The sequence below is a fragment of the Lacerta agilis genome, chromosome 6, assembly GCF_009819535.1.
Source record: "Lacerta agilis isolate rLacAgi1 chromosome 6, rLacAgi1.pri, whole genome shotgun sequence".
NCBI classification, from domain to species: domain Eukaryota; kingdom Metazoa; phylum Chordata; class Lepidosauria; order Squamata; family Lacertidae; genus Lacerta; species Lacerta agilis.
In genome coordinates this window covers 22,542,227-22,613,554 of record NC_046317.1, presented here as the reverse complement: position 1 = coordinate 22,613,554, position 71,328 = coordinate 22,542,227, and the positions used below count along the sequence as shown (strand labels likewise).

The following is a 71,328-nucleotide window of genomic DNA, read 5'->3' as shown; positions in this document are numbered from 1 at the left end:
TCTAGTTTATAGCATTGATGAATTAGCCCATTAATGAAAAACAAATGTTAAAAGCCCATGTAGCACTTAGCAAGCACCTCCAAGGGACATGGCTGGCCAACACTCCCCTCCCTCCCTCCCTCCCTCCCCCCCTTCATATTGGTATTTAAAATCACTTAGACAGATAGGACAGAAGCGCCTAATAAAACGTGACATTTCATTTTATTATCTGTATTTGTTAAGCAAGTTCTTAACAATCCATCTCGTTGCCGTCAGTGCTGCGAAACACTCCGATTCTGACAGGCGGCAGTTGGTACCAGCCCAAGATGATTTCCATGGGTCAAAATTGGGAAATGAGGACAGATAAGTATTAATTGCAACTGTGTAACTAGGTTCTGTAGGATGCAGGAAGAGAACATGTCATGAAAACTCAACCACAAAAATCCTAGCATGGGGATGACTCACTCTTGCCAAACGTATCTCTAATCCAATGGAGTAAAAATCATTTTCATGTCTATTTTCTTGTTCATGTTGGTGAATTAGAGAGAGAGAGAGAGATTTTGCTGCCATCTCTAGTTTAATACAGGAACCAAAACTCTAAGAGAAGACTCTATCGAAAGTTGGGCAGCCTACCTCTTTTATTAAGGAGAGGCTAAAACCTGATGCTAAAGCTCTGAACATAGCGAAACGTTTTTAAAACCAAAAAAGAAAACAAACATTTTATCAGAGCACTCTGAAAGCATGATTGCTGGCATTGGTCAGGCTATACTTCTCTAAAGAAAACTGACTGTTAAGTGTCCGTGTTTTCTTTCCCCAGATCAGTCACAGCTGGGTTAGGCAGCAATCAAGCCACTTAGCATTCATTTATGAGCTAAATTGGGAAAGTGGGAGCACCATGTCATTAGCCTTTTAATAAGAAACTAAATTGAAATCTGCCCACCCAGTGCTCGAAATGTTACACAAAACATAGTTCAGATTAGGCAAGAATCCCTTATGATGGAGGGCGAATGTGTGAAACGAAGTTAGAGGGGATATCAAGCATTACCTGGTGTTACATAATACATTCACAACCTGTCTGAAACTGTATTCTTGATGATTTCAGTTTTACTGATTACAGATACACCTTCCCTTTTTCCTTAAGAAAACTGGAAGCTTGCGAGGAGAAGTTAGAGCTGATCTTACAAATCCTGTTTTTGCAGAATTTTGTCCATATATTTGCTGCACACAGATAAGTCTTCAAATATTGTCTGAGTATGGGGTGCATTCAGGTGTGGGGAATATTGTGCTACTTTTCCTGATCGCAGTGTCCCATTTTCTCATGTCCCTTTCACACTGCTGTACCTGTTGCACTGTGGAACTAAGGCTTTTGACTGATAAACTGGCATGTCTGCTAAAGTTCATTCATACCAGTGAGTGCGCAATGGCACAACAACGAACATCACTGGACAACGTCGCTACTCCCCCCACCCTTTCTGCACATGTGTGCTTCTGTCTCCCCATGATTCATTCACCCATGAAAATGGTAGGGGTGAATTATATGCTGGTAAGTCACCCCAAAATTTGTGACATTACGCCGATAATGGGGTTAATGGGTTTGTGAAGGGATTGTTTTTGGAACCAATTAACATGGACATGAGTGCAAAACTTGCGCTAGACTCTACTAGATTTCCAGAAGTGGCTTTTATGTTGTGTGAAAGCACAAATATAATGTGGAAATTTTCAGTTAGAGTATACGAAATAAACTGCCATGTGAATGTAGCTTGAGTGCATTTGCCCCTGAAATATTATTTGTTTGTTTGTTTGTTTGTTTGTTTATACCCTGCCTTTTTCCTCCACACTGACCTTGGAGATTAAAAAGAACTGCTAAGAACACAAGGGAAAATCATTTTAAAAAATCAAATATTGATAGAATTAAATCATTGCATTTTGGAAGGCAATGATGCATTGGATAAAACCCTGCATATAGAAATACATATATCAAGGGAAATCCTTCACCCTGATAAGCTGGTTTTCTATTTGCAGGGAGCACCAGTCTGGAACATTCCAGATGCAGGTTTACCACCTGATTGGGCAGATACTAGGCTCCCGTCATTTCCTAGGAGCCTCTGTGCAGAAAAAGTTTCCAGGCCTGCCAATGAACTGTCAAACGATAAATGAACCGCGTTTTTGCTATTACACAATGCCGCGTTCAACAAAACTGTTATGTAGCAGCAGCCAATGACAGTGGAAGAGGCTTAGGAAGAGATGGGAAATAGCAGTCGTTTTGCAGCCCTGTCCTGTCTACGCTTCATCAAGCTAACAGCCGCGCAACATGTCAAGCGAATCCCCAAGAGAGCTGTGCTGTCTGTAGGATCCAGAACAGTCATTCAGCAGCACTGAAAGGGAAAACCTCACCAAATGGAAAAAGGAAAGGAAAAAAAAAAACCACCAGCCAATCTAAGTTAGGGTTTGATGCTCACATTGCATGCTGAGAAATCCAGTATCCATTCAGAAATGTCATTTTCATTTCATTTCTCACCGCCAGCATTTAGACGTTGGGGTTTAATAACTACTCTTTCCTGGCAGACTTTAAAATTGCTCACATTTCCTTTTTTTTTTTTTTTAATCTAGTTGGAGGTCAGAATTGAAACTGCAGTACATAACTCCTCCCTCTCCCTTCTGGATTAACTTGCTGGGATGGGTGGAGGAAGAGAGGAAGGGAGATCATCATCCTAATTATAGGAATTTGGCTTTCTTTATAAACTGGAAGTTTTAAGTCGGTTTACAAGATTACAGTCTAAAATGCCATTCAGAAAACGAAAACAAGAAAACACCCCAGTGCGAGTTGATTGCATCTTCCCCAAGGGAACATCTAGCTATAGAACTTGCATTTTGTGGCTGCCCTATAATTAAGAAACTGTTGCTTCCTTTCTGTGCATGTTGCTACGGTGCGTAAAACAGCTGGAATATTCATTTTAAGAAGAAGAAAAATATGCTTTTTGCACTGCCGTCACCAAGCTGGGACATGGGTGGCGCTGTGGGTTAAACCACAGAGCCTAGGGCTTGCTGATCAGAAGGTTGGCGGTTCGAATCCCCGTGACGGGGTGAGCTACCATTGTTTGGTCCCAGCTCCTGCCCCCCTAGCAGTTCGAAAGCACATCAAAAGTACAAGTAGATAAATAGGTACCGCTCCTTGCCAGAAGCGGCTTTGTCATGCTGGCCACATGACCCAGAAGCTGTATGTGCCGCAACCCCTTAGTCGGACACGACTGGACCTAATGGTCAGGGGTCCCTCTACCTTTACCTTTACCTTTACACCAAGCTATGGAATGAAACTAGCAGCTGACATTTTGATCTCAATTTTTTTACATCAATCATTTTTTTCTCATCGTTTCCCAGGTATATCCAGAATGTGATGTCTCGTACAATACAGAAGTATTATTGAACAATAATTTTCTGATCGGTGTTGACCAGTTTAAAAAAAAAAAAAATTCAGAAAACTCCCACAATATGTGGAAACATTGCAATAATCAGTTGTGTCGTTGTAAGAATCATGTAGATTGTATGAAGCTGCAATGTTTTGAAGCACTTCATTAAAATGGCTTTTGTTTATAATGGACAAAAAAAAGAGTACAGGTAACTTGTGTTGTGCCTGTTGATGGAATGTTATATTCTCCCCTGTGGTTTTTGCTTCAAATGCCACATTATTCTGATGTGTGACTGTTTTGCTTTTTAGTGACTGTTTTGTAAACCATGTCACTAAAAGGGGTCTATAAATGCTGGGAAGAAATACTGGAAGCAAATACTACATGTTGTTTGCTTTTCTGCCAGGAACGCTCACTGTTTCTTTATGGGTCGCATTGACTTTGCCTGTGGTTTTTGTGGCTGGGAAACTGAACAGGAACATTCTGTAGGGTGACATGTTGTCACCAAAATATATTAAAAAAAAAAAATTGTCCAGTAACACATTAGAGACAAAAAAAAAACCTTTTAATGAGGGTGAAAGAGGAGAGCGCAAAATATGGTCTGAAGCTCAACATCAAAAAAACTAAGATCATGGCCACTGGTCCCATCACCTCCTGGCAAATAGAAGGGGAAGAAATGGAGGCAGTGGGAGATTTTACTTTCTTGGGCTCCATGATCACTGCAGGTGGTGACAGCAGTCACAAAATTAAAAGACACCTGCTTCTTGGGAGGAAAGCAATGAGAAACCTAGACAGCATCTTAAAAAGCAGAGACATCACCTTGCCGACAAAGGTCCGTATAGTGAAAGCTATGGTTTTCCCAGTAGTAATGTATGGAAGTGAGAGCTGGACCATAAAGAAGGCTGATCGCCGAAGAATTGATGCTTTTGAATTATGGTGCTGGAGGAGACTCTTGAGAGACCCATGGACTGCAAAAAGATCAAACCTATCCATTCTGAAGGAAATCAGCCCTGAGTGCTCACCGGAAGGGCAGATCCTGAAGTTGAGGCTCCAATACTTTGGCCACTTCATGAGAAGAGAAGACTCCCTGGAAAAGAGCATGATGTTGGGAAAGATGGAGGGCACAAGAAGGGGACGACAGAGGATGAGATGGTTGGACAGTGTTCTCGAAGCGACTGGCATGAGTTTGGCCAAACTGCGGGAGGCAGTGGAGGATAGGGGTGCCTGGTGTGCTCTGGTCCATGGGGTCACGAAGAGTCGGACACGACTGGACAACTGAACAACAACAACAAAGTTTGTTCTTGGTATAAGCTTTCTTGTGCACTTCTTCAGATACCTGCATGCACATGGAAGCTTATACCAAGAACAAACTTAGTTGGTCTCTAAGGTGCTACTGGACAATTTTTCTATTTTTTTTAATATATATTTTGACTGCGTCAGACCAACACTGCTACCTACCTGGATGTTGTCACTGGTCCCACTCGTGTGAACTTGCCCCCAGCCGTAGTCAGAGGATCCATGTATTAAATGGAATGCTTGTTTTTGGACTCTTGTGAAATGTGCAAACTATTCCTTTACTCTCCTTTGGTTCCCATCTGCAGAAGCGATGACTTCCAAGTTGCAGAGAAGTCAAAAGCATCACACAGCTCTTGACACTTTAGCTTGGAGGCGTTCTTTTGTACCCTTGCCCCGGTGGGGCTTCTAGCGACACAGTCCCCTCATTACAAGATTGCGGAGAAGAACTAATTGCGTGTGCAGCTCAAATCCATGTTGCCTCCGAGCCAAACACACAAGACTCTTGAAAATCTACATATCTTTCAACAAATCTACCACTGCTGGATGTTAGATCAATATTGAAAAGGACGTGTTTAAAGAACTTGAGCTGTAAATTGCAGGGACGCCTGTCTCTCCTGGTTTCAGCACATGCTGGAAGGTCATAGTACTAAGCTGGCTGTACAAACCAATCATTTTCATCATCTGGTGCGAACCACAAGCTCCAGCTCCCCGAGGGAAAGGAACAGGAGAATTCCCATAGCAACCTTTGCATCACAAGACAAAATAGAACGAGAGACACAATATCCTTACATGAAGTAATTCAAGCAAAAAGGATTCAGATGATTAAGCGGTAAGAGAGCTTGACAAATACAAATTCGACTGGGAAGCAAATATTGGTTTTAAAACGAAAGGCTCCTAAATGGAATATTTGCATTAACTCTTTATTTAAGCCGTCTTCAAACGCATTTCTTCAGAGGCAATAAATATCGTTGCACCTTTAGGATACGATCGTTTAGAAAGAAGAAGAAAAAAACACAATCCTGTGATTTCTGACTTCTTCAAGCTGAAGATTCAGCCAATGCAGTAGGTGTTTTGCATTGATATTCATCTGCTGAGCTTTGGCCAACTTGTTCCTTTTGTACTTTTTAAACCCTTGAGTTACAAAGCATATGCACAAAGGAACATTTAAAAACAACAACTGTTTGTCTCCCATGGCTCCCCCTCTCCTTTCCTCCTCTCCAGAAGCATCACTAACAAATATAGACAGATGGTTCAGCTGCTAGGGCTCAGTTCTGGTCCCAGGCCCAGCGAGTGACAAAGGGAAAGGAAGCAAGTGGGATCATGTGGGTTTGTGGTGTGGGTGTCAGAACCAGCAAGGCCAGAGAATCACTATGCCTTTTATATGTTTCCATGGAGCAATTACCCAAAATACATGGTAACAAGCTCATCGCTCGAGCTCCCTTCCTTCTGAGCCCTTCAAAGCACTGCTGTTTGCCGAAATCTTTGGAACAAGGAAAGCGGTGATCAGTTTGGGAAAATGATATCACATCTTTGAGGTGGAATTACCTGTGCAGTTCCTGCGTGCCGTGAATTTGTTTTCATTTTTCCTCAAAGAAACACCGTCTGTTCCCTCATCTTGGGTGATCGCCAGCGAAACCCACACTGAAAGCATTCAAACACCTAGCTGATACCCAGACATAGCACACAGGGCTGGCTCACCCATGAGGCAAAGTGAGGTGAGCGCCTCAGGTGGCAGGATCCAAAAGGGCAGCAGATCCGGCCTTCAAGGAGGTACGGAAGTGACACAGGGCTTCATACAAATAACACTAGCTGCTTCAGGAGTGGAGAGGTTGCTCCAAATGTTGCTGGACTACACTGTTCCATCATTCTTGACCACTGACCATGTTAGCTGGGGGTGGTTGGGAACTGGAGTCCACCAATATCCAGAGGGCCACAGCTTCCCCATCCCTGATTTAAAGATTTGGGATTTTGAGCAGCCTAAGATTGGGGAAAGATAGAGGTGGTAATGAGGCATGTTGGGCCCCCATGATTCCTTCGAAATCTCCAGAAGCTTTGGAGTGGGTGACTCCCGGATGATACAAGCAGAAGGGAAGGAACTTTCTGAGAACTTATTTCATTTACCTTAGGATTGCAATTTTGCAGACGGTCACATCAAAATTACTTTTTTTTTTACAGAGTTTTATCAATGCACAAATGCACATAAAAAAAAATCACAGCAGAGATAGAAAACCTTTAAGCAAATAGAAGGAGGTGAAATTTCGGGTGAGTGCTGCATGCTTTGCCTCAAGTGAACATACCTGCAAACATGCTCACATTTCATTGGATGCCAGGATTGGACACCCACCCTACCTTCTGTTCTGGAAGCTTCTAGAAGTGAATGGCAGATGCAGGTGCCTTTCCCCCATTGACGAGGGGGCATTCCTGTACCGTTTTCTTTCCCTGTACTTTTCAATGTGTAGATATTCTACAAAGGAATTTCAAAAATTGACTGGAAAGAGAAGTTGCTGAATTGCAACTAATCACCAAACTTAAAACCATGGAGAAACCTGGTCTGAACAAAGACATTGGATTCTTATCTCATTATACATAACAAACTATCTTTAGCCATCTCACCCCTTGCCTTTTCCGGTAAGACCAATTGCATTCGTTAACAGTCATCAACAGGTTTTCCACACCTATCAGCCAATCACCCATTCCCACCGCCCTTCTGAGTAATACCCCTCCTCACTCTCTCACTATATATAAGGGTCTGGTGACTTCTATTTCAGTGTATCTGAAGAAGTGTGCATGCACACGAAAGCTCATACCAAGAACAAACTTAGTTGGTCTCTAAGGTCTCTAAGGTGCTACTGGAAGGATTTTTTAAAATTAGATATTCTGTGTTAAGTTACAGCCCCATGGAAGCAAGGCAACCATTTTGTGTCATGCCACAACTCCGCACTCGCCATTTTGTGACTGTACCATGGCACTTTCTCGATTCCAAATGGGCTCACTGGCCCCAAAATGTCGGCAAGCTCTACATTATTGTAATGGAATTTCATTAGAATATGCTTTTGACATTTTATAACTTAAAAAAAAAAGTGTGTGGAGGTGGAACGTTCACAGCCAAACATTCCCATCTGTGTCTTGGCTTCTTCTGCAACCGAGTGTTGGCATGCCTTGGGTTTCAAGGGAGAGAGGGGGAAATGTCCTGTTTTCATGTTTTTATAGTAATGAGCTGTGCAATATGCACCATCCAATTACAGCTCTCTGTGTTTTGTGGAAGTACTTCAGCCAGTACTTCCACTAGTCTGAAGCATCTTCATATAGACATAAGATGAACTTGCAGGATCAGGCTAACGGCTCATCTAGTCCAGCGTTCTGCTTTCACAGTGGCCAATCAGAAGCCCGAAAGCAGTATCTGAGTGCAACAACATCGAAAGTTCCAAATTGTGGCAACCTTACATTTTATTTCCCAATATTGTCTTATCTGTGTTTCCTGGACCAGTCTCTTCCTTTTTTTAAAAAAAGGAATTGTGTAATCATTTTATAACAGAAATACTTTCCACTTTCTTCTATGAGAAAATAAATATAACTACCTCCAAAATGAAGGGTGTCAAAAGCAAAAAATAAGACACAAGTGCTGTCTCTCCCCCCCCAAGCAAGGCTTTTTTTTAAAAAAAAGGGGTGGGGGTATTGGAAGTGACATATATGCAACATCCTGTATTTTTCCCACTTGAAGAAACAGACCATGTTTCAGTGTCATTTCTCTCTCTGTGGTTTTCCTCCATCCCACACATAGGCAGTTTAAAAGTATGTTGATAAAAGGCCAGGGTATATTATTCAAAATTTTCTGGTAGCTACGTAGCCCTATTTGTTCCTTGTGTTTCAGGCATAATTCTGATCATTCCAGCTGTGCATATAATACCAATGGTACATTTGGAACCAATCCCATCTTGTAGCCTTGACTGTACATTTCTTTGCATGTTTACACAGAAATAAGGGTGGGGCTCTTGCAATTTCTTATTTTTCCAATCTCAAATCAGTTCTCCACATTACCACATCAGTAATGTGATACCTTGTTTTTAAAGTCCTCCCAGAAATTTCTCCTAATATACAGGTTTATGCGCACTATTGCTCACTATCCACAATTTGGGAAAGCCTGCAAATTTCAGGCAAGTGTGACTTTAAAAGGATTGTGTTTCCAATCTGCGTACTGCTTCAGAAAGTGCAAATTTGCCTTTAAATGCAAACCAAATCGAACATATTCCCCATCCCTACTCAGAAGTAAGTTCCACTTTGTTCAGTGAGGCCTGGAAAGATTGCAGACGTCCTTTTATTTAAATAAAAATAATTAAAACTCTTCACCTGCAGTCATCTAAAGAAAACAGGTAAAGCATAAGGACATTTCCAGTAAAAATAAGTAGGCAGCTGAGATGTTAACAGAGCACTTGGGATGCATGAGCTGTGGCCTGAGGGAAAACAAATGTTGACAACCAAGAATACTTAAAGAAACGAATCCCCAGAGACGGGGCTCAATGGGTGATAAATTGTCGGAAAGATTCCTCCTGAAAAGTAATATAAAGTATATAACCACATAACATGTGTGTGTGGGGGGGGGGAGGTTAGTGGCATTTTGATGACTCCAAATAGTAAAACTATAAATGAATTATTGAAACAAGAAGTGTTTGGCCTACTTAACATAAGAGTATTAGAAGAAGGAAGATCATAGAAAGGACAATATTGTGATGTGAAGGAGCTTTGTGTTTATGGGTTACTTGTGAGATTCTTCCTTCCTTAATTTACAGCTCGGCTGGATAAGGAAAGAAGAAATACAAATTTTAAAAATGTAACACAAAAGGGAAACCTCACTAGTAGGCAGTTTAAAGCAAATGTAAAATGTCATTTGATGTAATCAACAAAAATGGCCACCTGCTCTTAGAAAACTACCATTGCCCATCACCTCCCTGATTTGTGTAACACACTAGGAAAACACCCCCCCCCCCTTTTAAAAAGGGAAAGTGTGTGTTCTTAACTTGCAGATTTAGAAGTGGCTTGCTTGGTGGGCTAGAGCAGGGGTCAGCAAACCTTTTCAGCAGGGGGCCGGTCCACTGTCTCTCAGACCTTGGGGGGGGGCGGACTATATTTTGAAAAAAATAATAATGAATTAATTCATAGGCCCCACAAATAACCCAGATATGCATTTTAAATAAAAGCACACATTCTATTCATGTAAAAACATGCTGATTCCTGGATCATTCGCGGGCCGGATTTAGAAGGCGATTGGGCCGGATCCGGCCCCCGGGCCTTAAGTTTGCCTACCCATGGGCTAGAGCCACAATGCCTAACATCCCGGCAGCAGGTGAGAGCAAGAGGTGCGAGGGGACCACAAGGGTCATCTAGTCCAACCCCCTGCAAGGCAGGAAGCTTTTGTCCAATGTGGGGCTCAAACCTATGATCCTGAGATACAGAGTCTCATGCTTTACCAACTGAGCTAAGCTAGTGTTGCGGTTACAACCCACTGGGAGAGAAGCTTCTGTGCAGATTAAAATTTACCATCAATTAATCACCACTTCAATTGGCTGATCTAGTAATAATTAAAGTGTACGAGACTTGTTTATATTGATTAATATAGAATAACACCATTTGTTTTCCTCCTAACTCCATGTTTCTGCGTGTGAACGTCCACACACACACACACACACACACACACACACACACAGTAGTCTGACATTCTAAACCCCCCCCCCCAAAAAAAAAATTCCTGGTGTCAGACACGTTAGACTAATTGGTGTTGAATCTGCTGTCAGCGGCATCCACATTCTATCTAGTGAAAGCTTGGCTGCAATACATTTACCAAGAAAAGATTTCATTCAGTGATTGTTCTGAAGTTTTATAAATACCCAAAGCCAGTTACACAGGCTGCACCAATGAGCATAAAGAGAAAGAGAGAGAAAATCCTCTTAATTTTTATTTATTAAAATGGAGCTATTTTTACATATTTAAAATATTTTATATCCAAATTACAGGGTATTTAAAAAAGAAAAACCAGATAAATGCACAAAACTGGTAAAAATAAAAACAGATCTCGCTCTCTCTGACTCAGTTTGGATCCAGTGCTAAACCATGATTTAGTGTTATGAGTGTTATAAGGCTTGCATTCTCCTTCCTCCAGCAGAGACATGAGGGAGAGTTTGGGCATTTTTGTTCCATTTTTGATTAACTGCAGCTTATCATCCAAACCCAACAAACCATGGTGAATCTTAACTATGGTTAGCTGAAACAGACCAACTTCAAACCATGGTTTAATAACCAATTTGCTTTTAACAAACCTTAGTTTAGGGTTATGACATAATGTGGTTAATCAAAACCTTCCAATGTCTTCCAAGATCTCATCCTCATAACAATAACCATGGTTTAGCCACACATCCTAAACACTACCCTCTCCTCCTCTATAGATATATACCATGATTCAAAATATAGCCCAGGACTGTAGAATACCTGAGACTTCAATAGGTTTGTTTTCCACATGTTACAGAATCTTAACAGTTCTATGGAAAAATGGATTTGATCTCATATGCAGAGAACTTCTTTGGCTAGCCACATTTCGGAAGAAGATTAAGGAACAGGTCCTTGCTGGCGGAAGTCAACGGCGATCTTCAGGTTCTTCTTCCAAGCAAATGTCTGTTTGAGATGTCAAGAAGGACTCCCAGGTAGCAAGGCACTTAAAACAAGAAGGGGGGGGGGAAATTAAATTGAAGTCTTGCAAACCTGCTCAAATGTCTTGATGTGTGTGTAATATAAAACAAGCAGTAGGGTGAAATGTTAGGACCCATTCATTTCCCTAAGGATAGCAACATTTTATGTCCATTTAAAAACCACAAGGAGTGATGAGCAGGGCCACAGCTTATTCTGACAAGTAGCTGCTTTGCCCGTGTTCAGGAAATCGATTCCTGGTAACTGGCTGCTTATTTTAGGCACTTTTAACTTGAAAAGGTCTGCCCTGATTATTACAGTCTTGATCACACTACAATAAAATGTCAATGAATACTGGTTGTATGGATGGCAGCTCTTTGGGTGAAGGATATAAAAAAACCAGCTTGCCTTCCTCTCAAAAGCACAGGGGCCTACCCCTTCATCGATACAGCCTACAGGTAAAGTGTCAGGGGACACAGAACCCTTAATCCCCCCCCTCCCAGACTTCATGCCCACATAAGTCAGAGGAAGCTCTGGTGCTGTATTTATTTACAGCTTTTACACATTGCTCTTTAGTCATGAAGCACACAGGGTTCATTCACAGATCTGCTTGCCTTGTGCCTAGAAAGCATGGGTTCAAGCAGTTTTGTGCCTGTCCCGTGCTTTCTAGACACAGATCCGAGCGGTTTTGCCCTTTCCCCTCTGCTTTTAGCCAGAAAATCCGCTCTCTAGTGCTAAATCAGAACAAACGGCAGCTCATGGGAAATCCTATTGCTGTTTGTTCTGATTCAGTGCTAAACTGTGGGCTTTCCTGTTTGAATCTTTGATCGTCAATTGTGTGCACAAAAAGGAGAACCGGCTAGGCATGGAAACTGCGATTAATCTTGAATTGTTTTGAAGATAGATGAAAAGAAGATATTGGGGGACATTTTGTAAGCAGGAAAATTAGTCAAAGTCTTAATAAAGAAGGATGTTGAAAAATGATCAGGGCCTTTTCCAGCTGGAATTCAGTTCTGGCAATTCTCAGATGGGCGCCATTGCCATTGTAAGAGAACAAGGGAGATGTTCATGGTGAGTTCCAGGGCCACTATTTCTAGAAAAACAGCATTGAAAATGATTCTATGTAATCACATGGTATTATGGTGAGGGCTGATCTGAAGATCTAAATAATTTTGACTGGTTCAGGATAATGATGTTGGGTTGCAACGGCTAAGATTGCTGTGATCCTTTGAGTGGTGAGCAGAAATCACATGTCTAATAAGAAACATTGCTTTCACTTGAAGCCGGCATCGCTTTCTTTTGGGTTTCTGGGTGGGATGCCTCCAGTGTAGGCAACCCTTTTAAATTTATCCAACAGCACAAGGTGCAGAGTTCAGCTTCTCATGAAACTAGTTTCTAAATTAAAGACCAAGTTGGTTCCTGGTGGATGTGAATACAGTTGTTGAATGCTCTGGAAGCTGAACAATTCGGAACCCGAATGCCGACAACCCGGAAGTGAATACTTCCATTATTGAACGTGCCTCGGAAGTCGAACAGCTTCCGAGGCATGTTTCTCCATTTTTAAAAAGGAATTTGCTGACCAGCAAATGTGCCTCGGTTATTGAACATTTCGGAAGTCGAACGGTTTTCTGGAACAGATTACGTTCGACAACCAAGGTTCCACTGTACAGGAATTCAAGGTATTGCAATGGGCAATTATTAATGGGCAATTATTCTGTGCTAATGATTTTGAATACAGAAACAGAGGTGGCAGCAACTAAGAAATATACAACAGTGTGACCTTCCATGCATATAGTGGAGGTCCCAGTTGAATCACAGCCTCCAGTCCATCTGACTGTAAAGACAGACTGTGGATCAATTCTACAGTAGCCACAACTGTGGAAAGGGCTGCAATACTGTCATGTAACACTGGCTAAGGGAACACTTTACTGCTCTCTAGCCAACAGAATGGAGCGAAAATGCACTGCACTGGATCAGAAATTATTTCACATTTGTAAATACTTCATAGAACTTGCTGATGCACCAGACAGGATTATAGTGTAATTACTGCAGTTGCTAATGATCTTTCGGCACAGCTGCATGCAAAATTGAAACACTTTCTGGGGTTTCCCCCTATAGCCGATGTTCTGGTTTCTTTGTTGTAACTTGCAATGATATTCCCATGCAATAAGCCATTCCAGGCAAGCTTCTTCCATTTCAATTTTTGGTCGTTATCCTTTCCCTGTGACCCAGAACAGTTTTATGAGTAATTAGATTCGTAAATTACAAATCCAATCCCACACGTTGAAATTAAACTCAGTCTTTAACTTTTTACTCTCCCTTGGTAAGTTTGTGCTAAAGGTCTTTTATCTGGAATCAACCACCTCCCCGCTCCGTGCCAAGGGAGCGGAATGAAATAATTTCAGAGTAGCTCAAATGAATGCCACAAAAGTAATGTCACTTTTGCAGCTGATGTTTTTGCAGAAGAAAAGGCCCGGAGAGCCTGAGGCACAGAGACCTACTTTTGTATTCGTATGGTTAATTATATATCTTGTCAGCTGGAGCAGAGCTCTGATCTCCGACAACAAAATAAGCCACAGAAGGATCTGAATTTTGGAACACACATTTGGTTACATAAATGTGGATAAGCTTTAAAAATTGAATAACTTATGTAAGTAAAAGAGGCTCTAAATCTTTGTGTTGAAAGGCAGCGCTACACTGTTGCTTCAAAGGCGAGTCACTTACTGTGATTTTAATTTTAAAATGTCTTGCTTTGTCAGTTATAAACGAGAGCCGTTTTAATGTGCTTCTTCGAACCGATTCTGCTTCATACTTAAGCTGATGTCTACATGGTGTTCATCTTTGGTATTGCTTGTTCTTACAATGGTGCACCAGATTACTGCAATGGGTCCATATATTGCTGGATATCTATCTATCTATCTATCTATCTATCATCTATCTATCTATCTATCTACCTATTGTATATAGATATTGGATAGTACCTCCTGATCACCTGTCTCCCTGGCTTGGAAGTTTCTGCCCAGAGCTTCCATCCTGTGGTCATGGAGAGCTGGCAGTCCCACAATCCTGACTTAGCAGATACAATAAACAAGGAGACAATGTCTGCCTCTGACTATTCCTTAATCTGTGACCCTTGAACAGATTATATGCCCATTATAGATTGTCTTAACTCTAAAGGAAGGGTGTAGAACTTTACTCCGCCTGAGGGATGCAATCCTTCTTGTCCAACCCTTTAGGGCCTACATGCCAGCGGTGGATATAGCCAAGGGACCCGGGTGGCGCTGTGGTCTAAACCACTGAGCCTCTTGGGCTTGCCGATCGGAAGGTCGGTGGTTCAAATCCCCATGATGGAGTGAAGTGAGCTCCAGCTGCCCTGTCCCAGCTTCTGTCAACCCAACAGTTTGAAAACACACCAGCGCAAGTAGATAAATAGGTACTGCCCCGGCGGGAAGCTCAACGGCATTTCCGTGCACTCTGGTTTCCGTCATGGTGTCCTGTTGCACTAGAAGCGGTTTATTCATGCTGGCCACAAGACCCGGAAAGCTGTCTGTGGACAAATGTCGGCTCCCTCAGCCTGAAAGCGAGATGATTTCCTTTGGACCACATCAGCGAGGCTAAAAGGGAGTCTTGTCATCTGGGCAGCCTGGGACCTCCATACCCACTTCTGGGCTCACACCCTAGGGAGGTCACTTCAGTGCTGCTAACGCAGCAGTTTGACTTCACCCCCGGAGGCTCACTCTGTTGTTGTTTTTTGAGGCAGACAAATGCCAACAGCCCCCCAGGGCTGTGTAATCTCTCCTGTGCAAACTCCTCACTCTACAACACTCATCCGAGGCTATCATCTCTCCATGAAATCTCGACTTAAAACTGCTTGACACTTTTTCTGGACGTACACCCCTTCCAGCAAAGATGCTGCAATTGCTAATGAAGCTATCCCCCCCCCCCCAAATGATGAATTAAACATTATAGATATGGAGCGCTATGGAGAACAGCAGAAAACTCATCTGTTCTTGTCGCAGGGGAAGCCCTGCTGATATGTGACAGTACAAACACAATAGTGGTGGTTACCTGCTGGTTTGTGAACAGCGTGCTGTTCTTTTGATTGTCAAGCAGGCCGCACTTGTGCATCCATGTTTTTTTTTTAATATAATACCCACCACGGTGTGGGATTTGTGTGTGTGTGTGTCATGCGCGCACACACACATTTAAAAGACACCTGCTACACAGCCTCTGAGGGATGCAGGCACAGCATTTGATTTCTCATTGTATGATTACTCCACACTTGGCAACTGGCAGCTGAATATCTGACTGATTACAATGAAAGGCATTGTGCTCTGCAAGGATACTGAAGTTTTGCCTGCGATGGTTCATTCATTGGTACATACAGGTTGCTGCTGTGTCACAAACCAGTCTGTGGCCTAGATGCCCTTTTCACTGAGCCAGAGGGGCAAATTCTCGATCGGCTCTGGATGGGTGCAGTTTGATACTGATCAGCAGGTGGTCTCTTTTGCAAATATATGTATAAAGCCAGTCTGCATGTTTTCAATCTTTGCATAGGGAAATGTCCACCATGCTAACGATCTAAGTGGAGAATCATGCTCCTTACTCAGACATAAATAGGATTGCCGGCAATGTGAGAAGGGCCAGCACGCCGTTTCCCCAAACTTGTGTCCCCAGCTGTTTTAGGACTACAGTTCCTATCATCCCTGACCGCTGGGATGCAATAGTGTCCACCTGAGAGGTGTCAGAACTGAGTTTCGGTGATTTCCAGCTTGGGGGGGGGGCGGGAAGCCCTGGTTGTACTGCTAATCATTCAAAAAATTCTTATTGCTTGATAGTGCTAGCTGAAACCAGTGGGGCATTCGCCACACAGTCCAATGAAACGCTGATAGCATTCTGCATTGCTGGACCAGCTTTAGGCACCCAGAATAGAATTCCACTACATGGGCAAAAATAAGGCTTAGGTATCAATAGTTATGCATAGGAAGCTGACTTATTGGTCCTTCCAACTTAGTATTGCCCACACTCTCCAGTATTTCAGACAGGGGACATTTCTAGCCCTGGTTGGAGATGCCAGGACTGCTACAGTGTCAACAAAGCCCTGCAACTCATTGTAAGCCATTTCGCTCTGTGCAGATCAGTTTGCAGGTACGTTCTGTTGTTGGAAGTACTTCATACAGTGACAGCATTAATCTGGCTTAAGGAGGATAAGACGTGTTCTTCCATACTAGCTAAATGGGGCTCGACAGACTGACAGCAAAAATCCTCAGGCAAACGTACCTAAGAAAGCATGTGGAACAACTCTTAAGGTCACATCTTTACCCCAGACTTAACAAAGGGGAAACAAAGTTTTAGAAATACTTGTGCGGTACGATGGAATCCAAGGCAATAAAAGGAACTAAACACAAAGCAAAGGGGCCATTGCAACCTCTTGGAACATCTCAGTGGGTCTATCCCAAAGACACCCTTTAAAAAATATATGTTTAATGTTTTACTGTGCTTATTGCTCTTAAATGTTCTTTGGATACTTTTAATTGCATTTAAATGCTTTAAATAGCATTTGTTTTTTTCACTGGTGTGTTTGCCACCCTAGACTCCTTTGAGAGGAAGGGCAGGGGAGTGTCATCACCCAGAATACATGCCATGATTTTTGCATGCATTTGATACCAACAGGTAAATGGAAGTGCAACATAGTGGTTAGGAGAATGAACCCTGGGTCAAGAAATCACTGGTTCAAATCTCGGTCTACCTAAGAGGTCACTGGGTTTCTGTAGGCAAGGCTCAGCTCCCCATCTACACAAAGGGCACAATAAATTATGGTATACATGAGAAGGTTGATGGAGGGTTATGGAGACAGCATATCTGTGAGATGCAGAGATGGGCAAGCCTGCTGAGGCTCTCCTCAGATTGGTGCAGGAGCCCTCCAAAGTTTCCTGGAAATAAATTGTCAAATCACAAATAAATTTCCCTAGCCATTCCTAAACTATCTCGGGAAAGTGTCGCTCTGTTCCCTTTGCCAGCACCCCGCCGCTGCCTGGGCACACGCTTTTCACCTTCCCTTCCCTCCCTCCCCTTCCCTCCCCTCCCCTTCCCCTAGCATCACTGGGAACCTGGAAAAAAGCAAAATAGAGCATTCTCCCCCATCTTTTTTGTCACCCTGACGAGATTCTGTGGGAGTGTAGTTGACCCATCGAAAGCAGGAGGTGGTGGGGAAGCCAGAAATTCCATTCCAGCTTGGATTTTGATCTAAGGCTAAGCCAAAGAAAAATGTCAAGGCGTATAGCATTCTCCCCTCTGTTCGAAGATAGTTCCAATAGTTCCCTGAGCCTCCAAAGTCTGACAATCTTTCCTGGCATGTCTAATGTGAAAAACCTTTTTAAGGCAAGACTGGCTAACCTCTTTTTGGCCCGAGCAGTGGGTGTGGCCCACAGTCGATGCCTCTCATGCATACCATATATATATGCACACACACACACGCACACACCCTTCCTTGCAGATCCATGCAGATCAGCTGAGGAAGGGAGAGGGGATTAATATACCTTAGCTCCTTCTCAAGTTATCAGTCTGATAGCCCAGTTCTGAGCAGTTGCACCAGCATATAAATGCTGGGGATGGGTCAGAGCAGATGTTGTTGGGACTCCCATTAGTCCCAGCTGGCATGGCCAATGGTTGGCGGTGATGGGAGCTGCCATATAACAACATCTGGAGAACCAGGGGCGGAGGAAGAGGGGGGCGATGGGAGCACACCACCCCGGGCAGCGCGATCCCGGTGGGGTTCCATCGCAGCTGCTCCCCCACCCGTGCTGGGCGCCCTGTCCCTGCAGGTGGCGCCACCGCCCCCAGAATGCGCACCATGCCCCTGAGTGTGGTGCACCCCACCCCCCAGAACAAGTGCCATGCCCTTGCGGGCGGTGTGCCCTGCCCCTGCGGGCAGCACGCCACACTCCTGGGATGTGTCAAGACCCGCCCCCGCCTGCTCCCCACCCCCAGTGCCAGAGCAGGAAGCTCCGCCACTGTGGAGAACCACAGGTTAGCCACCTTCAAATGTCTTGAGAGCTGTGCACTAGCACTGCATCATAATAATATCGGAGAGTTGGTGCAACGGTTGGCATTGGAGGAAGGCCGCTGTAACAATTCTCAGAGATACTCAAAAGCAAATGCTTATGTTTGGGTTGCAGATCCTTTCTTTCCTCATATGAAAAACCCCAAACGGCCTCAAGAGCAGTCTGTGAGCAGTCTAATAATTTTAGAGCACGACATTTGTATGACTAGCTTTGGGGCATGCATCTCTGATAGGAAAATCCAGAAGTCATGAGTGGATAGGAAGAAGCTGAGGAAATGTCAAGAAGCAGCAAAACTTCAGATACCAGGCAGTGTTTTGATCTTGATCTATAGGAGCAGATTGTCAATGCCCCGTACCTCTCTCAGACTAATTTAAACAGACCTGATAATCAAGAGCTCTCTTTCTAATTACATTATGTGGAAACCATTTGTAAATTCAGCACTGAGAGGTCAGGTGAAAGCCATTCATATTAGGGAAAACCCATATTATAATACAACAAGGTATAGAGACACTATCTTTTTAAAGAAACTAATTAATATGGTGCTCTCAGTCAGAAAATATAGCATGGCTCCTTTGCAAGGTTGTTAGGGGGAAGAAAAACGAGCTGTGCCTTGTATGGCAATTTCATTTGCTCAAAGGCTCCATTCAATTGATTTTATTTACAAAGAAAACTAGTTAAACTTATTTATTTCTCCAAAAAGCTCTTAGAGGGCATGGGGGGGGGGTGCCGCCACATTAATGTTTCCTGTGGATCAGGTCCTTAGCATCTTGCAGCAAACCGAAGACATCCATGTAAGACATTCATAGTTAGATATCTTTTATGATATACTCCTTATTGCAGTGGTCACATCTGACCATCACACTAAACCACGGTTTACTGTGACCTGCAGGAGCAGAGATAAGCTGCAACAAGCCTTGAGCTTTCACGCTCCTCTCTCCTCATGTATGGCTGGTTGGAGGATCTCAGAAGCTTTTAATTTCACTTTTGGTTAATCTAGTTTGCTGTGTTGCCTGGTATGACAAATTGTGGCTAATGTAAACATCTGGTCAGTTTCAAACAAGCCTACTCCAAACTGAAGCTGGCTTGTTAAAACTAATTCATACCTAAGGTGAATCATAATTCCAGGAGCAAATGGCACGGCAAACTTTTTCGTCAACTAAAAGTGGAAGCAAAGGTTTTCACACTTCTCCGCTTGGAGATGAGGAACATGCGAGTTCGAGGCTTCCTGCAACTTGTCCCTGCTCATATATGTTCCGCAGAACCATAGTTTAGTGTGATGTGCGAATGCAGCCAATGGCTTTAAGAAAATAAAACAAGTGTGACCCTCTTAGTCCTTCCCCTCTTGCCCTACCCCAGTGTCTTTAAGAACAGCTTGACATTCAAAAGTTTAACAGGCAAAACTTTTTTTTATTGTATGGAGATACCTTAATTTGCTTGATCTCTTCATGCTGGGTTGTTGTTTAAGGAGCAGGAACAGGTCCAATAAAAGAGATGGCAGCTCTACCTCGAACCTGACACTCATTTCCATCGCAGCCACACCAATTTAAATTTGGCCTACTGATTAATCAACTAAAGCACTCAGTGATTGATCTACTATTCAAATCTTGCAATCGGCTTCTACACAGCCCTGGAAGGCAAAGTTTTCCTGTCTTAAACACTTTCAGCTCTCTTGAAGCAAGATAAATACATGCTTCTTTTCTTACACTTTGTAAAACAAGACTGCCCTCTGTTGACAGTCAACTCAGAAGCAGTTCGAGCTCACAGTAGCTAACTGAAAGGCCTATGTTGGAATATAAAGCAGCATTACAAATGGTTTATTTTCTTAGTGAACTGTACAGAGAAAGCAAACAATCCCACAACGCTTTTCTAAAAGTGTGTCTTACCTGTTCATAATAGTGGATATTGTTTTCTGCAACATCGCCAAGAGCCAGTTTCATATCAAGACGCATGCTTTGTTTCCATCTATCCCAGTCAGCTTTCAGAGCATTATTGGCGCACTCTACTTTATCTTCAAGTTTTCCAATCTCTTCTGATAGCTAGACCAAACAAACAAACAAACAAACAAATCAGACTAAGTAACAGAGGGTGAAATCCCAATCGAGAACTCAGTAATGGAAACTTTGTTAGCATCAAAGCAAGGTCTTTGTTGCAGTTCTAAAATGCAGATGCAGGCAAGAGACTTTTTCTCTTGGCTGCAGTTTAAAAAACCCCAACCTATTTCCCAGCAAACTCGGGTTCTTTGGAAGGTCAGTGATGGCTGACAAGTTTCCCTGAAGAACTACTTGCCTGTTGCATTCATGAATGAATTTCATGTCATTTGTAGCTGTGGTACAATGAGTTACCAGTAGCTTTGTTCCCTTCTTACCAGGTAACACAAAGCAATGTCTATCCAAAAACAATAAAAACCTTAGAATACAGCAGTGCAGGAAGAGAGAGATAAAAAAACACAGCTAAAGCAAAAGGCAGGACCAAATTTTCTACCCCACTCAAAGAGGAAGTGCCACTAAGTACCAAAAGCCCAAGGAAAAAATAAGAGCCTTTGGTGCCTCTGCCAAACTGGTAATAATCCCCCCCCCCGGAGTGTACCAGTAATTCAAACCTTCAGTAGCCATCATTTTTTCCCTTAATGTGCCCCTCAACTTTCCCCTTTCTCTTCCAGGCTGTGACACTAATAGTCATGTTCTCTTACCAGGGTGCAGTCACATGGCCATTTTCAAAGTATGCTGCAGCTGAGCGAGTTTGGACATTAAAATGGCGCCCCCCCCAAAAAAGAGAGAAATAAATGAAGATGAACCCTGTGCCACCTCCTCCCATTGCAAATTAAAGTACACTCCCCAAATCCTTGCCCCAAACATAAACCTTTCACCCTAAGAGCCAGTGTGGTGTAGTGGCTAAGAGTGGTAGACTCGTAATCTGGTGAACCGGGTTCGTGTCTCCGCTCCTCCACATGCAGCTGCTGGGTGACCTTGGGCTAATCACACTTCTCTGAAGTCTCTCAGCCCCACTCACCTCACAGAGTGTTTGTTGTGGGGGAGGAAGGGAAAGGAGAATGTTAGCCGCTTTGAGACTCCTTCGGGTAGTGATAAAGCGGGATATCAAATCCAAACTCCTCCTCCTCCTCTTCTTCTTCTTCTTCTTCTTCTTCTTCTTCTTCTTCTTCTTCTTCTTCTTCTTCTTCTTCTTCTTCTTCTTCTTCTTCTTCTTCTTTAGATCTAGAGGGGAGGCTTTCCTGCCCCAACGGAGAAGGTTCACTAGACTTCTTATCACTTTCTCTCGTTTCCCCCTCTTCTTTTCTCCTCCTTTCCTTTCTTCATTTCCCTCTTTTCCTCTGTGTTTTTATTTTATTTAGATTAACGTTGGATAAGAAAGATATCTGATATTAAGTTTTATATCTCTCTCTCTTTATAAGCACTAATAAAATTTATTCAAAAAATGAGAATGTTCACTACAGACTAATACGCACACAAACAAACTTCTTTCTTTCTTTCTCCGACTGGAATTCTGCTTCAACAAGAGTGGAAGCCAAAGAGATGTTGGCACCTTCAAACAATACTGGAATGGGGCTAAAACAACCTGTGTGCATCCCTAAGATTTCTGGCTGTTGAAGGAAAAAAAGCTGACGACTCGTGTTGGCATCAGGTTTCCATGACAGGGATATATATCCTTGGGAGCTTATAGTGGTCATTGGGAGTAACAATAATTACGTTTTTGCAGCGCTGACTTCCTGGTGGTTGCCATAGTAACAACCTTGCAGCACCTGCTGCAGACAAGCTGCAGTTACTTCCTGGTCGATTCTTGTTTACTGCCATGTAAGTTGACCAGGGCTCAGGTACCTTTAGCCGTTATGTGTAAGAGGCATTTTTTGGGCAGGCGACACTTGTTGTGCCATAGAGCGGCTGAGATGAAGTGTACCTGCCAAAATGCTGTCTTCTCCACAGCTGTTCAAAGTATGGAAGCCCAGTTCCCATTCCTATTCTACCCAATTGCTTTATTACAGTGTCAGGTTTGTCTGTATCTATCTATCTATCTATCTATCAAAAAGCAAAACAAACAAACAAACAAACAAACAAAAAAAGCAAAGACATCACCTTGCCGACAAAGGTCCGTATTGTTAAAGCTATGGTTTTCCCAGTAGTAATGTACGGAAGTGAGAGCTGGACCATAAAGACTGATCGCCGAAGAATTGATGCTTTTGAATTATGGTGCTGGAGGAGACTCTTGAGAGTCCCATGGACTGCAAGAAGATCAAACCTATCCATTCTCAAAGAAATCAGCCCTGAGTGCTCACTAGAAGGACAGATCCTGAAGTTGAGGCTCCAGTACTTTGGCCACCTCATGAGAAGAGAAGACTCCCTAGAAAAGACCCTGGTGTTGGGAAAGATGGAGGGCACAAGGAGAAGGGGACGACAGAGGATGAGATGGTTGGACAGTGTTCTCGAAGCTACTAACATGAGTTTGGCCAAACTGCGAGAGGCAGTGAAGGATAGGCGTGCGTGGCGTGCTCTGGTCCATGGGGTCACGAAGAGTCGGACACGACTGAACGACTGAACAATAACAACATCTATCTATCTATCTATCTATCTATCTATCATCTATCTATCTATCTATCTATCTATCTATCTATCTATCTATCTATCTATCTTTTTAATTAAATTTTTTGTTTTACAATTTAAAATACTCATTTAAACATCCTTAAAATATCAATGACTTCCGTTCTTCTCTTTCCATGGTTCATTTTGCGTATCACAAATCCCTGCGTATTTTACAAAAACTAAACCATTCAGTATTCCATTATTGCATCCATCAAAACTTATTTACACTGTTGAATTTATCTTAATGCTGCCAACGTTTTCGGCTATACATAATTTTCCCCCATATATTCAACCAACGTTTTCAAATCTTCTCTAAACGTATGTTATTCTTGTTCTCTTATTCTATATGTGAAGTCTGCAAGCTGCGCATCAGCTTAAGTTGCCATTCTTCTTTAGTTGGGAACCTCACTCGTTTTCCATTTTGGGGCGAACAAAACATGGGCCGCAGTAGTAGCATACATAAATAACCTTTTTTGACACCTGGGAATTTCGGTCTGAATTATCCCCCCAAAAAGGACTCTGGTTTTTTTTTTTTGGGGGGGGGAGTCCTTTTAAACATTTTTTTTCAATTCATTATGGATTATTTCCCAATACCCTTTTACAAGTCCAGGGTTTGTATCTACCTCTTAGGTTGATGGGAGTTGGGAGTTCCATATCTGGAGGGCCACAGGTTGCCCATCTTTGGTATGCACCAGTGTTTCCCAAACTTGGGTCTCCAGCTGTTTTTGAACTACAATTCCCATCATCCCTGACCACTGGTCCTGGTAGTTAGGGATGATGGGAGTTGTAGTCAAAAAACAACAAATGGAAACCCAAGTTTGGGAAACACTGGTATACACAATACTGAGCCAACTGGGTATAAAGCAGCTCCATTGGTTCTTCCTTAGTTTGAGCCCTTCAGTTCTGTTTTCATGTAACCCTGAGAGGTAGGTTGGGCTAAGAGAATGAGTCTAATCCGGGATTTCCTATTGACCTTCTTGGCTGAGTAGGACTGTGGACCCAGATCTTTTTGGTCCAAGTCCCACGTTCTTTCTACACTTGAAAACCTGCTCTTAAAGGAGCCGATTGCAACTAAGGGTCAGGAAAGGGGCAATTCACAGCTGGCCAAACTATGCGCTTCAGCTTGGAAGCTATTGCTATTTATCACATGGCCTACCAGATGAGATTCATTTTTCAGTCTTAGAAACGACTGCCAAAACTATTCCCGGTCCCAATCTCCTCCCTCTTCTCGGGCGTCACAGCTGACTTCCCTGCAGGAACGAATCGATGTCCCCTATAAAGACCAAGCGTTCTAGCCTTTTGTCAGTGCTAATGACCAGTTTGTGATTCCATTTCTCTGGCACAACCACTCTTCGCATTACATTCAAGCTCATGCCACTCACTGTCAACATAATTTCTGGGTATCCGCTTTCAAAGGCAAGCTCAACTGGACAGTTGTGTTGTGCTCATTAAGGTCGATGAAAGCGCTGCCTACGAGAGAGGGGGGGCGGGGGGTTGCCGAACAGAGCCAGATTCCGTTCTGCACAGCAACCAAGCAACGTGCATCTACAGAAGCCTTTCCTCATCATACGACTGTGCCACAATCTTATCAGGAGGATCAGGAGGCCATTTGCAGCCTCAGCTCCCCATCTGCAAATTCATGGATAAGAAGAGCATTTTTATATGCAGTGCTTTTTTTCCTTAAAAAAATATGTTTAGGGGTACTCTCATTTTCCTACTCATATTAAAATACTGCCCCTCAATGAGGCCAAACTTAGATTCACAAAATGTTTAGGGGTATGCATACCCCCGCGCGTACCCCCAGAAAAAAGCACTGTTTATATGATTTCTTTTTTGTTGGGGGCAGGAGTGAAAAAAAAAGAAAACCCCACATTTTGAATACTTGAAAGACAGAATCATAGAACTGTAGAGTTGGAAGGTACCCAAGGGTCATCTAGTCCAACCTCTTGCAATGCATGTGGCTCTCCGGATGTTGTTGGGACTCCAATTCTCAACAGCCCTATCCATCATGGCCAGAGAGGGCATGTCATGGACTGGCTGGATGAGGAGGAGTGGTGGAAGCCGCCTGGCCAAAAGCCCCAGGAGGCTGCCTCCCAGGAAGAACTTGGAGAGTAGTTTGATCCCAGCCACTGGCCAGACAAGAAGCAATTGCACAAAGCTTTGTTTTCTCCTCCCTGTCAGAAAAGAACACACAGATGCCACGGCACTAAAAGCATCCTCCAGTCATAGCATGCTTTGCTGCAGAGGCAGAAGCTTCTAAAGTTGACACAATTTGGCCTCTGCCATCAGAGAAGAGACCAAAGGCTGCAGGAAAGCTGCACCCAGTGGCTCCTGGAAAGAATGCATTGGCAAGCAGGAGACCAACCTGGCTCCAGCCTTCGTCTTGAAAATGAATGGCGCAAGGAGTTTCCTTTCCTCATCCCAGGCAGCTCCAACCAACCCTCATCCACAAATCTAAATGACCGAGGTGGGATTTAGGGGAGATGTGGTTTTGTCATTGCTCCAGAACCATACAGAGCTTCGTACACAAAGCAGTAAAGCAATTGGAAACAAATCAGTAGCCTACTTGTGGATGGAAGAATAGCCATCTGATTGGCCACTGTGTGAACAGAACGCTGGACTAGATTGGCTTTTGATTCTGATGTTCTTGTGTTGTCATCACGCCTAATGTGAGCAAGATGTGTTCTGCTTTTTTTTAACTGATGGAAGCTCTGCTGTCTTTAACGACTGTGTGACAGGCAGGTGTTGACAGGTGAAGCTTTTACTCACTGGAGAATGACTGTCCCTCAGCTACTCTGTGATGTGAGTTCCATTGCACGCTATCATGGTTAAGACAATTTAGTGGTTTTGTGGAGCTTGATCGCTGACCGCTCATTTCACCCTGCTCCCATCTCTGCATTCCCTGAGAAATTTTGCAAGTCACAACAAAACATTTTTACATTCCCCCTTATTCCTCAGATGTCTGGCCTGAGCAGCAACCTGCAGATTCATGAGACGATTTCGATTTAGACAAATGCCAGCAACAACTCAGGGATACAATGGAACACCCTTGAAGAAATGTTACTTGTTTTTACCCGAACTCATTTTGCTTCCCTTGCCATCTTTTCAGATGTTTTGTCCAAGCAGGAATCTCCAAATTACCTTAGGACAAATCGGATGACACTTCTATTAGAAAGTGTTGTGTGTGTGTGTGTGTTTGTGTGTGTGTGCACACACACTCAAGATAAAAATCTGAGATACAAGACCAGCACTGTGACATCATCTCTCTTTTGAACACAGACAAGCAAACTGTACCTCCTGAATTGTTGTCCCCATAATAAAAGCAGGATGATGTAGTTGCTGGGAGTGTGGAACTTAATTGGAAGCCCGGGTTCAAATCCATTGTTCCTGACATGTGATTAGTTTGCAAACATGTGGGGAGGAAGAGGGATGGCAGCCAAGAGAGAATGTTTGCATTCTTTTTCCAGACACCATCTGTAGATGGGAGGGGGCAGTTTCCAATGATATGCTTCTGCATCCTTCTACAAAATTTGACTTAACAGATATCATCACTGAAGAGGTTCATAAGAGGTCATGGTGAAAGGAGAAAGTGGTCTGCTAAGTATGTTCAAGATCAGCACACCAAATTACTACAGTGGTACCTTGGTTCTCAAACATCTTGGTACACAAACAACTTGAATCTGAAGAAGTGTGCATGCACACGAAAGGTCATACCAAGAACAAACTTAGTTGGTCTCTAAGGTGCTACTGGAAGGATTATTTTTTTTATAAAAAAAAATTGTTTTGACTATGGCAGACCAACATGGCTACCTACCTGTACTTGGAACCCAAACACTGCAAACCCGCAAGTAAGTGTTCCAGTGTGCGAACTTTTTTTGGAAGCCAAACATGCTCCGTTTTGAGTGTTACGCTTCTGATTTGAGTGCCACACTTCCATTTTGAGTGTTACGCTGAGGTCTGTCTGTTTTTGCTATTGCATTTTTGTGGCTTTTTTGTTTTGTTTTTGTGACTGTGTGGAACCCAGTTTAGCTACTGATTGATTGATTGATTAATTGATTGATTGTGAGACTGCTGTACATTGTTTATTGCTTTCATTTTATGGATCAATGGTCTCGTTGGATAGTAAAATTCATGTTAAATTGCTGTTTTAGGGGTTGTTTTTAAAAGTCTGGAACGGATTAATCCATTTTGGATTACTTTCTATGGGAAAGCGCGCCTTGGTTTTGGAACGCTTTGGTTTTGGAATGGACTTCCAGAACAGATTATGTTTGAGAACCAAGGTACCACTGTATCTGGAAGAGTATTGGGCAGGAGCTGTAAATCAGTAGGCTCGATCCCTAGCTATTTCCAGTTAAAAGAGTCATTGTAGGAAAGATCTCTTTCAGTGATCCTTGAGGATCTCTACCACTAAAATTCGACAGTATACTGAGCTAGAGGGATGCATCCCAGGAAGGCAGAGCCCTGGTGCAAGCCCTTTGCCATCATGTTTCATTAGCACAGTTATGTGATGCGATGGCATCAATTTTTTTAATTACAGCAAGAAGTGCCCCATTATTATTTTGCAATGGTTGGCATACTCACCAGATCATTTTCTGCCTTTTTATTATATAGAGTGTCCACTTTGGAATCCAGCTCTGCTTGGATGTGGTCTCTTCTTTTCAAAACTCCCTGAATTGCCAAACAGGGGAGAGAGAGGGGGGGGATAAATATAACGGAGCAATGTTTCGTCCAGTTAAATAACTTATGAAAGGGAGCCCCCAACAAATATTTTCATTAGAAACTTGGAAGAAGGTGGATACAGACATTTCCGTCTCTTGTCCTATGAAATTGGCAGATTCACTACAGATAAAGGAAAGTACACAATGCATATTTAATTTAAGGAATCTGCTGCCAAAAAGAAGAAGAAGTGATAATGGCTGCTAACTTGAACTTTTTAAAATGAGCACTAGACAAATCCATTGAAGATACATCGCATGGCAGCATACTCTGTCTCCATCAATTGGACAGGGGACTAAAAGCTACTGTGAGGCTGCCTCCCAGGAAAAAACAGTGGAGAGCAGCTTGATCCCAGCCACTGGACAGACAAGAAACAATTTCACAAAGCTACCCCCGTCAGAAAAAAAACAACCAGCCAGCTCCAACCATCAGCTTCCCAGGGAGTGCAAGGCTGAAGGGAAGCACATTTTGGCCTCTGCCATCAGAGAAGAGACTGAAGGCCACAGGAAAGGTGCACCCAGTGTCTCCCAGGAGGACTGCCATGGCAAGCAGGAGACCAACCTGGTTCCAGCCATCGTCTTGAAAATGAATGGCGCAGGGAGTTTCCTTCCCTTGTCCCTTCCAGAAACAACAAGCTGCTCCAGCCTTTGTTTTCCTCTTCCCTCCTCTTCCCCCTTTCCTTATCTATCACATTCATTAGACTGTAAGCACATGGGTTGTGAATACCTTATTTTTAATCTCTGCAGAGAGCTTACACTTTGAGGCACTTTAGGGAGCTAACTTGGGGCAAAATCCAAACCAGCAGGGCTGCATGGAGCGGCAGAGCCTTCCACTGATATCCACAGTTCCCCGGCATGTATAAGGAGAGTTTGTGTAACAACAGCAGCGGAGCTGCTTCAAAGCAAGCAACCCCCCCCCCCCAATGCCTAAAATGGCTATTCACAGCTACATTCTCGAGTGAATCCTGCCAAGTTGTGTACCGATGCTATATATTTTGAGCAATTTTTCCTCTACTGCTGTGGAGGCTTCTACCTCCAATTTTCCTTTGATAGCTGCACAATCAGATTGGCCACAAGAACGTACAGTATACAACACACACACACACACTCACACACAGACACACACACACGGACACGGACACGGACACACAATTACAGGCAGAATGGAGCTTTCAAATTGTCCCCTTCGCTTTGAAAACGCTATGCCATTCCTAGTAAGTACCCTATAAGTAGAGGGGGTTCAGTTGTGATGGAAGCATATTGGATGTGATTCAGAGAAAAACAGACACATCAAAGTTCTCTTCGTGCCATTGGAGTTTAAGTGCGTTTTACCCTGAGCTGCAGACCCACAAGCTCTGGCCCACCTTCCAAATCATCTTTCGCTTCTGCGTTTCTCTCGCTAGAAAACAGTTATTGTGCAGCGCTGCTCAAGAGAAATTGTACGTCAGAGGTGGTGTTGAGGCTTTAAGAGGTGAGAAAGTGAGGAGGGGAAGACAGTTTCCCACTCAAAATGCTGGCTACAGTGACAGAAAACAGCACCCTTGAAACAAAGGTAAGGATTTTGCTCAAAGGAAACTTGAAGATACGGACAACCGGGGCTTCTTTTCAGCCGTAACTCACCAGAATTCGGTTCCGGCACCTCTCAGGTGGGGACCGTTGCCATTGTAAGAGAACAAGGAAGGCGTTTATGGTGAGTTTGTTGGTTGTTTTTGTTGTTGCTATGATGATGATGAAGATGATGATTAAACAACAACAACATTTATTATTATTTATATCCCACCCATCTGGCTGGGTATCCCTAGCCACTCTGGGAGACTTACAGCATATATGGTCTGCTTACAGCACATAAATTAATTACATTTATATACTGCCCTATACCCGCAGGTCTCAAGGTGGTTCACGGGACAAAAACTCTAGCACTGCAGACAATGTAATGCTGGACTCACTGGATACTGACAACTCATCAGTACCCTATTACCTATAAAGTTTGCCTTCAGAGCTTAGAACCACTCAGGACTGGGAGGTGAGTCTGGATTATATCCATGGACCCCAACCAAGCCTGTGATTGCAGTAGGGGGACTGGTCAAACCAGACTCTCCATAAGATAATGTCCTTAGCTGGCCCAGCTAAGCACCCCATTAGCATCTTGAAGAGTGGGCCATGTGTGGGGCTTCCCCTCTCACCTGGCTGAATGGCAGGACATCAAAGAGCTGGAAAACCAATAGCCTAAAGCTGAAGAGACACAGATGCTTGCCTTGCTTTTGCATGCAAACTTAATGGGGAAGCAAGATCTGTGGGAGTGCTAATGCTGTGAGCCCTGCCATCTCATGCTCAGGTTGTATATATGTGTAAATAAAACCATACATCCTAAAGACAGCAGTGTTTACTGACCTACATTCTAAGGTAACCGCTGGCACCCCTACCGTCTGTCTCCTCTCACAGATGGGGATGCATGTAACACTATCTTTATTATAGCTTCAGACAGTCGTTTCCCTTGGTGGGATTTTAAGACCAGGGTTTCCTCTGTGTGGTGTAGTGGTTAAGAGTCTCGTAATCTGGTAGTCTCGTAATCTGGTGAACCGGGTTCACGCCTCTGCTCCTCCACATGCAGCTGCTGGGTGACCTGGGGCTAGTCACACTTCTCTGATGTCTCTCAGCCTCACTCACCCCACAGAGTGTTTGTTGTGGGGGGGGGAAGGGAAAGGAGATTGTTAGCCGCTTTGAGACTTCTTAGGGTAGTGATAAAGTGGGATATCAAATCCAAACTCTTCTTCTTCTTCTGATCTGCTTCCTATGTTAGGGATTTGAGCATATACTACATGCGCACAACCTCACATTTGAACCAACAGCACACATACTGCAATGGGAACACCTATGGTTCATAGCCCTAGGGATCGCTGTTAACACATGGTGGAAAAGATTCCTATGACAGCTGCTGGTGTGTATGTTCTTGAACCCCCCCCCATAACTCCCCACACCATAAAAAAGCATCTTGTGGCACCTTAAAGACCAACAAATCCAGTGTTTTACACCGCAAATAAACAGGGATATCCCTCCCTGGAGGACAGCGGCCATTGAATCAGTAAGTCAGGCCAACTGGATCATCTAGCTTTGTTTTGTCTACACTGGCTGGCAGAGGATCTCCATGGATCGAGCTCTCCATGGAGATGCAGAGGGCTGAACCTGGAAAATTCTTCTCCCAAGGAAGATGCTTTACTCTAGCATCCTGTCCACCAGGCAAGGACATTAGGCCCACCCTAAGTGGCTCTGGCCCTGTATATCTGAAGGAGCATCTCCACCCCCGTGATTCAGCTGAGATCCAGCACCTCTGAGGGCCTTCTGGCGGTTCCCTCACTGCAAGAAATAAAGTTACAGGGGCCTTCTCGGTAGTGGCACCCGCCCTGTGGAACGCCTTCCCATCAGATGTCAAGGGAATAAACAACCACCTGACTTTTAGAAGACATCTGAAGGCAGCCCTCTATGTTTAACGTTTGATGCTTTACTGTGTGGTGTTTTAATTTGTTGGAAGCCGCCCAGAGTGGCTGGGGCAACCCAGTCAGATAGGAGGCATATTATTGTTATGATGATGATGATGCAGAATAGAAAGGCCAGCTGCTCAGTCTCTTAAGCCAGGGGGTAGCTAGACCTTTGGGTGTTGTTGGGACTTCCAGCTCTCATCAACCCCAGCCAGCATGCCCAGTGGCAAGGGCTGGTGGGAGCTAATACTCCAGCAACACCTAGAGAGCACCAGGCTGGCTGCCCTTACCCAAAGTAGTGCATTGCCATCACCAGGCTAAGAAAACGCACTGACTGCAGTCATTTGACAGGCCGCTTACACTACAGCAATGCAATCAGAGGGAAGGGTGTTGAAAACAAAGAGTCCATGACACATGAATCCACACAGTGCCTGTTCCATCTTACCGTTAATATTTCACTGTAAAGCACATATTCATGCAGAGTAGGGAAGAGGATTTCAGAGAGCCCTGCCATCCGTTTCTCGGTCGCCTTGCAGCATTTGTCGATGCAGCCTGCCACCCCTTTCAGCGTGTCCGCCAGGTCTACTTCGGATGCGGACCAAAGCGTGTGGATGGGGCCAAACTCCTTCAGCTCACAAAAGTAGTCTTTAAAGCGGGGGGAAGGAGAGAAGAGAAGGGATTGGCATTTAAATTCCGTTTCTAAAATAAAATAATAACCAGAATATTTTTTTTTTAATGTCTGTGACAAGATGTGGTCACAGGCAATCGAGTTCAGTCCCATTTGACAGCTGAGGAACACATAATTAGCCCAAGATCTGGTCTTGAGTTCATGGCAGATAGTTCTTTTATTTCTATTTGGGACAAGTGGGGTCTGCAGCAAAATGTTGCAGCGTGGCGACTCACTGATTAGAATTCCAGCTACACCGTTCCATAACCCTCCCACCAGGTTTACTATTTACCCACCCTCAATAGTTAGCATTCTGCAAGCACTGAACATGCTTGGTCCTCGTTGGACCGATTCTGCCTCCTCAACCCTAGGCTTTCTAAATATGTTTACTATTTTTTCCAAAGCTTGTGGCTCCTCCAAACCTCCCGATATCCCCTTCTTGTGTGTGAATAGTACCATTTTGATTACTTAAACAATCCCTACTCAGAAAATGGAGATGATATTGGTATACATGAAGTTTATAGCAGGGAACAGAGGCCGGATTCTAGTTTCCCCCAACTGTGGGGATTTCGAAGCCAGAAAGGAGGAAGAAACTGCAAGCCCACCAGAAATAGCCAAGAATGTTGGCTTTCTTTTCCACCAACCTCTCTCTTCCCTGTAGACTCGGTGGGAGATTTTATCCAACAGATTGATTTTCTGGCTAAACACCTCCACGTGGTCCATCATTTCTGCAAATGCTTCTGGGCGGTTCTTCACGGGCGCTCCTCGCATCGACGACGCAACTGCTTTGACGGTTTGTCCCATTCTGCTGAGCAGACCAGGCCCCTGCTTCTTGTGAGATGAAAGTTCCTGAAAATTAAGGGATGAAATCAAGCTTTGACTTGGGTGAGTTGTTGTTTACGTACTGAAAAACAAAAGATGTAGTAAAAAAAAAAAAAACAAGTTCACATCACAGTCCATATGAAACATGACAGACCTTTTTTCCCATCGCTGATACCAAAATTAATCTGCTCGCTCACACTCACACTAAAGTATAACCTCTGGCGGTTCCTGCATTGTGAAAAGTGAGGTTGAAGGGAACCAGGCAGGGGGCCTTCTCAGTAGTCGCGCCTGCCCTGTGGAACACCCTCCCACCGGATGTCAAGGAAATAAACAACTGTCTGACATCTGAAGGCAGCCCTGTATAGGGAGACTTTTAATGTTTGATGTCTTACTGTGTTTTAATTTGTTGGCAGCCTCCCAGTGTTGCTTGGGTAACCCAATCAGATGGGAAGCATATAGCTATCTATTACCTATTATTATTATTATTATTATTATTATTATTATTATTATTAATAATAATAATTAATAAATAAATAAATATTATTCTCGTGTCTTTTTGCTCTTGTGTTCCTTGTTTTGTTCCAGTGCTTTCAATAACTTCTTTAAAAGCATGGCTTTGTCTACAACCCCACTTAAGTAAAAATAAACTGGTGCCTATAAATATTCAAAGGCATTTCCATAATGGAGGGGTGTGTGTGTGCATTTTGATACTCGAACTAAGCTTCCTGAGAAGATGTGTTGTTTCATAGCGGCTTTCCTAAGGTCCTAGGCTCTTTCCCTGAATATTCCATTAAAAAAAAGAAAAAAGAAAACACAGGGTAAATGCAACATGGTATTTTTGATCTGGATTGTATCCGGACAGAAGCAAGGAAGAGATCTTTGGCTCTGAATGAGCAAACGGGGAGTTTCTCTCTGTCTGCTTTCTCTCAGTTTTGGTCTTTTCTCCCTGTAGTGCAGAGAACGTGGAAGGGTGTGGGAGAAGAAAAGAGGTATCTAAAGTTAGCGCACAACCTCTCCCCAATTACAATCCTGGGGGACAGAAGGGGGAATAGTCTGAATTCATCCTAACCCAGTTAGATAGGTACCTATTTTGGTCAGACTTGACAAATCTTACTTTTACGATAACAACAACAACAACAAAATAATAAAGAAGAATCTTTACCCAGGCTTGTGCGGTAAGAAAAATTTTGAGGTCCTCATTAAAAGTTAAAGTGGGATGATCAGCAATCCGGTTTAAAAATTTATGCAGTGCTTTCTTTCTCGTTTCAATGAATTCTTCATTAAATCGTTCCACAACTCCTTTCATTATGAATTTTTCAGGCAATGGCTAAGGCAGAAAGATAATGGAAGGGAAAACACAGTTAAGCTGCATAACTGCATGTATATGTAAACAGCCATTCTAAAAATATTGGTCTGCTTTGGATGTAACCTGAAACCACAGTTTGTAGTGTCACAAGAATGAGGCTTGGTGATTCAATGGGCTCACATTCTCCTCCTCCTCCTCCTCCTCCTCCTCTTGCATGGCTTGCTTTCATTTAAATTTTGGGGTTTTTGCATTATTCTAACTGTGATTCATCTAAAATAAAAGCAGAGGTTCAAAGGGTGAGAGGAGGTGGGAATGTGCAAGCCCAAGGCTCACTTAGGCTTATCTTCAAAATGTTAGAACATGGTTTAGTGTTACATGTGAACCAAATCAAAATAAAATATGCAGGGGTTTCATTATTAGAACAAATAACAAGGGAGAGGACACACTGCAGAAAAAGAACAGCTACCACTTATCACTTTTAAGAAATCAGTTCAACCCGTCCAATGTGCCTTTTCTCTTCTTTCAATCTCAGCTTTCTGCCTAACAAAACAAGAGTTGATTAGACCTACGGGAACGATGAGAGTTGGGTGTGCTTCCTCAAGTCTTCCCTTTAACCAAAGGAAATCCTGATAGCGTCGTCTAACTTCATACTCACTGGAGTCGAATTCACCACGCATGGTCTAGAAAAGATACAGAAGACAGTCGAATGAGGCATATGTCGAAAAGGCCTTCGGGCACTCATGGTGTAGAATGGCTATTTGGCGGAGAGAATGGGTGTTTTAAAGGCAAACAGTAGCCACTATGAATGGGACTTCCTCTTCGGCACAGAGGCCGTTTTGTATCAGAAGAACTGCACACAACCAGAGCAGAACTACAATTCATGACTCTGAGCATGAGCTAGGTTCATGAGATCATTCAGTCTTACTGCAGCACAGATTGGCACAGGAGGTTTGCCCAAATTGTATTTACAGCATGCTCTGAAGACGTCTAAGCTTTAAGCAGCCTTTTGAGAAGAATCTAAAATGGGAGGCATCTTCTTGTGCACCGGGGAACAAGCTCCTCCCTGCCCCCCCTTGAATACAATTGGACAGACTTCCAAGCAAATATGAATAAGATCAAGTTGCCTATCCTCTCCTTCACTTACAAATGGAGAAAAAAGAAAAGCACTCAAAGCAGTGGGTGGATAACTCAGTTGGTGAAGCATGAGACTCTTAATCTCAGGGCCTTGGGCAAAATAATCCTGTATTTCAGGGGGTTGGACTAGATGAACCTCGAGGTCCCTTCCAACTCTATGATCTAAGCTGGTCCTTAGAAACTCAGCACTTCTCAGGGAGACCTCAAAACTGACTGGTTGTATGGTTTTTTATTTTTTAAAATGGGCAAAGTATATCTCAGTGCAGCCACAAATATATTCCTATATTCATCACCCCTCATTTTAATATTGTCGTGTAACTGCCAGACAAACATGTGTGTGTATGTGTATAGGAGAAAGATCTGTGAAAGGTTATAAAGTATAATCACAAGGCAGGAATATGTGTGTGTAGAACTGTAGATATAGATGTGGGTGTGGGTGTTTGTGTGTACGTATGCAGAAGGTAACTACAGTCGTAGCTTGTGTTACGAACGCTGCATGTTGCATTTGTCACGGGTTACGAACCTGCTGAACCTGGAAGTACCGGAATAGGTTACTTCCAGGTTTGGCAGTTCGCGCATGCGCAGACGCGTCAAATGATGTCACGTGCATGTGCAGAAGCAGCGAGCATGCGCAGACACAGCACTCAGGATGCGAAAGGGGCTCCGGAATGGATCCCGTTCGCATCCAGAGGTACCACTGTATCATAAACTGACAAGCAGCATTACCAAACCACTTCCTTGTTATCTTTTCATTCATATAAATAGCTTTGGCCAGGACACCCCATGGGATTTCTGACCATTCCCCCCCCCAGCAGAACCGCATGCTATATCACACACAGCTTTTGAAACTCCCCTTATTTGGGGACTTAAAAAAAACCTTCAACATTATTATTTCAAAAAGTCTGTCACATGGCTGTTGGAAAAGCCCAAGCCCAAAGCCCTCTCAGGTAGGAGTAGCTGTCCCCCAAGGTAAAGTCTCAGATTCCCATCAGTCCCAGTGGTGAGGGATGATGGGAGCTATGGTCTGACAACATCTGGCTTCCTCTAAGGCAGGGGTAGGCAACCTAAGGCCCATGGGGGACAAGCAGCCCACGGGGGTTGTTTAACCGGCCTCCAAGCTGCCCCCGAACCGAGTCGCCCACCCATCGAGTCCCCGTGTGCTGCGCTAAACTGGCACAGTGTGGCGTGGGGAGTCACTTCCCCGGTGCTGGAAACTGCATCTGCGCAGGCGCAGATGCTGGAAATCGCACCTGTGCAGATGCCGAAAATCACACGCGCGTTCAGGCACGCAATTTGGACCACAGAGGGATGTCCGCTGGAGTGAACCAGCGCAGGTAAGGTAAGCCTTGCCAACCCCTGCTCTAAGGCAAGCGGAACAGACATGCTTCTTTCTTGCCAAGTACCACACAACTCCTGCGACATCGGTACCAGCTGCAAAGTTTACTTTAAATGGCCAAAGCGGAAATTTGCAACAATAGAAAACTAACCTTTGTAACAACTCTGTAGGTGATGAATGTCTCTAGGGCAGTGATGTGGCTTTCCGGATCGTCAACTGTAATGAAAAGATCCTTTAATTCCGGTTCATCTTCAAATTTGTATTGGTTGGTCATCGAAGACGGGGATGTGGGCATCAAAGGACTGAATGAATTGACCTCGGTGAGGGAGGCATCCTGTGGAAAAAACAAGGCATTTTAAAGAATTGCCACCTACACCCAAACTATACAACTTACTTGATGTCATCAGAGCTAGTAGTGACTCCTATATATCACTTATTTGTCATAGTTTGTGAGGCTAAACTATAGCCAAGGGTTGTACCTCATCTGTGGAACTTTCACCATAATCCAAAGGAATGTATCATAATCAAGACACTATCAGTCTTCAAGACGAAAAGGGGGCATCGACAAGTACTAACCAGAACCATTCCTACCATTAGGCACAGTCAGGACCATTCCTACCTTAGGCAGCTATTTTTGAATGTCATGAAAAGTAAGCAAATGGTGAATTATCTCGGCTTGAATCCAAGCAGTGCAAGGGTTTACAATATTAATAGAAAAGGCCGTTGTTCATTGTGAAGAGGCTGTAACTGCTGCTTCTCACTCACCTCAGGATACAGTGGTTTAACAGAAGCCCCTGTGGAGAGGTGACAGTTGGAGGAGGGAGGGGCCCCCGCTGGGATGGATGATGGCAGAGGTAGTTTTAGGGTAGTGCGACCAACTGGGTGCCCCACTGCAGGGAGCTGTCACAACAATGCTACAGAACAGGGTGGGGTGTGGAATGCCAAATTTTAGCATCGCACAGGGCGCCGCTGAAATCGGAGAGCCCAAAGTCCGCCACCGATGATGATGCAGTACGGGTCTATGGAACCTTTAGCCTTCCAGATGTTGCTAAACTACAACTCCCATCTTCCTTGGCCATTTGCCATGCTTGATGGGAGCTGTAGTCCAGCAACAGTTGCAGGAGCAAGGATTCTCCAGCCTGGGTCTTGTATGGCACTGTAAAATGGCTCAATGTGCGATTTAATGGTTCCTACATTAACACTTGAAGATTAAATTATTGACTCACTTCTCTCTGGTTAACTGCTTTGTCCATATATAATAAAATATTTTATTCTCGGGCTTTCTCAAAACACTTCTCCAGCATTGTATCCCTGCCCCCCGCCGCTGGCACACCAGTCTCAACTAGCTGTTTTTTTTATGGTCAGGCAACACCCAGATCCACAATGGCAATCGCCCTGAAAACTGGCTACTCAGTTATCAATGAAGCAGCAAAGGGGGGGGGGAGAGATATCAATCAACCAGCAAGGCACAATAGCTTTTATTGCCATGAAAAGGCCCTTCAAGTCTGGGATGACTGTGGTGCTTTCCCTGATTTCCAAAGGTCATGGATCTCTGCCTTTTCGTTTCTTTTCGAGCAACAGAACCACTTTGTACAAAGGAAGCTTAACTTTGCACTGGATACCACATTTTTTACAATGGCTAAAGTGCCAGTATTCCATGCTTCTTTTCCTGGCAGATCATTACAAGATATAAATTTCTAAGTCACACAAAAAGGTGATTTTGCATCCCGAAAAACTCCCTGAGCTGCCATGGGATCCCTTCTTTTCACTGAACATTGGGGGGTTGTTTTTAACATTTCTGTCCCACAAACACAAATCACTGCCTCTCTAGGATTAGTTAGAGAACCAATGTGGTAAGGGAATGATCCACAGATCAGGAAGTCCCTGGTGCAGTTCTTCAGAGAGCCGGTGTGGTGTAGTGGTTAAGAGTGGTAGACTCATAATCTGGTGAACCGGGTTCACGTCTCCGCTCCTCCACATGCAGCTGTTGGGTGACCTTGGGCTAGTCACACTTCTCTGAAGTCTCTCAGCCCCACTCACCTCACAGAGTGTTTGTTGTGGGGGAGGAAGGGAAAGGAGAATGTTAGCCGCTTTGAAACTCCTTCGGGTAGTGATAAAGCGGGGTATTAAATCCAAACTCTTCTTCTTCACCTTTGCCACAAACCACATGGGATGTCCTTCAACGAACTACCTTCTCTCATGTCATATGCAACATGGATAAAATAAGGGTCACACTAGATGCGACTTTATGCATGTCATGCAAAATTAATGCTTAGGCAGATCACATCTTTTTTGTTTATAAAGTGCAGTCACAAGGCGCATTCCCAAACTTGATCAGGACCAAAATACTTCAATCTTCCCCCCATGTCAGTTTCTCACCAGAAACCCTCCTTCCAATGCTGCATCTTAATATATGGATGGTCACTCCCCAATATGTATCATGATGCTTATCTGACCCCAATTGAACTGGTAGGATGTTTTTGCTGTGTTTTGTTTTTTTTTAATGTAGATTGAGATGTGCATAATCTTCTAGGTGTTAAGTACAATTAGTTGAGATTCAGCCTCATCTTTCCTGAGGAGCTCAGAATCTAAAAGAAGTTGCAGATTCCCAGGTGGACCCATGGCAGGACTCCACATAAGGTAGTGTCCTGTGTTCTGATCCTGCAGCCTCCAATGCAGCAGCAGCAGCTTCAGTCATGGTGAGGGGGGTGGAATTTTGCTTCCAGGGAAGAACAGGGGCTGGGAGGAATTGAAACTCCCCCTTTTTAGGGATCCCTCTCTAGGATGACTTTTAAGAGTCACAGATTCCCGAGAAGGTAGGAGAAGCCAAGGCAGCCTGGAAGCCCCTCCAGATATTTTCCCACCAGCACTCCAGATTGAGAGATTCCCCAAAAGGCCACACCTCTCTCTCCACCCCTGCCCATGCTCAGCTGGGATTCCCTCAGCCCCACTCAGAGTCTGACCTATGCCCAATGGCCCCATTTGGCACAGCTCACACCTCAATAATTTTAAGTTTGTATGCCTGCCTTCCTACTTAAACCTCTCTGTGGTGCCTTAACTGTCCTCACTACCATAATACCTCCCTCTCATCATTCAGACCGCTTACTCCTTTGTACCAGTCAATTCACCAGCTTTCTGCTGCTTGTCGACTTTCTAAGCTTCTTATGCTTACTTTCAAGTATTTCCGTGGTCTTCCTTATCTAGATCTACGTTCCCTTCTTTCTTTGTCTGCTGCAGCATGACACTTGTACAGCAAAGCTTCCAATCTAAAACCTAAACCTTACAGAACCCTTTATATTTAGCAATGGGAGCACAGCTTGGAAATTTAGATATCTATACCAAAAGTGGGTTTTAAACCATTGTTATTATTATTATTATTATTATTTGCAATGCTTTTAGTTATGTTCCAGTATTTATGATGTCATATATTAGCCCTGGACTCCTTTGGGAGAAAAGGTAGAATCTAAATCAAATAGATAATAAATCATCATCATCTATTTACCCTGGAATTTTCTTACTGGCCTTCAGTCTCTTTTGCCACCCTTTATTTTTCTGCCCTGCCCCCCTGGCAATGTGTCTTTGAACTGTAAGCCTGCGGGTGGATCTGCTTAATTTTAATCATTACTTAAAAGTGATTTGCTCTTTCACTAGTAATTTGCAGCAGTTTATCAAACCCATCAGCATGCGTGTGTCTTTTGCTATCACATAAAGGGGGGGGGAGGGTAATGGAACAAAAAGCTCAACTTCAGTGATGCTTCACATAGTAGTAGTAGTAGTAGTAGTAGTAGTAATAATAATAATAATAGGGGTTGGACTGGATGGCCCTTGTGGTCTCTTCCAACTCTATGATTCTATGATTCTATTTATACCCCACCCATCTGGCTGGGTTCCCCCAGCCACTCTGGGCGGCTCCCAACAGAATATTAAAAACACGATAAAACATCAAACATTAAAAACTTTCCTAAACAGGGTTGCCTTCAGATGTCTTCTAAAAGTCAGATACCGTAGTTGTTTATTTCCTTGCCATCTGATGGGAGGCACTTCTCGCAGTAGGGAACCGCCAGAAAGGCCCTCAGAGCTGGACCTCAGTGTCCAGGCTGAATGATGGGGGTGGAGACACTCCTTCAGGTATACTGGGCCAAGGCCATTTAGGGCTTTAAAGGTCAGCACCAACACTTTGAATTGTGCTTGGAAACGTCCTGGGAGCCAATGTAGGCCTTTCAGGACCGGTGTTATATGGTCTTGGCGGCCACTCCCACAGTCAGCAGTCTGGCTGTTGCATTTTGGATTAGTTGTACAGTGGTACCTCGGGTGCGCTGCTCTGGTTCGCCAGAAGCGGCTTTGTCATGCTCAGCATGCTGGTCACATGACCCGGAAGCTGTACGCCGGCTCCCTCGGCCAGTAACGCAAGATGAGCACCGCAACCCCTGATTTGGACACGACTGGACCTAATGGTCAGGGGTCCCTTTACCTTTACCTTGGGTTACAGATGCTTCAGGTTACAGGCGCTTCAGGTTACAGACTCCACTAACTCAGAAATAGTACCTCAGGTTAAGAACTTTGCTTCAGGATGAGAACAGAAATTGCGCCACGGCAGCCCCATTAGCTAAAGTGGTACCTCAGGTTAAGAACAGTTTCAGGTTAAGAACGAATTAAGTTCTTAACCTGAGGTACCACTGTAGTTTCCGGGTCACCTTCAAAGGTAACCCGGTGTAGAGTGCATTGCAGTAGTCCAAGTGGGTGATAACCAGAGCATGCACCACTCTCATGAGACAGTCTGCAGGCAAGTAGGGTCTCAGCCTGCGTACCAGATGGAGCTGGTAAACAGCTGCCCTGGGCACAGAATTGACCTGTGCCTCCATGGACAGCTGAGTCCAAAATGACTTCCAGGCTGGTCCTTCAGGGGCACAGTTACCCCATTCAGGACATGGATATAACACATTTTGGGCACAATCCTATGTTCCCAGAGATGGCATTCCAAAGGCCATAGGAGATTGTGGATCTCCCTCTCTGTGGGCAGAAAGGGAGGCCCATTCCAGGCACAGAACTGCCCACATTGCTCCTCTGCTATCAGCCCTCCAATGGTAGAGAAGAAATGTAGGGGCAGTTCTGAGTGTTGGGGTGGCTTTGCATCCTCCTGTTCCCCCAACCTGCTTCCAGAACAAACCCTGGAACTGGCATGCTTCTTTCCCTTCCAGCTCTTCTACCTTCCACCATGATGGACGCAAAACCAGCAGGGCTTCTGGTGGTTCCGGTGCCACAAATCATCTCTAAACCATCCTCGTGACTTTCTTCTACCCAAGGGCACATTGACACCATACTTTTTGAGCACATGGCTTCCTCCAAAGAATCCTGGGAACTGTAGTTTAAGGGTGCTGGAAAATGGGACTCAGATAAGCATGCCTACAGCACTTCACCATCAAACTCCTTACTGCCTTTAATCAGGTCTTTTTTCAGTCAGAACTGGCCAGAACTTAGTTCCTGCACCTGTCAGGTGGGTGCCATTGCCACTGTAAGAGAAACAAGGGAGGTGTTCATGGCGAGTTCTGGCACCTCTTTTTCTAGAAAAACAGCACTGCCTTTAACTATATACATTTCATATGCTCGCATCCTGCAGGTGGGTGATCTAAGTCTGAAAGAATTGCTTAAAGCCACATAGCATAGTGAGTTTATGGCAGAGGTGAAATTTAAACTGGGAACTTTAAATTTCATAATATATATACTCTTAACTGCTGAGCCACAACTGGCTCCAAAGGCAGAAAACGGATAAATTGGCATAAGTTGTTCCCCGGTGCCAGCTAGATTTTAAAGCAGATGTCTGACACAGATAAACCACAAAGCAGCACTCCACAGAGCAGTTTTGTAACCTTTTAAAACATATTAGTCAAAGTTCTTTATACAGAATATAAAAATCCGGGCATCTAATGCCTATCAGGAATGATGACAAAGGGTGATGGCCTACATTATTATCTTCCAAGGCACCTTCCAAGCTTTCTAAACACCAGGGGCACCATTAGGCCACACAGCCAGGTAGTTGCTAAAATCACATGTGCTTTATGTTTATGCTTTGAGTAATAATCTGGATTATTACACTTGACAGTTTTAAGATTCTCATTTTTCACCATTTAGGGAGCTGTTTTATTTCCATTGTGCAAGCTGCGAAAAATGATATATGAAGTCAATTTACCTCCAGGTACTCATGCACTAGAAAAATAATGTTTTGGATAGGCAGCAAACTTTGCAGATGAATACATAGAGGGGGCATGGAAACGGAGGAATTTCCTTCGTATTAATATTGATTTCGTAGGAAATCTTTTATTAATGTTCGTAAAAACCGGTTTATGAAAATAAAATAAAAAGTAAATACTGACCAGGAAACAATGAGAAGGCTGCTTTCCTTTCAATATCACTATACCACAGTGTACCAATATCAGAAAATGGTACAGTCATACCTCGTGTTACGTTCATGTCCTGTTGCGTTTTTTCAGGTTGCGAATGCTTGAAACCCGGAAGTGTTTACTTCCGGGTTTCCCCCGGCGAGCATGCGCAGAAGCGTTCTGCATGGTTTGTGCATGCGCAGAAGCGCAGCTCAGATTATGGACTTTTCAGGGTGCAAACGGCACCCCGGAATGGATTGGGTCCGTAACCTGAGGTACCACTGTATTTTGACACAGGAATGGCTAAAAATCTTAGTGAAGACAGCTAGCGACTCCCATCAGCCGCAGCGAGCATGGTCAACGGTCAACTATTGTAGTCAGTGTTAGAAGCTCAGGTATATAAGCTAGGTGCCAGATGGGTCCTTAAACCAGGGTTGCAGCAGCCAAAATGGATTGCTGAGTTGGCATTTTGGGGCCAAGCAGCTCGAAAGTTACATTTTTCAATACGACGTTTTGGTTCCTGAAATTCATTCTGATTGTGCAGGTAAAAGATAACTGATAAAATTCCACAGGGTGTGGTATTAGTGTGTGAAAACAGTCGAGATCCAATGATCCCCAGGCATGCACCTCCAGGTGGTGGAGATGTCAGGCACCATCGTAGTACCTGGTCATCTTCACTTGGTCGCAAGTGGCTGATAGCCAGGGCAAAACGTGCCTGGAGCCTGCCAAATTTTGAACACTGGCTGTAGCCTAATGCATCTGGAGAATGCCAAGATGGGGAAGGTTCCTATTAATTTCTATGGAGGCTCTGACAATCTGGGAATCCTTGCGTGCAACACACAAATTTGTTCAAAGTGTGGGGAAGGGTGTGATTTGCAGTAGTGGGCATAGGGATGGCTAAGGAGAAGAAATTAAGCTCTCTCTCCTCTCTCTCTTTCTTTCTTTCTTTCTCTCTCTCACACACACCTATTTCAGTCCATCCGCTTTCCCCAAATTAACTTGACAGAATCTGCTCCTGTTCTGAAGGACTTTGGAATCAGCACATTCAAGTATTAAATTGTTGCCTTCCAGTGTTTACCCCATCGCCACCCAAAGAGGATTCTGTACACAGAGCAGAAGCTGAAATATTATTTCAGCATTAGCCGGATGTATTTTTAAACATTAGGAGAAGTGTACGATTCATAAATGATTCATTAATGCCTTTTAGGCTTCTATTCAGGAGCAAATCTAGCAGTCAAATCTAAGATGCTGACATTTGGATTTTTCACTCCATAAATTTCTGTCATAAACAGATCTGTGAACACGGGTTTTCAAGAATGAAAAATGTGTGTCGTCTCCTACAGCTGCTCTGTGAATGCTCTTCTGCTTAATTTGTAGAGAGGCAGCAGGGGTTGAATGTTTGCCATTTCAAACAGCTGGTTTTGAACCAGTAACTGGCGGACTACAGTAGCTTGGAACAGTTTTACCTCACAGATGGATCATGGAAGTAACGTAATTCTTTTGTGTTCCAAGGTGCCACCAAATTCTCTCAAGCCCCAACTGGCTATCATTCTGGCCATGTGAATGGTTCGAAGTCTGCATTTTAAATAAAAGGACATATTCTACTCATGTAAAAAACCCACACTGATTCCCGGACCATCTGTGGGCCAGATTTAGAAGGCGATTGGGCCACATCCGGCCCCCAGGCCTTAGTTTGCCTACCCATAATATAGGAGATGGCTTTCTCCGTGACTTGGGAATTCTCTCCCTAGGGAGACCTGTCTCACTTGCTTCTGAAGATCTTCTGCCAAAGCACAGCTTTCTCTTCTATCAGGCAATTTTTTTATCCTGCCAATTTGTGAAATATTCTACATTTCCAGTTTTCTTAACTTGATTCGTATCTGTCTGCTGTTTTATCTTAAACTTGTTTCAGGGCTTTATAATTTTTTTATTGTATATTATGAAGCTGTTCCTAAATCTATTTGTAAGCCAGCTCGGTTTCTTCTTTTAACCGAAAGGAAGGGTAGAAATAGTTTAACATATAAATAATAATAATAAAATAGTTACAGACTGACCTGACTTGACGCAGGCTAGTGCCGCAGGCATTCCTACCTAGCAACAGGGCTCCTGATATTTGGATCAGAGGAAGAGATTCAAATGCACATGCTGCCATTTAACAAACTCGAGAAATAAAAAATGACTGATAGCCACTAATTTCTTCAAAATGAAATATGCCATGATTAATTTACTGTCGTGCACTTCAGCAAGAATTTGCAGTTCCGCATTCGGTTCTCGCCATGAGCCTTTCGAACCAAACTCTGACCTTAAAAATTAAATTCTTTGCTTGAGAATATGTAACAGTGGTGGTTAGCACTTTAAAAAGTAAGAAGCCCCTTTAAATGTGCTGTGGGAGGGGGGGAATTATTGGTTTGTTATTGTTCTTACTTTTACTATGTATTTTGAGGTTCTTCTTTGTAATTTTATCTTGAGATCTGCGGATGAAGGGCAGTACAGTGGTACCTCGGTTCTCAAACACCTTGGTACTCAAACAACTCGGAATCCAAACACTGCAAACCCGGGAGTGTTGCGGTTTGCAAACTTTTTCCGGAAGCCGAATGTGCTCCGTTTTGAGTGGTACGCTTCCGTTATGAATGCCACACTTCCATTTTGAGTCAAAACAAAACAAAAAATAAAAAAATCCTTCCAGTAGCACCTTAGAGACCAACTAAGTTTGTTCTTGGTATCAGCTTTCGTGTGCATGCACACTTCTTCAGATGCACTGAAACAGAAGTCACCAGACCCTTAAATATAGTGAGAGAGTGAGGAGGGGTATTACTCAGAAGGGTGGTGGGAATGGGTGATTGGCTGATGGGTGTGGAAAACCTGTTGGTGACTGTTTACGCCGAAGCCTGTCTGTTTTTGCTATTTATTTTGTGTTTTTGTATTTGCGGCTCCTTTTTTGTTTTTGTTTTAGTGACTTTGTGGAACCCTGTTCAGCTACTGATTGATTGATTGTGTGACTGCAGCAGTTTGTTTATTGCTTTCATTTTATGGATCAATGGTTTCGTTAGAGAGTAAAATTCATGTTAAATTGCTGTTTTAGGGGTTGTTGTTTTGTTTTTTAAGTCTGAAATGGATTAATCAATTTTGCATTACTTTCTATGGGATAGCGCACCTTGGTTTTTGGAATGCTTCGGTTTTGGAATGGACTTCCAGAACAGATTAAGTTTGAGAACCAAGGTACCACTATATACAAATTTCTGAGTGGGAAAGTTAATGGATGGGAAGCAAATGGGCAGGAGAGGGTTGGGGTAAAGGGTGAATTACTAGGAAGGAAGGATTTATCACGGTATCCGACACCAGAGGGGAAATGGAATATGAGATTGGAAGGAATATCAAGATATAGGTCAATTTGTGTTTTTTTTTTTAATATATTGAGAATTGGAATCAGAAGAAATATAGACTATAGCACAACAAAGTTAAGATAAGAAAGGATATAAGAGGCAGAGATGTGAAATTTGATGTTTGTTTTTTAGAATAAGATTTTGGAGTTAAAAAATATGTTGATAACAATAAGGTTTAAGATTTAAGATATATTGAGTATAATTATATGATTTAGAGTAGAGGTTAAAAAAGTAGATTTTACAATGTTACAAAGTTACTAAAAGAGGATTGGCAATGAACGCAAAGGAGAGGACGTGAGGAGGTCCCAATAGAAAGTTATGAACTTGGAAAAGACAGTGAGATTTTTGTATTTTTGTAGTTTTATAGTTTTGTATTTTTGTATTTGTTTTTTGTCTGTTATTGTTTGATTATGTTTTGTATTGTTTGTCTTATTGGAAAATTTAATAAATTATTTATTAAAAAAATACAAATTTCTGAGATCTGCTGATGAAGGCTGGTATACAAATTTACTTACTGACTAAAGTAACAACAACAACAATAATACAAAACATCAGGCTATAACCCTTAGGAAGGAACACAGTCAGGCCTCTGACCCATCAAGTTCAGTATCATCTACTTGGACTGGCAGCCACTCTCCAGAATTTCAGCCAGGGAATCTCCTCCAGACCTATCTAACATGGAGGTTAGATTGTATCCAGTCTTCAACGTGCATTCTTCCTTATTTATTTGTGGGAAGGTTATATGCTATCTGCATTTGTTCTTCCTCATTTGCTAGCAGGGTGTTTATACACCCTCCTGTTAATCAAGAAACATTTGGCCCAGAAATACAGGCAACGACCAATTTATGTGTGTCTAATTGATGTGCGACCACCTCATTGCACTGAACCCAGAAGTGACTTTTAAAATGGCAAAATAGCCCACAAAAGGGCAAAAAGGGGGCAAAAACAGCACCTAGCAATCCCCCCAGCCCTGGCAAGTGCAATCCCAGGAGCCCTTTAACCAATTGTTGAGAACTGTGGAGAGTTGGAGTTTGAGCAAAGAGGTTTGGAGGGAGTGAATGCCAATATTCATGCCAGGCTGGTAAGTGCTGCTGGTTTTTAAGGGGTTTTTCAAGGGTGTCCAGAGGGTGTTTGCAGGTGTTTCAAATATACGCAGTTTCACTGCATGTGTGGTGCCTCAGAACATAACCCCCGCATGAGATGGGAGTTGCCTGTTCCTCGCTTAGTCTTCTTCAGATCCACATGCAACAGCTCGCTTTCCATGCAACATTAGAGACCCCCATCACTCAAGTCCTATTGTGGAGCAGGGAGTCTATTACATCACTATGGTCAATGGAGCAGGCAGAAGCCACTCCAAGACTCTCCCCTCCTCTTCCAAATGGCAGTACATGAAATAAACCCTCTCCTAAACTGCAAGGGCCAGGTGGGTTATACCACAGAGTCTAGGGCTTGCTGATCAGAAGGTCAGCGGTTCGAATCCCTGCCACGGGGTGAGCTCCCATTGCTCGGTCCCAGCTCCTGCCCACCTAGCAGTTCGAAAGCACGTCAAAGTGCAAGTAGATAAATAGGGACCGCTGCAGCGGGAAGGTAAACGGTGTTTCCGTGCGCTGCTCTGGTTCACCAGAAGTGGCTTTGTCATGCTGGCAACATGACCCGGAAGCTGTCTGTGGACAAACGCCAGCTCCCTTGGCCTATAGAGCGAGATGAGCGCCGCAACCCCAGAGTCGGACACGACTGGACCTGATGGTCAGGGGTCCCTTTACCTTAAACTGCAAGGAGGAGGGAGGGAAGGTGGGTGCTTTGTGAAGTTGTGCTTAGCTTAGCCATCAAGTAGGTGGGAGCAGCTCGAGAGATTTGTAATAGCTTCTGCTTGCTTCAAAGCCCAGAGCATGATGGAGCATCCTTCCTGTACCCCATATTTCTGGCTGCAAACCAGACTTGGGAGAGAGAAGCACTCAGTGGTGGCCACAAATTACGGCTGATTAGTGAATCGAAAGGCAAGATTTGTGGATCCCTGCTACAACACTTGGAGCCATGGAGAGTGGTGGCATGTGGATTGGGAAGAGGTGGTTTCTAATCCTGGAATAAGCTCATAAAGATCACTCAATGGTCTTGGGCAGGCATAGGCAAACTCGGCCCTCCAGATGTTTTGGGACTACAACTCCCATCATCCCTAGCTAACAGCACCAGTGTTCAGGGATGATGGGAGCGGTAATCCCAAAACATCTGGAGGGCCGAGTTTGCCTATGCCTGGTCTTGGGTAAGTCACTCATCCCTTTCACGAGAATACCGGTAACTTGCACCAGGGGAAAAAAGGAATAATCCCATTTCTTCTACACTCAACTTCTGGGAAAGATCATGAGTTATCAGAAGTCCTAAACGGCCTCGGCCCTGTATACCTGAAGGAGCGTTTCCACCCCCACCATTCAGCCCAGACACTGAGGTCCAGCTCCGAGGGCCTTCTGGCAGCTCCCACACTGCGAGAAGTGAAGCTACAGGGAACCAGGGAGGGGGCCTTTTCGGTGGTGACGTCCACCCTGTGGAATGCCCTCCCATCAAATGTTAAGGAGATGAGTAATTATATAAGGTTTAGGAAACATCCGAAGGGAAGCTTTCTAATGTTTGATGTTTGATGTTTTATTATGTTTTTATATATGCTGGACGCCGCACAGAGTGGCTGAGGCAACCCAGTCAGACGGGCGAGGTTATTATTATTATTTACAAAGTATGATTATTTGAAAGAACTCATGGCCTAAAATAGGGACACAATGCAGAGTCTCCACACCCTCCTCTCATGTCTACCAGATATGGAGAAACAACATGATGGTCCTGATCCATGCGATAAGCACCACCAATTATTAAAACAAGGAGGAAATTAGTCATCACAAGAAGTCTGCTTTCCACACTAGTCTCATGGCAAGTATCCTTCAAAGCCCCTCCTGACCTATGTTGTTTGCAGGCATCTTTTGCAACATGTAACTGACACAACAATAGTGCACATTGGTGGTGGATTTATGCTGGGTCATCCACACATCGTATCATTTTATTAGTTGTTCTGAATGCTTTCTCAGTGTTATCACATCATTGCCATATGGCAGGGCATTCTTGCACTATAGCGCAGCAAAAGCAAGGGGAAAATAAAAAACAAAACCAGAACATTTGCGGTATAAAAAGTTATGGGATGCGCACTGATTGGAAATGAAACTATAACCACATTCGAACCATACATTTAAAGCGCTAAACCACTTTAAACCATCATGGCTTCCTGCAGGGAATTCTGGGAAGTGTGGTCTGTAAAGGGAGCTGAGGGTTGTTACAGCACCCCAATGCCCTCCCAGAGCTGCAATTCCCAGAGTTCTGTGGCAAGAGAAACTGACAGCTAAATTGTAGCTCTGCAGTTGGGGGCGGGGGAGAATAGGAGCCTTCTAAGAACTCTCAGCACCCTTAACAAACTACACTTCCCAGAATTCTTTGGGGGACTGTTGAAAGTGGTACCATAGCACTTTAAAGGTATGGTGTGAATGTGGCCTATATCCGCCCTGAAACGTTTGCAGGCACAAACAAGTGTCAGAAACAGGGTTGATTGCAACAGCCCTGATAAGCATCATGAGCACCAATCTTTATGAACACGCCAGAAAAGGGACACTTGACATCTCACCACTGCGATGGCTGAGCAGTCTTAGGAAGCTTAATCAGGGCAACACGAATTTTTGTTCCGAAAAGGATGCCTTAAGTTTGCTTGGGTCCAAATTCATTTGCAGAATTCTGCTGCATTAAAAATAACGCCCCCCCCCCACACATCAGGAAGGGGGGGGGTCTCCTATGGCTATCCTGATGCTTCTGATCTCTGAAGACGCTCAGCCACACCTAGCATAGCCAATCCTGGGGACACCACTTCCTCATCCCTGTGGGTTGGGAAAATCAAAGGCATAGGCCAACAGCAGACCCAGCGATGTCCTGCACCAAGCGGGAACCTGCACACCCAACCTAGAATCGTAGAGTTGGAAGGGACCACGAGGCTCATCTAGTCCAACCCCCTGCGAGGCAGGAATCTTTCTCCCGACGCAGGGCTCGAACCCACGACCGTGAGAGGAAGAGCCTCGTGGTTCCGTGGGCGGCGCTGTCTCCCCGCCCCTTTCTCGCCTTCCTGCCAAGGGCGGGGATGCTAACCTTCCCTGCCGATGCGGGCGGACCGGAGGAGCGCTTGGCAAAACTTCTCAGAGTCCCACAGCCTTTCACCTACAAGGAGGGTGCGAGGCAGAGAGGGGCCCGGAGCCGGACGGGCCGGGTCGCCTGCCCTTCTTATCCCGGTCCCCTCATCACAAGCCTGTTGGTCGGGTTGGGGGGGGGTGCGGGGAAAATAAAGAGAAAGAGAACTTTTTCTTCTCAGCCGGCCAACTTCAGGGCAAAGGGCGGCGGGATCTGGGGAGGGAGGAGCGCCTTGCGCTTGGAGGTGGGGAGGAAAGCGGGGGGTGCCCCGTCGGGGGGTCGGCTCCGCTTGCCTCCACCCCACCCCCAGGGAAGCCAAAGGGGCTGGCAGGCTCCCCGGGAGCCCCGGGGAAAGAGGGATCCCCCTTCCCTCTACCTTGCTGAACACTTCCAGGTCCTCGTCGTCGTCGAACTCCAGCAGCTCCACGGGCGCGGGGCGATCCGGGTCCGGGGGCCACGTCGGCGGCTCGGTAGGGGCGGCAGCCTGCCCGCCGCCAGGGGGAAGGCAGGAGGAGGCGATCGGCGGCGGCGAGCCGGGCGCGCAGCGATCAGCCTCCATCCCTCCCTCCCTCCGTCCGTCCCTCTCCGGCTGGTGTGCGCGCCCCGCCCGGGAGGCGGGCGCGATCCCCGGCGGGCGCCCCTCCTCTCGGCGCCGCAATTGGTCGCCGGAGCGCTTCTCCAGCCCTTTCCTGCCACTGCGCAGGACTGGAGGAGGGCGCGGGGCGTCCGGGAAGGAGCCCGAGGGTGTCCCCGTGGAAGGAATCCACGCGGAACGCGAACCGAGATTAGCCCCGGCACCTATTCTCCGTGCCCGGCGCGCGCCCAGCCTTACACCTTAAGGAGGGTTGGAGAGGGAATGGGCGGGGGCAACTATACCCGGATTGCGCCTGGCTGGGTTTCAGGGTTTCGCGCAGGCACCTCTCTGACTGTGTGTGTGTGTGTGTGAGAGAGAGAGAGAGAGAGACACGGCAGAGCAGCAGCCAGTAATTCAACAGGTGAAGCCTGGCTGTCACGCGGCAGTTAAAGCACGCGAGCTTTTCGGAGAGATGATTGGGAAGGAGGGGGGTGCCAAGCTCTTGGGCTGGCAGAGGGATTTTGGAGCTGAACAGTAAAGGCGTTTTTTGGTTATGTGGCTCTGTCAAACGTTTGGGTCCCCTCCTTCATCTGCATGTCCTAGGAAACACCAGTTTGATGCCTTGTAGGATAAAAACTGCAACAACCTGCAACTTTTATTCATTTTAGCTTTTAATTAATGAAGCCAGAAACAATGAAAAAGACACACACACACACACACACACACACACACACAAACACACACGTGTGTATATATATATATATATGTATGTATATGTATATGTATATGTATATGTATATGTATATGTATATGTATGTACCGGTATATGTGTTGCTTTTCAGGACCAATACATGATCACTACACTACACACAAACACAGTTTTACAGGGAAGATTAAAAACAGTTTTACTCTGTCCCGTAAGCCCGATTTGAAAGATGTGTCTTCACACTGTACCTTTAGTGTGGCGACCATTTGCGGCTCCAGTGGGTCTGATCCCTGCCCACCCCTAATGAGCCAAATAGGACAAGTGGGGACGGGGGGGGGGGGGAATTATTACCGGTAGGTTGTTTTTGTTTTCATTATGTATTTCGTGATTTTATCTTGTGTTTATATATTGTGATTTTATCTTGTGAACCACCCTGAGACCTGCAGGTTTAGGGCAGTATACAAATTTAATACATAATAAGAATACTAATAATAAAGTGGGCAGGACCATTCACCCATCAATCAGATGGTTGTCATAAGCACTTCCCAAACACTCAGCAATCAGATGGTTGTCAGGCACTTGCACTTAAGAGTCTTGAGTCTAGAAGGGAGTTCCATAAAGGAAGCAACTCTTCCCTGTGCTGCTGCCCCACACACCATGCCTGGCGATGGGATTGTAAGGGGAGGCATCCCAGCAGGTCTCAACTGTCGTAGGGACGCGAGTGGCAGTGTGGTCTAAATCACTGAGCCTGTTGGGCTTGCCGATCATAAGGTCGGCAGTTCAAATCCCGGCATTTGAAAGCATGCCAGTGCAAGTAGATAAATAGGTACACCGAATAATAAGTGCCGGGGAAGGTAAACGGCATTTCCGTGCTCTCTGGTTTCCATCACAGTGTTGTGTTGCACCAGAAGTGGTTTAATCATGTTGGCCACATGATCCAGAAAGCTGTCTGTGGACAAACGCCGGCTCCCTCAGCCTGAAAGCAAGATGAGCACTGCAACCCCATAGTCACCTTTGGCTGGACGTAACCGTCCAGGGATCCTATTACTACTACTAGTAATACTATTACTACTATTTGAAGGAGCCTGGGGTGGCAAGACACAGGCTGGCAGATAATCAAAGTGTTGCTCCTTCCGGTTCTTGTGACTTTACAAGTTAGTAACAAAACATTGAATTGGGGCCGGTAGCATATTGGGAGCAATTGCAGTTTGAGCAGGACTGGTTTCCTTGACTGGTTTCCTGCAAAGCTTCCCCATAAGTAAACCAAGTCAATACCCCAATGCTATTACATGGTTATTGCATTATTAATAATAGTATTAGTTCATTTTTTATTTTTATTTTTATGCATTTTGTACAACCTTTAAACACACAATATACTGTACCATATTCGTCATTTATCCCTTTTCATAGGACTTCCCAGTCCATTTCTCCATGGCCTTCTAAGCAAACCTTAGTCGGCTGCATATCCCAATATTCCAGCCACTTCCCTCTCAAATCTTCCTTTATTTGATGTTAACTGCTGCGAAATGTTAACTCCTACTTGTAAATTAAATTGAATATTGTGCCCTCTATGATATTCTCCAAAACACTTCCACTCTTATCTGTGACTAATCCTTATTTCTTAGTTTCACTGTCATAATTACAAGTTCTGTGTATTCTATCAGTTTATTCTATCAGGTTTCTTTCACAGGTACCTCTTTTTCTTTCCACTTTTTTACATATGCCACCCCATAGTAGTATTAATTCAATTTATAGCCCACTCTTCTTCCTGAAGGAGCCGAAGGTGGCAAACACATCAATAAGCAAACATTTATTTAATATATATACCGGTGTGTGTGTGTGTGTGTGTGTGTGTGTGTGTATCAGCAGTTTAGTTATCTCATGGTTTCCAGGAAGAGTGTCTCAGCCATCAAATGTCTGGGGAAACAGAAATGTTTATACATTTCTCCTGCATTTCAGTAATGACAGAGGCAGATGCATCTCATCAGGGAGAGCAATCTGCAAATGGGGAACCACCACTGAGACTAGTGGAAGGTTTTTATATATGCTGTGTTTTTATATAAGCTGTAAGCGGCTGGGGAAACCCAGCCAGATGGGCGAGGTATAAATAATAAAATTGTGGTTGTTATTCCTTTAGAGTAGGGGTCAGCAAACTTTTTCAGCAGGGGGCCCAGTCCACTGTCTCTCTGACCTTGTGGGGTGCCAGACTATATTTTGAAAAAAAAAAAATGAAAAAATTCCTATGCCCCACAAATAACCCAGAGATGCATTTTAAATAAAAGCACACATTCTACTCATGTAAAAACACCAGACAGGCCCCACAAATAACCCAGAGATGCATTTTAAATAAAATCACACATTCTACTCATGTAAAAACCACCAGGCAGACCCCACAATTAACCCAGAGATGCATTTTAAATAAAAGCACACATTCTACTCATGTAAAAACACGCTGATTCTCGGACCGTCCACGGGCCAGATTTAGAAGGCAATTGGACCGCATCCGGCCCATGGGCCTTAGTTTGGGGACCCCTGCTTTAGAGGGTCTGTGTGCAGTTATGCCATTGCTACAGACTTCACTGTTGCGTAATTTCTTTATTGTTTTCACACAGTTCACTCTAGATATCACATTGGGAAATTAGCCTTCCTGACAGAAGTTCAGCCTTTTGCATCAGGCACCTGTGGCCCACACATCAAGTGCTTCCATGTTCATATTTCCAAGTGATTGGCTGTGAACTGAAATACCCAGCTTTGCATTTTTGGAGTGCCAGTAGTGACATTTTTTAATCTTCTCTGCATAGCTCAGGCCACGATTTGTGCTATCTGAAGCATCTCTGAATAAACAAAGCATCCGACTGTAGGATTTAAACCTCTAATCCCGCCATCAGAAGGATGGCTTACGTGAACATTGGCTTTTCATTCTGGAATGCTATGCACTCATCTTAAAAGACTGGGACTTGAATAGCTGCCAGATACATCAGTGTTACGATGTTTGTTAACTCTGGCATAATCACAGTTTATGATGTGCTGGGATACTATTCAACTCTATTTTCTATTTTATTATATTAAATTATAGGCCACTTTTCAGTGTTTCCCAGAGAGGTTAGCAGAAATATACACAAATATAGAGGCAAGATAGTACTCGCCTCCAAGTACGATAGCACCGCAAAATATTGTTGCATGCCACCCTAATCTCTGAGTGGTGAGGGGTTCCAGGCGCTTACCCAGGATTCATGTTTCTTTTTTGAAATGAGGTACAGCGGAGACTGTTGTGGCTTTAGGATATATGGTTTATTTGCACACACATATACAACCTGAGCCTACAATGGAGGGGTTCGCAGCATTAACACCCCCAAAGGATCTTGTTTCTTCCATAGCTACAGCCTTGGATTCAAGCAGAAAGCAAACATCAGACATGGGCAACCGAGATGACCAAGGGTCTGGAAACCAAGCCTTATGAGGAACGGTTGAAGGAGCTGGGTATGTTTACCCTGGAAAAGAGGTGACTGGGAGGAGATATGATAGCTGTCTTCAAATATTTCGTGGGCTGTCACATGGAAGAGAGAGAGAAGGCTTGTTTTCTCCTGCTCTGGAGGGTAGGACTCGAACCAATGGCTTCAAGTTACAAGAAAGGAGTTTCCAACTAAGCACCAGGAGAAACCTTCTGAGTGTAAGAGCTGTTCAACAGTGGAACAGACTCCCTCCAGCAGTTGTGGACTCCCCTTCCTTGGAGGTATGTAAGCAGAGGTTGGATGATCCTCTGTTGTGCATGCTTTAGTTGAGATTCCTGCACTGCAGAGGGTTGGACTAGATGACACTTGGGCAGTGCCAGATTTATGTATAGGCTACGTAGGCTGAAGCCTAGGCCCTCTAAATCTAGGGGGCCTTGCCAGTCTGCCCGCTCCCCAGCAGGCAACCTCCCCTCTCCCAAAATTGCAAACCCAAGACTTCATGCAAGGGCAGGACAACTTGGGCCTCTAAATCTAGGGGGTCTCGCCAGCCTGCCTGCTCTCCAGTGCCTCTGTCTCCCCTCTCCCAAAATTGCAAACCCAAGACTTCATGCGAGGGCAGGGCAACTCAAGCCCAGCAACTATGAGACTCAGGGCTAGCCAGTAGGGCAAAGCTTGGTTTTGTTTTTTTTTTTTTTTGGTAGGGTCTAAGAGCTGGTCTTTGACCGTAATAAAGAATGATTTGATTTGATTTGGTAGGGTCCAACTTCACAGCCAAAGTCTGCAAAATATTATAGATATAAATAAAATCCACCTACATTCCCCTGGCGTGGAGACCCCCTTAGGGGTCGCATGCAGGGCCCAATTTGGCCAAATTGCTCCAATTGCCTTAAGGTCAGCCCTGATGAGACTGTGCAGGGGTTGGACTGACAAGTCCTGCACCTTCTAGGTTTCTGGTGTCACTATTCAGAGTACAGACTCAAGGACTTATTATGGAAATAAAGGGGGAGCACCTACTGGAAATCAGTTTTGTCACCTCTCCCCCCTGATAGGGTGCCCACTTGCCCTCCTTCTTGACATGGAATGCTCTCTATTGGAGTCTCCAGGTCCAGTACAAAGACCATAAGAAGGGAGAGCAGGGACCTTGAAGTTCCCAACAGCTGTTAAGCAAGCAAGCAAGCAAGCACACAGGCCACCTTTGTCACAGTCAGGATGCCTGTGTCCTGGCCAGGCCTGCACCCAATCTTGTTTTTGTACAATCTTGTTTGTTCTCAGTAACCAAAATTATATTATCAACATATACAAGCAGAAAAGTCGTTTTCCTTAATTTGCAAGCGATCATACAAAACAAAGTGGCACTAATAAAGAAAAGTTCCAGGGTAGCAACAGAAAGCAAACTAAAAATGCTTTTGCAGTTCATCAAAACTATCCAGCAATATCAAGTTATAGGGAAACTGGTGCTATTAACAGTAATCCTTCTGGTTGGTTAATTGGTTCAGCAACTTTCATTCACATGATATGTGATGCTAATTATTTCCCCAAAGAGTTAAATGATAACAAATCAAAGGCAGCTATAGTTGCAAATGGCAACAAAATATCTGTGAAAGGAAGAGGAGCAAGTTTGCTCAAGTCTGTTGCAGGTAGAAACACTGTTTCTAATGAAGTGAGAACAGCAGTTTACTGGCTCGAATTAACAAGTAAGAAAGTTTTGAGAATTTAAATTCTAGATTAAAATTCATTATTTAATTGAGAAGGGGATTATAACAAAAACACTGGGGCCTAATTTGAATAGTAGAGTGCCTAGTATCTGGTGGGCAATCTTATCCTTTATCTGCACACTGTGGCTGCAGACCAAATCACCCATCAGGAGAGTTATGAGATTCAGATGAGGGTCAGATGCCTTGTCAATCCCAGCAGGTATATAAGAGACCTTTGCCCTAGCCAGGCCCAAAACTCTTTCCACATTAAACTCACTTTTGTCTTTCTAACAGAGCCCCTATCACCTTTCCTTTGTTTTTTTTAAATACCCAACAAGCCAGTCTATCTCCAGAACACAGGAAGCTAGCCTGCCTTATTTAACTGTTAACACTTGCTGGGTCCATGGATTAGAATTGTCCGGCACCCAGTTTAACACTCCAGACCATGATTAAATTCTACCACTTACTGGATCAAGGAATGTATAGTGGTCTGTCACCCACAAACTCATAACAATATAAGCAGTGATGGATTGGGCAACAGGGAGAAGAGCACACCTGATCTGAATCTAGCATTCATCTCTCCCCTTTGCTCCAGATAAGAGATAACAAGATAAGATGTACACCCACAACCCAGCACAAGGAGGGAAACATACAAATCAGGCTATATAGCTCGTGTTCATTTCATGTTCAAAGCCAACATCTGTGCCGTGTTTCAATATCATTAACAGAGGAATGAAACTATTAAGGTCTGATCAACAAATGCTCCTGCTGGAGATTCTGTTGACTGATTAAACTGATTAGATGAACATTAAAGGATTTTTTTTAATAATGATAACAGTTGCCTCACAACAGGGGCAAATAACTGATCTGTTAGAGAACCATCCTTGGTACAGTTCCAGAATTTCAAAAAGTGCCTACCATCAGCATCCCCATCCTTACACACTTCAAACGAATGAAAATTTTGATTTATAGCCTTGGTTGTTCCACAAGGAGGCCCCCCAAATGATATATTTACCTTGATTATATTTACTGATCTATATTCATTAGCATTTGAGAAGTGTGGGATTTGAGTTCGCTCAAGGGCTACATTTCCAGTGATGGTGGACAAAACCGCAGTGTACTGTGTAGTTCATTGACTCTCCATGTAGTAAATTCTGCAAAATAGTAAAAATGCAGCAGAAATAACGCAAAATAACTTTGGATCAAAACGCATGCAACTCTACACCCTAGCAATACAATTACCATGCCAAAAACAAACAAAAACCCACCTGAATTCTGCAGCATGTGGAAATCATAAAATTGTATGGGTTGCATTTTTCGATAGCAAATAGACTTGCTGGGCACGGTGTTCTAAGTTTAGTGCTTTTAACCTACACTGATTTCGGTGTGGATATTAGCTATGTGCTCTCCCTCCTGACGTCAGCTGGACTTAGGACAGATAAAATGAGGAAGATGCATTAATGATGAGGGAGGTACGTTCTTTCTTTCTTTATAAAGGTTTTTTCTATACTTCCTTCTGTCAAAACATCAGGGTGGTGAACGACAACATAGATGCATTTAAATGCAATGCAAAGCAATTATTGGATTTCCTGACATATTTGGGAGGAGAGGGGAGGGGAAGTTCTGATAAGGATCTGATCAATGGAACTTGGAAAAGCCACAGCACTTCCGGTTCCCAAAAGCTCCCAGAGCTTCTTTTAGCCCTGCTGGATAAAAATTCAGATACTATGCTATCTGTATTGTGCCTTGATTTTTTCTCTCTTTCTCTAGAAGAGGTAATAGCTGTCTCTTTTTGAGAGTGTGTGAAATATACTCCGAGTCAAGTGTGAATTTCATGCTCTTTATTCAGCTCATAGTAGCGATGAATGAATGTTCCCCCACAACGTCTGCTATATATACATTATTTACACAATGGGCCCCATGTGATTGGCTCAGTCCGGGCTACTCCTGTAGTCCAATCAGGTTGCGGATTCACTTCCACCCGGAGCTGGATTGGGTGGCTCCTGTGGACCAATGAGAATGCTGCATTCTGGATCCTGTTGTTCTAGCATTCAGCTCAGTACATAACAGTGTGGCAATCTGATCAGCTTCCCCATGGCTAATTTAAAGAGAGGGAAATGTTCCCTCAAATCTCTTTGGAGGCCAAGAAAACACTTAAATTTGGCTAGATGATGAACTCTTTTGTTTTAAAGAGTTGCACTGGAAAACTAGCTCTGTAATCTGCTGTTAGACATGTGTTCCCCAATTCAGTGTGTGTGTGTGTGAGAGAGAGAGAGAGAGAGAGAGAAGACACGAGAAAGAGAATATGAATATATACCCATTTTGTGAAAAAAGAATAAACTTTTAATCGTAACTTTTCAAAGGTCTACAATGCATTTCATCAAACTAGACACCAGTTGCTTCAGTTAAATTTTGTGTTCTAATAGGAGGAAATACCTCTCTATTTGCAATAATCTGGACAAGTGTTTACTGGAATGATTTCTGCTGCAATTGCAGAAAGCACCTGGGGAAGTGAAAAAACAACAACAGCAAGGCCAACCTAACAGCCAGCACTGAACGTTGAGGAATTTTACATTAAAGCCTTGTATTCCTTACTGTGGCAAAAGCAAAACACTTTCCTCAACAATTTTACATTCGCTTGTTTCTGGCAATTTATACTAACTAGAAAATATTGGTGGACATTTTACCTGCCAGTTCTCATTTCTGTCACTTTTAACCCACTAACCCAGCTTCTCGCTTTAAAGGCATCAGCTGTTTTCTAAATGCACTTTCCCCCTCCCAGCAAATGGGATACATCTCAGCCTTGCAATTCTTTCCTGAACATTGAAACAAAATATTTAGGTGACTCATACGGAACCAAACTCTGAGTGTTCCTTGGCTACCTGTCCATTTACGCATTTTTTGCAGCTTTTTTTGTACATGGAACCTTTGTGTGTGTGTGTGTGTGTGTAGATAGATAGATAGATAGATAGATAGATAGATAGATAGATAGATAGATAGATAGTGTAATGTATCTCTGGATCATTCAGTGCCATCATGTACAGGCTTTTGAATCCAGACAGCAGTACTAGTCCTACAGGAGATTGTAGCCTATAAATGGCTGCTCAGAGATTCCTTCCCCCTTCTCTCCACGTTGTGGCTCTTTTTTCCGCCACCCACCCACCTCGTCAGTGTTCAGTTTCTCATAGCAATAGTGAAAAATATGTTGGATAGCTCAGTTGGTTAGAGCGTGGTGCTGGTAATGCCAAGGTTGCAGGTTCGACCCGCATATGGGACAGCTGCCTGTTCCTGCATTGTAGGGGGTTGGACTAGATAATGGGTAGGCAAACTAAAGCCTGGGGGCTGGATTTGGCCCAATCGCCTTCTAAATCCGGTCAGCGGACAGCCTGGGAATCAGCGTGTTTTTACATGAGTAGAATGTATCCTTTTATTTCAAATGCATCTCTGGCTTATTTGTAGGGCCTGCCTGGTGTTTTTACATGAGAACAATGTGTGCTTTTATTTAAAATGCATCTCTGGGTTATTTGTGGGGCATAGGAATTCATTCGTTCATTTCCCACCCCCAAAAAATATAATCCGACCCCCCACAAGGTCTGAGGGACAGTGGCCCGCCCCCCTGCTGAAAAAGTTTGATGACCCCTAGACTAGATGATCTTCAGGGTCCCTTCCAACTCTACAATTATTATTATTAGAGGATGAGCCAGGGCCCGATTTAGGTTTGATAAGGCCCTAAGCTACTGAAGTTAATGGAGCCCTTTATATGTTCAGCTGTCCTTTGTCAACAACAAATTGTCACTGTTTTTGTGTTGAATATATGCTATATGGTAATTTATTGATCTAATAGGTATCTAAAGCCATTTGCACATAACAAACAGGAGCCTACACAACAGAAAACACTGTTGCTGTATGTAGGTTTTATTTTATTTGTTTTTTATCTTATATTTTGGAAATTTACATCCAGGTTTTTTTCCCTTTAATTTTTTTTTGGGGCCCCCAAGAGAGTGGGGCCCTAAGCTATAGCTTGTTTAGCTTATACATAAATCCGGCACTGGGATGAGCAAGCAAGCAACAACACTGCAAGAGATGCTTTCTCTAAATGGCTGTACCAACAACTGTCAGGACCAACAACTACTACAGTCATTCAAAGGCTTCTGATCAATGGAGGCTCATTCATAGGCATCTGTGTGCACATTCTCTTGCAATTTCGAAAATAATCTTCAAGCACACTAATGTTGTAAATATTTGGCTCATCACAAAGATTTCAGAGGGAGGTAAAACTAATTTTCCGTTTATTTTCAAAGAAAGCGGTAGAAACTAGACAACGTGCTCTGGAAATATCCCCCAGACTTCTTGCACTATGTTGCATTTATCCTGTACTTTATATAGTTTACATAATGTGTATCTGTGCTTTTATTTGAGTTTGCAAAATGCTTGATTATTATTATTATTATTATTTTAAAAAAGCTTTGTGAATCATCCTCTAGCTATTTTACAGTGATTGAGAATAGTTCTTAAAAGGTTTGCCGATTTGATCTAATGGGATTCAGTCAAAATGATTAGCCTTCCTCATTTGCCTTTTCCGGAATAGAAAAGTTCTGATATTATTATGTAAAATATTTATATCCTGTTTCTCTCTGCACTTGAAGTAGTGTTATGGTTTTAATTACTGGAAGCTAACAGAGCAAGTCTAAAATAATGAAATTATTAAAAAGCAGGAACAAAAGAGAAAAATATGCTCTGGGCAGGGGGGGGGAAACTACTCAAAGCTGAGCAGACTAGATCTACAACTGCTTAAAGGGTTAACCCCCCCCCAACAAACCTGATCTGGCACTACTGGCCAAATGCTCTACAAAATAAATGGGTCTTTCACTTTTCCTCTAAAGGCCAGGAAGCATATCCTTTGATAAACCTGGAAGGATATTTCTCACAGTCTTGTAATCTTGACTGATTGTAGTGTCCATTCAAGAACTTGCTTTTAGACCTCTCTCTCTCTCTCTCTCTCTCTCTCTCTCTCTCTCAACTTTACTCTTTGGGGCCTTTGGTTTTAGCTGTAAAAGCCAAAAACTTTCCCATCAATAACAAGTGCCATCAAAGTTAGCTTAGGCAGACTGCCAAAATATATAAGCTTTGTGCTGAGACACAATCCCTGGAAGGAGACAAGTTGAGGCTAGCACTTGCCTCTTTTGACTGAAAGTGATTTAGGTCAGATTGAAGAGCTTTGTCTATGATGCTGGTGCAATTAATTTTGGAAATTGCATCTACCTCCAAAACCAGTCCCAGCACTGCTACTTTTAGGAATTCATGAAATACTGTAAAGATCAGAAAGAGATATCCATTCCTTCAGTCTGAGATGCAACTCTATGCACGCTTATTTTGCATTAAGTCTCATGAAGTCAACGGAGTTTGCTTCTAAAAAATGTGCAAAATATCAGGTTGTGGAATGCTCTCCCCAGAAAGGTTCATCTGGTGCCTTCAGTATATATTTTTCGGCACCAGGCGAAAACGTTCCTCTTCAACCAGGCATTGGGCTGATTAATATTCTACAGCCTTTTAAATGTGTTTGTGGAAGAGTTTACTGTTTTGTTGCTTCTATCATGACTATTTATTTATGCTCTTGTGTTTTCATCTTGTGAACTGCCCCGAGATCTTTTGATGAAGGGCAGTATATACATTTGATAAAGAAATAAATAAGTTGAAAAGGCATATTATCTTGAGCATCCAACCTGAGCCGACTAAAGGAACATCAAAGCAATTAAAAATGAAGGCTGCAACCTTTAATCAATTAATCAATGCGATTGCTCAATTTAGTTGTCTCTTTGCAAGTAACGTTTTCCCAACCAATTCATTTCTCTCCCGTTTAAACAGTCAAAAGCCTTATTAAGGTCTCCAGTGGGGATTTGTTATCTGTGATACAACCTTGGAATCTGGACCCCCCAGGTTTCATGGATGAGCTATCAAATGGAAAACAATCCTCAATATAGATTCCCAGCAAGTCAGAAACAGAACAGCTTTGCTTTCCAGCTGGGTACTGGAACTCAAGTCTGCTGGGCAAAACTGCAAACCTGTAGCCATTGCACAATAGATTGCTCTGTGCAGGCGTAGGCGGTTCCATTTATGTGTGTTGTATTTTATAGGTGCTTTGAGTTGCTGAGCCTCGACTGCATTTCTAGTGTTGGAGGCTAAGATGTTCGTGAAGCAGATTAATGCATCTGGCTGGTATGATGACCAGATGGGTGACAGTACTCCAGATTCCGAGTTCTGCTTTATACACAACAGTAATGTGCCACAGAGTATCTGTTCCACATTTGTAATAACTCTTATCATTTAGTGTGGCAGCACCTGAACGTTGGAACTCCCTGCTTATTGATATCAAGCAGGTGCCATTGCAGTATTATTTTAGGCGGCTGCTAAAAACATTCTTGTAGACAAGGGATTGAGGATTGGAGTGGTTGTTCTGTAATATTATGACAGTGGCCAAAGCTGTATCGTAACTTTTTAATAAATGTGTTTTAATAAAATAAAATAAAATAAAAAAGACAAGCCTACCCAGATGTTTACGAAGCTTAGGTAATTTTAATCTGTTTTAGTATTTAAACCTTTGTATGTTTTAAAGCAGGGTTGTGAAATTTTACTTGATTTTATCTTATCTTTTTGTAAACCTCTTTGAGAGTTTAGGGTTTTTAATTCACAATCAAGTGATGTAAGATTTTATGAAATAAATAAAATAAATGAATAATGTGGCCAGCTGAGCCTTCTGCTGTGAGTATTTCTTGTGGGTGTGGTAAGGTACCATTGTGGCTATGTAAGCTGCAAAGCCACTCACCCCCTGGAATCTGAAAATGTGTCGCTTTCTTCTTGTAGGGTTGGTTGGCTTCTGTAGCAGTTTCTGTTCTTTTCCCTGTCCCCTCCTCTCCCTTGCAGCCACTTGCAACCCTTAAATAAAGCATTTCTGGTGTGTGTATATGGGGGGGGGGGTTGCCCCCAAACAATGTGGGAGAATTAAATAAACTCATGGAGGGAAAGGCTATCACTGGCTTTTGCTCTTGTTGGCTAGATATTGCCTCTAGTATGAGAGGTAGCATCCCTCTGAATACCAGTAGCTGGAGAGTACAAACCAGAGAGTTGTGGCACTGAGGCCCTGCTTGTGGGCTTCGCAGTGCTGGATTTACATACAGTATAAGCTAAACAAGCTATAGCTTAGGGCCCTACTCTCTTGGGGCCCCCCAAAAAAAATTAAAAGGAAAAAAAACCTGGATGTACATTTCCAAAATATAAGATAAAAAACAAAATAAAACCTACATACAGCAACAGTGTTTTGTGTTGTGTAGGCTCCTATGATGTAAGTAATGAGCCCCGCTTGCTAGCCTGCCCCCTAAAATATCACTGGTTTGCTCATTTCTATATACAGTGGTACCTCGGCTTACAAATTACTCGACATACAAATTTTTCGACTTACAAATGGACATCCGTTGGCGGTTTTAGATGGGGTTTACTCGACTTATGAATTTTAGATGCAGTTTACTCGACTTACGAATTTTTCCGAATTTTTCGTTTCCAATGCATTCCTATGGGGAAATCACTTTTTTTCGACTTACGAATTTTTCGACCTACGAATGTGCATTCGGAGCGGATTAAATTCATAAGTCGAGGTACCACTGTATAGGGTGCCTGCATTCTGCATGGACTATAAATTTAGGTCTGCATGGACCTAAATTCTGCATTCTGCATGGACTATAAATTAAGGTCTATAAATTACCATATAGCATATATTCAACACAAAAAACAGCAGCAATTTGTTGTTGACAGCTGTACATATAAAGGGCCCCATTACCTTCAGTAGCTTAGGGCCTCATCAAACCTAAATCCGGCCCTGGCTCATTCTCTAATAATAATAATAATAATAATAATTGTAGAGTTGGAAGGGACCCTGATGATCATCTAGTCTAGGGGTCAGCAAACTTTTTCAGCAGGGGGGCGGGCCACTGTCCCTCAGACCTTGTGAGGGGCCGGATTATATTTTTTGGTGGGAGGTGGGAATGAACAAATTCCTATGCCCCACAAATAACCCAGAGAACACTAGTTACAGGTGGTTAGCCGTGTTGGTCTGCCATAGTGAAAACAAAACAAAATAAAAAATTCTTTCCAGTAGCACCTTAGAGACCAACTAAGTTTGTTCTTGGTTTGAGCTTTCGCGTGCATGCACACTTCTTCAGATACCAGAGAACACTGAGAACACTGTGGCCACTGTGAGAAACAAGAACACAATGCTGGAGCTCTTATGTTCCTGTGGATCTGGAGTTGTGGGAGGAGGGAGGAATCGTCCAAAACGAAGCTTGAATCTTAAAGCAAGCCAAGGGATTTCACAGAAGGAAAACTTCCTTCCTTCCTTCCTTCCTTCCTTCCTTCCTTCCTTCCTTCTCACAGGGAGGGAGATGGGCCAGCCACAATGTACATCTGAGATGGCACAAACAGTGCCTGATATCTGCATTAATAGGAAGACCACCTTTCAAAACTAAGTCTGAGAACTGCAGAGCTGAGTAAACTCCATTTTTAACTGTACAGTTCTGCCATTCTTATCTCTGAAGTTAAGACTGTGTGTTTTTTCTGCTCTGCTAAGCTCCTGAAACCTAAAAGACTAATGCATTTCTTCTATATCATATCACTTAAGACAGCAAATGGATATCTACTGTATCACACTCTTCCCCTCAACCTGCAGGCTTCTTAGCTACTCTATTTGATTTTTTTTTTTTTAGCTCTGCAGGAAGTCTTCTTTAAATGGATTTAACACTATATGCTGAAGAAAGGGTCACATTTATGGTTTTTGCCCCCTCAATTGGAGAAAATAGGAGGAAATTCTTAAACATTGGCCTGTTTGGTTTTCGTGAAAAATTCATGTTTTAATATACAGTGGTACCTTGGTTTTCGAGCGTCTCAGAAACTGAACATTTTGGTTTTCGAACGCCAAAAACCTGGAAGTAAATGCTTCTGTTTTTGAACGTGCCTCGGAAGTCGAACAGCTTCCGCAGTATCTCCCACCCCCAATTGTCTTCATTGGAACTGCAGGCCACCCTTTGCATCTTCCGGAACGGATTACGTTCGAAAACTGAGGTACCATTGTATCACCAAGAAGATTTGTGTTATTACACTGTTTGAAAACATTCTTTTCCCATCAGCCCCGGCCAACATGGCCAATGTTGAGGGATGATGGCAGCTGTAGTCCAAAACATCTCAAGAGCACCTTGTTGAGATTGATCTAGGTAATTGGCTTCATCCAGACACATTTGAATGAACATGATTATTGCTATCTAGGGAATCTGAAACAAGCCACAAAAGATCCCATGGACTTTATGCCCTCCCTTTTCCATGGATCCACTTGGCCTTTTTCCTGGGCTAAGGAAACTCTGTGTTTCATCTCAGTTACATTTGGGATAGCTCACCAGGATGAGTTAGTGGCAGGTTATCTGCTGTACTTCATGCTCTTGTAAACTCTTGATCACACTATTGCAACATGCTCTGCCCTTGAGGACAGCCCAGAAGCTTCAGGTGGTGCAGAATGCGGCAATCAGGTTGTTGACTGGTGCCACAAAATCAGATGTTATTACACATCTGCCTAAATTTAAGATGTTGACCTGATAGCCAAATGGTGGAAGGGAGATAAAATACCAACTAAAATGGAGTGGAAGGCGAAATTATTCAAATATGTAGAACTGGCAAAGATGACAGGAAAAATTAGGAACCAGACAAACCAAAGGTTTAACAAAGAATGGGATATATACGGATTATATTTAAAACAACATTGTTCATATATGAAATCTTTGACATGCTTTGATTAACTTCTGCAATGTTATATGCTACAAAGATTACAGTGGTACCTCAGGTTACATACGCTTCATGTTACATACGCTTCAGGTTACATACTCTGCTAACCCAGAAATAACACTTCAGGTTAAGAACTTTGCTTCAGGATAAGAACAGAAATTGTGCTCTGGCGGGGCAGCGGCAGCGGGAGGCCCCATTAGCTAAAGTGGTGCTTCAGGTTAAGAACAGTTTCAGGTTAAGAACGGACCTCCAGAACGAATTAGGTTCCTAACCCGAGGTACCACTGTATAGGCAATTTATGATAAGTTAAAGGTCATACAATATGAAGTCAATAAGGAAACAAAGGACCCATATTGAGGAAGATGGAAGTCTCAACGTATGGAAGAACTTTATTTTATATGTAACATTTTCTTTGTATTTGATGCAATTCCCCCCCCCCCTTGTTCTTTTTGTGGTGAACGGATTCAATATTTGAAACCAATAAAGATTAAATTGCAAACTTAAATGGTTGACATTGAGTTATAAAGTTGAATATAGGCTAGGACCCAAGTTTCCCAGTCTCTCCTCATCAATTTGTCATCTAGATAAGCCCCACCATCTCCAGCCGTGATGTCCTATTATCCGCAGCTCTGACTGTTTCCTTCCACAGACTCTCATCAATTCCCACAGAGGTTCTATACCCAGAGACATGTGCTGTCGCTCTCCACGCCACTTTTTAGCTCTGCCACTTGCAGAGACATTCTTAGACAACTAATAATTCTAAAAACGGAGCAGGCCGTGGGTCTCTGCTTTGCCTGGGATGTGGCGCCGGGAACTTAGGCAGACATTTGGATGCAGAAACACTTCTTACCATCTCAAGAGATCAAACGGACGTGAGGATCCAAAAAGGCAGGAAGAACGGTGGCACAGGGGAATATCGGAGTCGGCGTAGCTCAACAGCCAAGAGCCTGCTCAATGCCATTTTAAAGTTCTCTGCAGGAGACTGGGAGGAAGAAGCCACTAGACCAGCTGTTTACTTGCCAGCAGCTCAACTAAGAATCAGCTCAAATAGGCTGCAGGTGGCAAACACTGGGGTGGGTGAGATTCTGCAAACTTCTAGATGCTTTCTGATAAGCCTCAGATACTGGACTTGGTGGAGAAGGGTATCTGTGTCAATCTCTGTCAATTTCAGTTTCCCTTTCAGCAGTCTAAAGTTCACTTCTCTACATTCTCACATCAGGAAGCAAGGTGAAAATTCATCAGCGTTTATGTGCCAAATTCTTTTAATGGTCACACGTTTATATGCTATTTTACCCAGTATACACATCTATGCAAATAATTTTCTCCATATATGTGCATTTTAATCCACATGTATTTTTGTGCACATTACTTAGCGGAAGAAATGGGCTTCAAAATTTGGAGATGACCATAGATTGATAGAATTGTAGAGTTGGACAGGACAATGAGGATCATCTACTAACGCAGGAATCTTTTGCCCAACGTAGGGCTTGAACCTTGGGATTAAGAGTCTGAGGCTCTACCAACTGAGCTACAGGTGAAACTCGAAAAATTAGAATATCGTGGAAAGGTTCGTTCCTTTCAGTAATTCAACTTAAAAGGTGAAACTAATATATGAGATAGACTCATGACATGCAAAGCGAGATATGTCAAGCCTTTATTTGTTATAATTGTGATGATTATGGCGTACAGATGATGAGAACCCCAAATTAACAATTTCAACTTTGGGGTTTTCATCAGCTCTATGCCACAATTATAACAAACAAAGGCTTGACATATCTCGCTTTGCATGTCATGAGTCTATCTCATATATTAAACTCCAGTAGCTAACGAAAACAATTGCTTACATAAATGGACTTTTCCATGATATTCTAATTTTTCGAGTTTCACCTGTATGCTTGACTCTGATTAATTAGATTTTCTCCCCTACACACTCTTCACCATGAGGTCCCAGGGTGGGTAACAATAATTTAAATTTGCAATATTAAAAACTGGTAAGATAGATCACAGCCACAATAACAGGGTGGGTTCTAAAAATATAGATCTCCGTTGTCAAAGGTCAAGGTGAGAAGGTGCCTCATTAGCATAAGATGGTAAAAAATGAAGGTGCCAAACACACAACTTAGGGGCTGCCACAGAGAAGGCCCTTTCCTAGGCCCCCCAAACTTCTGTAGATGGTGGGGCTACAATTGGGGGGCTCTTAACGTCCAAGAAGGTCTGAAGGGAAAGACAAGGTCCTTCAGATATTGAGGCCTAAGAGGTTTATATACAGAGGTGCTCCAATTCCATTATAATTTTACCCACATTTTTGTACTCTTTCCCGTTTTATTTTATGTTTTTATGAGGGGGCAACTAGAACTGTACACAGCACTGAAAATGTGCCTGCAGCAGCTCTTTACAAAGAAAAATAGATTTACAATGCCTTATCCCCCTCCCCCGAAGTTCTATTGGTTTCAATGGAGCCTTTCATCATATTTGTTTTATTTTTACTTTTAACTGGAGACACTCTTGAAACATTGTTGAAAACGGTATCAGCATTCTTTGTTTCCAGGAACCAATGTGGAAAACCCTTCAGCAATTAAAAAATAAACAAGAAGGAGCGAGGCAGATGCAGAGAAACAACCCAAGGGTGTTTAGAGCTGCGTTGAAATGCTTGCAAATACATTTCTTCCCCTCCCTCTTTAAAGATTTTCCTCCACAATTTTTCTCTCTTCAGAAAAACACAAGATGCCGATTCCCTCTGCACTCCCACTGCTGCCGCCCAAGGCTTTTTGCTATGTTGCAGCTGTGATCTGATAAAATAAATGACACTTCTAGGGACCCATGTCCTTAGTAACAGTTATAATAGAGATTCTAATGTGCAATAATATTCAAATGAATATTAAAACGCCACAAAGCAATAATAAAATCACAGCTGTGCCACTATAGGAAAAAAAAAAGTCATGGCTTCGCAAGGAGTAGAATTCAGCCCTGCTCATAGTTCTGCCTGGATACCTGCACTGGAGCACAGCCAAAGTTGTGGAGAGCTGAGGGGAATGGAAGTGGGGGAAGGGATCTGCCCACAAGAAACCAAATGAGTGCCCTCTAGGAGACAAGAAGCGCAGAAAAGAGTCCCATTACCCAGCCTGTTGTTTACTTCCCAGCTCCATCTTTCCCTTACACTGTTAGAAGAAGAAGAAGAAGAAGAAGAAGAAGAAGAAGAAGAAGAAGAAGAAGAAGAAGAGGAGGAGGAGGAGGAGGAGGAGGAGTTTGGATTTGATATCCTGCTTTATCACTACCTGAAGGAGTCTCAAAGTGGCTAACATTCTCCTTTCCCTTCCTCCCCCACAACAAACACTCTGTGAGGTGAGTGGGGCTGAGAGACTTCAGAGAAGTGTGACTAGCCCAAGGTCACCCAGCAGCTGCACGTGGAGGAGCGGAGACACGAACCCAGTTCCCCAGATTACGAGTCTACCGCTCTTAACCACTACACCACACTGGCTCTCAGTGTTGCAAGTACTCCTACAGTCACAGACTCTAGGGATGTGACTCCTACAGTCACAGACTCTAGGGAGCAGTCACAGACTCTAGGGATGGGGTTGGAATGGGGTTGAATAAAAATTGTGGTGTCTTTAGGATACAGTGGTACCTTGGTTCTCAAACTGAATCTGTTCCGGAAGTCCGCTCCAAAACCAAAGCATTCCAAAACCAAGGCTCGCTTTCCCATAGAAAGTAATGCAAACCGGAATAATCCGTCCCAGACATTTTAAAAGCAACCCCTAAAACAGCAATTTAACATGAATTTTACAATCTAACAAGACCTTTGATCCATAAAAATGAAAGCAATAAACAATGTACTGGAGTCACACAATCAATCAATCAATCAATCAATACCTGAATTGGGTTCCACACAATCACAAAAACAAAACAAAAAAGAGCTGCAAAAGCAAAAAATGCAAAATAAATAGCAAAAACAGACAGGCCTCAGCGTAACACTCAAAATGGAAGTGTGGTATTCAAAACGGAAGTGTGGCACTCAAAAATAGAAGCATAACACTCAAAATGGAGCATGTTTGGCTTCCAAAAAAAAAGTTTGCATACCAGGACACTTACTTCCGGGTTTGCAGTGTTTGGGTTCCGAGTTGTTTGAGTACCAAGGTGTTTGAGAATCAAGGTAGCACTGTATGTTGCTTTATTTACACATATATACAACCTGTGCATAGGATAAAGGGTTCAAGGCAGTGGCGTGTGGTCAGTGGACTAGAGGCACTAGTCTAGTCCCCTAAATGCTCCTAGTAAATTAGCACATTAAAGCCTAGCACCTCCTTTCCAAAGCCTAGGAAGCTTCTGCCCAGTTTGGGATGGGGGTGGGGTGGAGAGTTGCGATGGTCACATGTGCAACATTGTTCCTCCCCACCCCTATTGCCCTTGCAAGCTAGTGCCTCTGGCCCTAATTGTTCCCCTATGAAAAATTTCACTACTGGCTCAAGGTATTTACAATCCAGCAGATTTCCCTTCCCCAATCCAGGGATACTCCAAGATGCAGTCCAGCGCAGAACAAGACATGCCTCTGGGTCTCCAACTTCTATTACACACAGCTTATTGTTCTCATTCCCATGCTGACACAGCATCCAGCCAGGTGAGGTGGGGAAAGACCCACTCATTTGTCTCT

The 71,328-nt window shown here is 43.6% G+C and overlaps 1 protein-coding gene across 1 annotated transcript; it reads right to left on the bottom strand.

Moving 5' to 3' along the window:
* Positions 1-10,660: 10,660 nt before the first annotated feature.
* Positions 10,661-51,030, bottom strand: SNX7 (sorting nexin 7). The gene is made up of 9 exons (XM_033151584.1): positions 50,812-51,030; positions 36,618-36,800; positions 34,566-34,676; positions 33,853-34,017; positions 32,513-32,717; positions 31,647-31,846; positions 27,592-27,678; positions 20,302-20,454; positions 10,661-11,382 (listed from the first exon to the last, which is right to left on the bottom strand). The coding sequence occupies exons 1-9, from the start codon at positions 50,992-50,994 to the stop codon at positions 11,305-11,307; spliced, it is 1,365 nt and encodes a 454-aa protein (XP_033007475.1). The 5' UTR covers positions 50,995-51,030; the 3' UTR covers positions 10,661-11,304.
* Between the last annotated feature and the right edge of the window lie 20,298 nt (positions 51,031-71,328).

What these genes read in the sequence shown, in the direction of transcription:
- SNX7 (XM_033151584.1), bottom strand. Translation starts at nt 50,994, where the DNA reads ATGGAGGCTGATCGCTGCGCGCCCGGCTCGCCGCCGCCGATCGCCTCC. An exon ending in TTCTTACCGCACAAGCCTGG is followed by an intron (nt 32,718 to 33,852) that starts GTAAAGATTCTT and finishes CTTAATTTTCAG; the next exon opens with GAACTTTCATCTCACAAGAA. An exon ending in AAAAGGCAGAAAATGATCTG is followed by an intron (nt 20,455 to 27,591) that starts GTGAGTATGCCA and finishes TGTTTGGTCTAG; the next exon opens with CTATCAGAAGAGATTGGAAA.